At 50.2% G+C, this 70,282-nt stretch overlaps 2 protein-coding genes across 2 annotated transcripts; both read left to right on the top strand.

Annotated features, from left to right (window-relative positions):
* The first annotated feature begins 9,809 nt into the window (after window positions 1-9,809).
* On the top strand, window positions 9,810-17,719 carry MLN (motilin). The gene is made up of 5 exons (XM_003789106.1): window positions 9,810-9,866; window positions 12,297-12,420; window positions 14,270-14,386; window positions 16,698-16,779; window positions 17,557-17,719. Exons 2-5 carry the CDS (start codon window positions 12,304-12,306, stop codon window positions 17,565-17,567), a joined length of 327 nt encoding a protein of 108 aa, XP_003789154.1. The 5' UTR covers window positions 9,810-9,866; window positions 12,297-12,303; the 3' UTR covers window positions 17,568-17,719.
* A 5,826-nt stretch (window positions 17,720-23,545) lies between these two features.
* On the top strand, window positions 23,546-41,491 carry LEMD2 (LEM domain containing 2). The gene is made up of 9 exons (XM_012804886.2): window positions 23,546-24,344; window positions 25,994-26,034; window positions 28,884-28,959; window positions 32,180-32,256; window positions 33,158-33,237; window positions 34,934-35,079; window positions 36,090-36,191; window positions 36,268-36,370; window positions 39,832-41,491. The coding sequence occupies exons 1-9, from the start codon at window positions 23,591-23,593 to the stop codon at window positions 39,980-39,982; spliced, it is 1,530 nt and encodes a 509-aa protein (XP_012660340.1). The 5' UTR covers window positions 23,546-23,590; the 3' UTR covers window positions 39,983-41,491.
* The last annotated feature ends 28,791 nt before the right edge of the window (window positions 41,492-70,282 follow it).

The raw sequence follows: 70,282 nt of genomic DNA, 5'->3' as shown, positions 1-70,282 counted from the left end.
AATTTTTCTCATCTGGCTTCCTTCTTTCTTCCCCCATATGGGAGGAAGGGTGACTGCTGATAGTCAAAGCATGATTAATGTCCTCGTGTGGACTTCAGGGTCTTGTGTGACTGCTTTTATCTCCTCCTCCTGCCAACTCATCCACCCACCTCACCCCCGGGGCTCACTCCATGCCATACTGAAATGTCAGTTTCTAGAACACAAGCAAACTCTCTTGTCTGTGCAGTCTCCTGAAAGGGCTGCCCCTGACAAAAAAGCAATGCCCTCAGCCCTGGCTGCCCCAGTCCTCTCTTGCTCTTTCCACTTTTCCAGTTGTAGTGGTAGGAGAGCTAACCCATGTCCCATAGAAACCAGGCCATGCTCCAGTCAGATGTGCTGAGAGACCCTAATCCTTTGGGGTCAGCACATTTGTGGACCCTGAGTGTTTTCAGGGCAGCTTAGGGCTCTGTCCCTTTCCCTCAAAGAAATGTCCTCTAGTGCCATCTGTAACACCCCCAGGTCCATGAGAGTGGGGAGCTTCTCCCAGATGCAGGCGCTCTGTCAGTGGGTGTGGAAATCCTGTTCCTTTCTGTCCGATCTCCCAAATGTGTCCCCCTTCAGCCTCCCCCCACCTCCTTTACCACCAACAGCTGCAAAATTTCAGTGGAGAGCATAAAAGACAGGTGCTTGGCTTTATTCTTTTAAGAAGAAAAACAATGAAGAGACAAACCCTAGGAAATCAAGTGGGGAAAAAAAAACCAACCCTGAATTCTGAGAAAATGTTAAATCAGCGAGTTGAAATACACAGATGAAAGCAGGAAGGCCGGGTGGGGCCTGTCACATGCACTCTGACAGCAGCAGGGTGGTGATGGGGGTGATGAGACATAACGTCAGCATGACTGGGGCCTGAGTGCCCTCCCCATGGCCCCTTTAACTCTCCTGCCCCCTGAGTTCTCATTGTCTCACCTCCTCTAACAATACAGTGTGGTCTGGGGGTATTCTCTTGCCTCGGCTGCTCCTACCACCAAATTATAATTAAGTCCCCACCCCACCATCATGCAGGACAGTACCCCCTCATGGTGAGCTCAGTGAGTTTGGCCAAGAAGTGGTGGGGTGGCCTCCATGGTTCCCCATAACTGGTGCCTCACATTGGACTTCCTGAAGGGGAGCAGCTCTGCCCCCCACAGCTTAGCCCTCAAGAGGGTAGACTGCATTCCTGTCTACAAAGCATTGACACTCAACACGTTGGTCAGTGACTTATGACCTTGGATCTGATGGACATAGGAGAGTTCCAGTGGCTATGCACTCAGGGGAAGGGAAAAGAGAGAAAGAGGTGGCTGGGGTCTGTGAAGAGGGGCTTATTGGGAGTAGCCACTCGATGTGAGGCTGGGAGATGAGGTAGGAGGGAGGAACAAAGAACAGAAAACCCAGAGGGGCAGCCATCAAGATGGAGTGGCCTCCCCTGGGAGGAAAGGAGAGGCCATGGGTTCTGTTCCTGGTACCTGAGCTACACCCAGACCTGAAGCGGCCATGTGGGACCTTCAGGTGGGGTGGAGGGTAAAGGAAAGTCCTGCTGCCCACTCTGTATGGTTAATGCCATACCCAGGCTCTTTTGGCTCTGAGGAGCATCTTATCCCTGAGTGCCAACTGTCCCTGTGGTTCTGTGTGGCACCTCCATACACTAAGCTGGCTGGAAGAGTCTTTTAGAACAAAGCGGGCCCTTCTCCTTGGCATAGCACTGGGCCTGTCATCAGGAACTTTCAGGACAAAAGGTCAGGGGACAAAGTGGACCTCAATATAGACCTGACAAGACCAGTGGCTGAGGGAAGGAGGACTGGGCTCATCTTTTAAGGACACCCCTTCCTTGAGAGCTAACAGTGGGCCCTGCCCCCCAGCAGGAAGGCCACAGCTAAGCCAGCCCACCCTTCTCTCCATCTTCCTGAATCTCTTGTTTTCCTAACTACCCTTGAATGAAGGGAAATCATTCCAAAGGTCCAGCAGGAGATGTTTTGCTGCCCTTAGGGAAAGGGAAATATGTCCAAGTCTATTTGTTTAAAGTATTCAGCCCTCCAAGTTTCAAAGCTGCATGAAGGACTGCCCCAGGGTTGCCATTGACGTCAGCACCATGGACAGCGCCCCGGGACCAAATGCCACATGGTGCCTGCAGGCTGACAGTCGGGAAGGGGTAACTCTAAGCCCAAGAAAAGCACACTTTTGAGGCCCTAAGAGTATGTCCCTTCCACTGCAGCTTAAAGGGACATCAGATAAGGAATGTCACCACCAGGCCCAGTTGCCTGGTAATCAACCATTCTCATTGCCCTGCATGGAAAGGCAATTAAAGCAAGAATTAAAAGCCATTGCATCATTTAAAATCCAATAACACGGCTGGCCTGAAATGTGTCCTCAGTCTCTAGGGAGGGTGGAGGTGGGGTGTAGGAGATGCTAAGGGCAGAGATATGCAACAAGAGAAGAGAGAGGCAGCAAAGGAAGAAGGGATCGAGAAGGCTTGGAGGTTTCTGAGGCGGCATGCCTTCCTGCCACGAAGCTGAAGTCTGCTCATCCACCCCCTCTTAGGAGCCCTCCCTATGACTCTGGCCTTAAGGATGTTCTCTTCTCTGGAGTCCTTCAGAGCTTGCTGCCCATGCTAAGTGCCATCTCGTGGTATTCAGCATCGATTCCTGGCTGTTCCTCCTCTCTCAGGCAGAGCAAGTGCACCTGCAGGGCCAGGCTGTGCTTACATCACCCTCCTGCACATCCCAGGCCCGGTGCCTTGCTGAACACAGGGTAGGTCATCATTAGCTACTCACTGATGGGTTCACTGGCTGCAGCTTTTACATACTGCCCTAAACTAAGCATAGTCTTGTGCTGCCTCGCAGCACCTCTCCATAGCTCAGCAAAACTATCCCCCAGTGAGAACCCTAAAACTCACGATCCTCCTGAGTCTGTGTGTTAAACTCAAAGCAAATATGGCCATTTCCTCCCTTTGTTTCCGCTGTCTAAAAGAGTTCCTGCACAGGCCTTCATGTAAAAACTCGGCATTTGCTTCTTACTCCTAAGAGAGCTAGAGAATATCTAATCTACTGAGATGATGTTAACCCTTTTCACATCAAATAAAGCCCTCCTGCAGGTAATCTTCCTGTCACAAGCTGACTGCCTTGATGTAACTTGGAAGCGAGTGGGGATACTCCATTCCCTTTGATTTTCCACCCTTCTTAGTAAAACCTGAAACCAGGAGGATTCAAGTTTGATTGGAGCTGTTCTTGCAATTTATGCCTCCTGTCCCTTGAGGGCTTACACGTGTCTATTTTAAATAAATTCCCCCTTTTTTTGCTCCTTTTTACAAAGAACAACTGCAAATCTTCTCTGAGGAGAGCTTTTCTTTGGGGTGGAATTCAGTTCTGACAGTCAAACATTCATGAGACTGTGCCCTGAGTGAATAATGATTAAACGAATTACCTCTGTGATGGGGTCTTTCCTGAGAGCTGCGGATATTCTCTCAAAGTCCTGCGGTGTTTGAGGCTGTAGTTTCCTAATCACTTGGTTGCTCTTTCAAGAAAAATCTTATTCTAAGAAGCAGAGAAGGAAAAAAAAGGAATGGATGCTGTCAGGAGAAGGAAGGCTGAGCTCTAATGCCCCCTGTCTACAGAACTGCTCTGGGATATTCTTTCTTGTTTGAGACCTAGGTGAGAGTAACTGAGGCTTGCCACTATCCAAACCACTTTCTCTAAATCCATCCTGCCTGTGTCCTGGCTGCTGTGGTGTGAACACAAGATCCTGCCTCTAACTCACCCTACTATCTGTCCTGCTTGATAATTTAGGACCTGCCCCGTTGGTGCATATTTCAGTTAGATGTGGCACACCAGAGAGCCCCAGCCCCATGGACGCATGCTCCATCACTTATGGTGGCAGAACGGGCCTCTGCACAACCAGACATCTAAGAAGGGACTGGGGCCTGAGGTTCCCAGCAAACTGGAGCTGTGAATGGCCAGAAAAACAATCCCTGCTCAGTGTCCTCCTCACCAACCTCCCACATTCCCCTAGACTCCACCAGCCACCTGGCTCTAGCCTGGACCCCACAGGAAGCAGGTCCCTCCCCCTTTCCCTGCCACTCCAGAGTGGGCTAGTGGAAGGAGGCCCTGGGGACTGCCACCCACAGCCATCACCAGCAGAGACTGCATGAGGCCGCTGCTTTCATTTGCAGCTGCTGGCAGCCCCCCCAGTCCTAAACTCATCAGCCCAGCAGATGTGGGGAAGTCAATGGCTGAGGTGGCTGATGCAATGGAAGAAAAAAAGTTTGGACAGCTAGTGCCTTTCACCTGAATCTACCCTGGATAAGGCTGACAGTGGAAGCAATTTGGCTTCCATCCCATGGCGTAAAAGCCCTACCAAGACTTCTTTCCTCCTTAAACATGAAAGTGCAAACTTTTCTCAACTACAGACTTAATGATTTATGAAAATGTGTCAGCCTTCCCTGCCTCCTTGTTCTAGTGCCTGGTGCCCTGGGATCAGGGATCCAGGAGCTGCCTGCCCTAAAGAAACTGAAGAGAAAGGAGAGGCTTTGGCTTATGGGAGGCCAACCCTTCCTTAGAATTAATTCATTACTTCCAAAAACATATGCTTTCTCTTCACACACGTCCATCATCTCCATAAAAATATAAGTAGGTATATTTAAAATTCAATTAAAAAGAGATCTGGTATCACACACTCAATTCACAGAAGGAACAGAAAAACACCAAATCTCACAGCAGTCTGGCCCACAGACCCTACTCTTATTGCCCACACCCTGTCCCTAGAAAAAAAGTTATGTGACCTCTTCTCGAAGTTTTATAGTAGCAGCTTTTGTGATAAACACTCATAAATAGAAAGGAAACCCAGAAGCAAGTTGGTGATGGGAACATTTCTAGGAGTATGTTAACCACCTGGAGAAATATTGACCGGGAAGTTGGCAGGGATGCTATTGTAAAACTCAGCCGAGTCCCCAAGTTGTGTGCACACTGTCAATAGCCCATGAGGCTGAACTGAAAAGGAAAGCATTTTATCGGATTGTTTCAGGTCCAGGTTGTTGGTGCGCATTGAGTGGACTCAACAGGAAATTGGAGATGCAGGAATGTTAATTTGAGTAGCAGATGTAACACACAAACAAGAAGCTCAGCAAATTGGAAATTAATTCTGGATAGACCACTCTGTCTGTGCTTTCCTCTCCATTTGCACTATGTCTATATCATGGGGTTCTCATGTACGGTTTCTGCTGTGTATCACTTCTCAACAAATCATCTGTGATTTCTGATTTAAAAAAAAAAAAAAGACCCTGAGCCATAGAAAGAAAGGAATATAAATACCCCACAGGTCACCAAAGCCTTTGTCCCCTGGGCAAGGGCACAGTCGTTGCCCAAAATACATCTCTCAGTGCTTTGCTTGACCTAGTTTTAAATGTCGTCACCATCAACTCGTATTTCTGCTCACGAGTCCAGTTGCACACCTCTGGCTCTGTGAGGGACATCACAGACTTTAAATACAAAGGCTTAGGAACAATTCTCTCTCCTTTGCCCCTCCCTCCTGCAGCTGGGTGTTTGCCACTCCTTGGCCTTTGCTTAACATGAGCAATGCACATGTAATTTTTACCAGCATTCTGGGAAAACCAACCTTCGAAATCTTTCATTTTTCAATTTTATTCCTTCAGCTTTGGCACCTCCCAGCGATCCCTGGGCTATTTTGGCTCATCTGAACTCCATCTTCCTTCATCCACCATCTTCTGCCTCTTTGAAGGTGCCATCTAGAAAACAGGGCAGTGTCTGAACGGTCCCCAGTTGCAGCTCTCCTTCTTTGCTGGCCCCTGTCCCCCACCTGCATCTTCTATCCTGTGTCCTCGGGGCCTTGGTGACATATGTCCAGCAGCTCACCTGGATGTTTCCAGCACATTGTCCTAACCTCCTGATGTCTTCTTGTATTAGATCTCTGTCCTCCCTGATGTTTGCTACATCTCCCAATTTAGTATCATCTGCAAATTTAATTAACATGCCGTTGCCTCCCTGTTCCAGGCCATTAATGAAGACGTTATGGCAGGACCCAGCAAACAATATTTTCAAGGTCATGATGAGAAGAGAGCAAAACTGCTAATGCCTCTGCCCAATATGGGGGAAAGAGGCAATCAAGAGTCCACATGTTGTTTGAGCCATTTCCTCTGAGTTTTGTGAACTTCCTTTCCCAGACTTGGGTCAAGTTTTCACGCCTCCCCTCTGCCTCAGCTGCGGCACATCTATAGCAATTCCCATTTGGAAAATGAAGAACATCAGATTATGCCTTCCTTTTATTTTTGTCCAGTTTCTAGCAGGAGAAACAGCCACTAATTGAGCATTTGTAGGGAGAGCTGATGTACATGGTAAAGACAAAGTAGCAGTTATTAGGCTCGTTATCCACCCAGCTCTCCATCTCCAAAGCACTAACTGTGGCAGTGGAAAATACCCATGGAGGACCAAGGCACCTGACAAAGAGGGGAGAGAAAATACATTGCTGGCGAGACAGTTCCTACAGGGCTGACCCACAAGATCACTAGATCTGTGCCCATAAGGCCATGAGGGGAGGCTATGTCATCCCAGAAGCTTACAACCCCAAGCAGACCTGGGTCCCCCCCATTAGTTTATATTCTGTTCTTGCATTGCAAGGAGTAGCTCACAGTAAACCCTGGTTTGCCTTCCTTCCGCACCAAACTGCAGGTGCCATATTGTAATGCTGTAAATTACTTGGGTCAGAAATACTGAATCATAGGAGAGATCCAAGATAGTGCTACCCACAACCAAGACAATTGGTCCTGGGTTATTTACTGTTGCCACCACTTCCTTTCTCCTCATCCCTCACTACAGACCTGTCTCAGGTTTGGAAGCTCATAATCATTTCTCTGACAGTGTCTTGAAGGGATATGTGGACCACGGCCCAGATTGGCCCAGCAGAGGCAGGGCACAGCTCTCAGAGCCCAGTGTGGTAGTTGGGTGGTGACCTTAGGAAAGTGGCCCCAAATGTCTCCTTGTCTTAGTGGATAGGCCTAGTCCACCATCTGCAGCCCTGCTCTGAGTCCAGGTCTGGCTTTTCCAAATCTGAGCTCTTGTCCTGATTAGTTGGCCCAGGCTGAGTCATGCTCAGAGACCTCAATGGGGTTGGCTAAGGAGCTGCAGGTTCACAGAATTTGTAGCAGGGCGCTGTTTTGTGTCTTCCCCAGCTATAGACATCCATATGCTCACTCACCAAAGAAAAGCATAGTGGTAGCAAGTGTGATTTGGAAGCCAGACTCCCTGAGTTTGAATCCTGATACCGCCATTGTAATGCTGCATGACCTTGGAACAGTTGTTTCACCGCTGTTTCCCCACGTGTAAAATGAGATAATTACCAACACTGATGTGGTGTGGTAGCAAAAGAGCTGATGATACATGCAACATCTGCCTGTCATTTATTACATGCTCCAGACACTGTTGAGGTCCCAGAGCCAGCAAACATTTTCTCTAAAGGTCCAGATAATAAATATTTTCACCTTGGAGGCCATAATGTCTCTATCACCTTAACTCTGCTGCTGAAGCCCCACAGCATGGGCAACACATAAATGAACGAGGGAAAGTAGCTCTGTCCCAATAAAACTGTATTTGTGGATATGGAAATTAAACTCACATGTCACTAAATATTATTCTTTTGATTTATTTTAATTATTAGAAAATGTGAAAACCTGCTAGGATGTCTAAGTGGGAGAATCACTTGAGCCTAGTAATTCAAGACCAGCCTGAGCAAGAATGAGATCCTGTTTCTACTAAAAATAGAAAAATTATCTAGGCATTGCAGTGGGCACCTGTAGTCCCAGCTACTCAGGCGGCTGAGGCAAGAGGATCACTTGAACCCAGGAATTTGAGGTTGTTGTGAGCTATGACACCATAGCACTCTTGCCTGGGTAACAGAGATTTTGTCTCAAAAAAAAAAAAAAAAGTAAAATAAAAACAGTTCTTAGCTTGTAGGATGTATACAAACAGTAGACAGGTGGTGGGCTGGATTTGGCCCACAGGCTCTATTTTGCCTGCCCCGGTCTCGGTGTTAGAGATGCAGGTGTTAACAGCCCCCATAGCAGCCCATAGCACAGACAGAGCTTCCCCAGAGCATCCTTGAGACTGAGAAGTTGGCAGGCTACTCTGTGAACCTCTGTGATGCAGTGTTAAAAGCCCCTCATGAAACAGGGTGCATGAGATGCCAATGAGGCCCAAGCTTAAGGGATAACAACTCAACTGCCAGCCCTGACAATTTGAGCTCTAATTCCTCAAAGATAAATCTCAAAGACTTCAGAGCCACACTGTCCTATGACAACAGTAGCTGGTCCAGCTCACTGGAGGTGTTCAACCCTGACAGGGAGTGGAGGGCTATGCAGCACATGGAGACCCTGGTGGCAGGTGGCCAGGCCACCAGGCTACTGTCTGTTCTCATTAAGCCTTGTGGGGTGGGGAATGTAGTGGTTATCTGTGTTGGGTTTGAAGCACTGCAAAGATTTGTTTCTTTCTCAGGGGAAAAGCCATAGCAAATCAAAAGACTGACAGGGCAAAGTCACCTAGGCAAGAAGCAGCCCTGTCGGCACGTTTGGGGTAGCCTCTCGGTCACTGCCCACCCAGACCCTCGGGATTGAACACCCACAGTGCTCCCCCAGCCTCCCTGTCCTAATGCCGACACCCACCAAGTCATCTTCCAGCATGATGTTTTTATCACATCATCCCCTTCAAGGTGTTGTGAAGACCCCCCCCCCCAGTAACCACCGTCCCCCACATCAAATCTAAATCCTCTGCTAGGTTCCTAAGGGCCCCACACTCAGACCCAACTGAGTCACTCCCGACCCACACAGGGGATCTCCTGTAACACCCCATCCTTTGTGTCTTCTGTGTCTTCTGTACCTGGCCATGTCCAGCCTTGACCCTTGGAGGAAGAGACCTTGCAGTGAGGTCACAGATGAGCAATTTTACTGTGCTGCTGTCTCTTATCTGTTGAATGGGAGAAACAGAGACACCAACCTCATGGGGTTGCTGAGTTTGAATAGCACGTGAGTGTCAAGCATTCGCTGAGCAATGCTATGTTCGGAAATGGCACCAGCCAGCAGCAGCAGCAAGCCCAGTCTGACTCCAGATCACATTCACCTCTTCCCTTGTCCCTCTTTCAATCTTCAAACTTACTGCTTGACTTACATGATTACCACCAATTATCTCCCAAATAGGTGTCCAGTCTCCGTTTAGGTTACAAACATGTAGACCTTCTATGCCCCTTGCCCTTACGGATTTCCTCAGCTCTCTTATGGCATCTTGCCCTGCGCAGCCCTGGGTCTGGACTCAGTCATTTTCTTTTCATTAATAGATTGAAACACTGCCACATACTCCTGAATGCTTCCTCTCATGAGGGGCTTCAGGGGAAGAATGAAGAGAAGTTATCTTTCTAATACTGAGCTCTGACAGGCTTACAAAGAATCTGATCACTAAAGTGTTGGCCTGGAGATGCTCAACAATGTCATAAATTTAAGGAACAAAAAAGATAAGACTTTCATTAAAATGACCCTCTGAGCGGCAGCTGAGTGTTCAGCAGACAGGAAAATGCCACCTAGGTGAGTGCTGGCTTCCACAGATCCCTGACTTGCTTGCGGAGAGGCCTTCCAGGAAAGTCCTGGAAGCCCATTATGTGGCAGGCCCTGCCTGTGGTTTCCATGAGCTCCAAGAATCCAGGCTTCCCCATCCCAGGGCCCTCAAAGATGTGGCCAAAGGTTAATGAGCTCCCAGGGGAGTTCCAAGGGACAGGAGGTATATAAGGGCCCATCACACCAACCAGACACCAGAGGACAAGCAGGAAGACTCCTCCAGGCCCACTCTGACTACGTTCACACTGTAAGTAGCCATCAGAGAAAGTGGGTGGGGGAGGCTGTCAGCATGGGCCATAATGCCAGACAGCGGTGTGAGCTGGAGACAGCCCAGTCCCAGGCACTCTGGAGTGAGCTGACCTGCTCCTGTGTCCCTCTGCCACCTTCTAAGAGCCAGCTAGGCTTCAGACTGAGAGAACTGAGCTAATTCCCAAGGAAATACAAGAATCATTTAAAGTCACACAGAGAGCAAAAGCAGGGCTGAGGTTTAGAGGCTGGAAGGAAGCAAGTGGGTACAATCCCTGCAAAGCAGAGGCTGTTTGAGTGTGTCTGGCACACCAACAGCAGGCCAGAAAGTCACCCACAGCTCAGCATGGATGCACAGCCCTACTTGGAAGGCAGCTTGGCTCTGGGAAGGCAAGAAAAATCAGGTCCCAAGGGCAAGAATTAGCCCAGCCCAGTGCTGCTGTGGGGCAGGGGGAGCCAGCACCCCCTCCAGCAGAGCTGAGTACTTGAGGGGTGGAGCCCAGTGACGATGGATGGAAAATAGGGTTCAACACCTCATCATGCAATGGAAAGCTGTCTTTCCCACTCCCAGCTCAGTAGAACACACGTGAACGCAGGCAACTCGCCCACTGCCGGTTAGATCAAGAAAATGAACAATTGGTTTTGCCTTTTTTTATTTTAAGTTTGTATTGATTCTTATAGAGTGAATTAAATACAAACACCAGAATGAAAAGGGATCTATAGTATCTCCATGAAGGAAATGGGATGCCATAAATGTGACATATCCTTCTCCACTGGGAGGAATATAGCTCCCAGAGACACTGCAGGGAAAGGACAGGAAGGAGAGGGGAAACGGTGATGGGCTCACCCACCCCACCCATCCTCTGTTCAGCAAAGCTCCTCTGGGGCTCCATGCAGGGCCTCAGCTTCCCAGAAGGTGGTCTTTAGTGATCAGATGGTCCTTCTAACCTGCTGGGAATTTGCATGCAGCTTGGATGGGGAGACTCTGGCTGTTTGAGCTCTCATGTTGCTCAAAATGAAAGTAGGCAGTGGGTAAGAAGAGAGTGGATGAGGGAGTGTCCTGCTTGGTAGCAGTGGTTTCAGATGACTGAAGAGATAAGTCCTGGCTGAGAGGCAGGATGCAAGCTCACAGCTTGGAAGGTCCTCTTCACAGGTAGAGCTGGGCTCAGACATACAGAGAAGCCTTGAGGCCAGCCCAGAGCACAACCCTCTCCTACCCACAAATCCAGGCTGCCTGAGGGCTGTGAGAACTTATCTGAAACCCAGTGCCTACCTCCACCCCATCCCTACTGCCACAGAGGCCACCCTAGTCTCCCCTCCCTGCTCTGGAGGCCTGGGTCCTGTGTTCAGTGGTCCACCAAGAATAGGAACAGTGGTGCCCAAGATGTATCCAACAGGCCTGCCCCCTGGGACGCCCTCCTCCACCTTCTTATGGGCAAAGCAATGTGAAGTTGGGTATTGGGAAATGCTCCAGGCCTCAGAAGGCCGGGGCTTCAGCCCCTGCTGCCTTTGAATTAGTCAACTGAGGCTGGCACCCAGCCAGACAGTGCCATCTCCTCCCCAGGACCACCCTGTCCTTGACCAAAGGCTGCCCAACAGAACCCCCTACTCAAGCTTGCAGTCACTGTGCCAACTTGCTCCTCGGCAGGACCTAAGCCCTGAAAGCCTTCATGGTCTGCCATCCTGTCAGCCATCCCAGACATACCCCCTACACACTAGCACCCCACCAGCACTCACATTCCCAGGGTATCGATGGACTTGAACAGAGGAGGCCCCTCCCTGTTGTTTCTGGACAATGGCCAGTAGGCAGTTAGATGCACTGGAGCCAGTGAGTAGCTTGTTCTAGAGCCACTACTCGCCCCACTGGTGTGAGGGCTGCAGTCTCAGCTCTAGGGTGCTGTCCCACACTAAATTTTTCCATCTAGTTCTTCCTTCACATGGCCAGAGGGTCTCAGGTTTGTCCTCTACAGACCAGGGTCTTGGCCTGGTACTCCCAGGTAGTGCCCTGGTCATCCCTTTCATCATTCTAATCAGCATATGGAACAGGGAGGCCTCCCTGGGTCTTAGAGTGTGGTTCTGTTGATAACCTAATTCTTTCTCTGTGAGATGAGGTCCCTCCTGCCATTTGAGCCCAGGTGGCCCCAGAAGACATTGGCTATAACAAAGACAAGGCTGATAAGTGGAATGATTCTTCCCTGGTGTGTGGCAGGGGACTGAGTGGCCTTTCCCAGGAGCTATCACAGCTCTGGGGCAGAAAGGATGCTCAAAGCTCATCTGGTTAAGCCCTGATAGCAGGCCCAAGTCCAGACAGGCTAAAGGTCACACAGCCATAGGGCATGAACCAGGGCTAAAGGCTCCTGCCTCCAATGCCATAGTCTACTACTGTGCCCTAAATTTGGTTAACCAAAGAAAGCTCTTTGTCAGTGTCCAGCTCCAAAATGGTGTCCCACAAGGTTGTGGCTGCCCTGCTGGTGGTACACACAGCTGCCATGCTGGCCTCCCAGACAGAAGCCTTCGTCCCCATCTTCACCTATGGTGAACTCCAGAGGATGCAGGTAAGAGATCCCCACTGCCCACCTCACAGCCCCACTCAGCCCTGAAGTGGGTTAGTCTCACTGAAGCATGTGTGCTCCTTTCGTAAACCCATGTTAATTACCCATGCCAGTGACGGTATAAAGGACCAAGAACCAAGATGCCCCATGCTCCAGCCATCACTCTGGCTACCTCCACTCCTTCACCAGCATCACTCAGAGATGTCAGTGGCTCACATAAGCAACATCTTTCTCACTCCCGGCTCACCCTTTGGAGGAAATTTTTAATTAACAAACTAATAAATATTTACTGAGCTTCTCACAGTACAAGGGACCACCCTGGGTGATGGGCCAGGGCATGCACAAAAAACTCAGCACCCCCACCCACCATGTTCAAGGAGCAAGCTAGGGTGCCAAGACACAAACATATGAAAAATAATTAACAGTCGAAGACAGAGATGTCACAAGCAGGACATGATGAATTGCCCCATAAGTGATGCTGATGGTAAGCCCTCAGGTTCTGAGGAAGGAGCAATCACCAGGGCAGGAGCTGGTTTGGAAGCCTGCAGGAGAAAGGTGAGGCTCAGCACGGTGGGGGTCATGCAGTGGGTTTCCAAGGGGAGCCAGCACCTAGAGGTGGGAAGCAGCCTGGCATTCCATGCAGCAGTGGCAAAGCCTCCTCTTTAGAGCCCAGAACAAAGGCAGGCAGGCCTAATTGAACTCAGGCAGCAAGGCCTAAACGAAACTGGATTGTTGCCTCTGTCTCCCTGCTAACTTTTCCTTTAGACTTCAGAGGATTCCAAGTGTGTGTGCAGACATTTATTTCCCTTTAACCCAAAGAGATGAAGAAATGGGACTCTCATGCTCCCCCCTGTCTGAGACTGAATCTCCAACAGAGACAAACACATGAGTTAGCTCCCTGGGAGGTCTTAGGGCTCTGTAGCTCAGCCTGCCTGTGTCTGCACACACTGTGCAGGACAAGTTTGCACATTCCCAGAGAACAGAGCCCTTTTTGGAATCCAACTCTCCTTCTTCAGGGACAGATGCGGGAACTGGGGGAGCTGCCATAGCAGGCACTACACACCTTCCTCCAAGTTGGCTCAGTTCTCTGCAGCAGACAACTGACTATCCTGGAATTACCTTGTCTCGGGCCAGGCCCACAGCAGAACCCCAAGAGTGTCATTAGAGACACAAAAGGAATAGGGTGTATCTGGTCTCAGCACTCAGGGACCTGATAAGCAGCATACCAGGCAAGATTTGAGGCTGAACCAAAACTCAGTAGAATATGAACTAGTAAAATGGCAGCTAAAGGACACTTTGCATTAATCTGCTCGGTGCTTTCCCTCCTCATAATTGCCAAGCACCAGGATTTTTATGAAGACACTGCAAACTCCTTCCTCCGTAATTCATCTCCCTGTCTAGCCTCTTATAAATCACCTCCCAGGGACTCTGAGTTCCCAAGCCACCCCATGGTGCCCTTATAGGCTAGGCTGTCATGCTACCTTTTTTTTTTATAGGCTCTCTGCTAAGAAAGACACATTTTCACACTTAATATGCATGAAGGGTAGCCATTATTTTCAGCTTTTTAACTTAATTAACAGTAACAATCTGGGTACAATGTTTTAGCTACAAAGGAATGAATTCCTCTTCAAGTTGACCCATTTGTGGAAAACCCTATGGCCAGAACCTCAAGGCCACCCTCAAGCTACTGGGTGTCTGAGACCTCCCATGCAGGAGGCCCCTGGGGAGGGGATTCTTTCAGCTTGTGGGGAGCTCCGTGCAATTAGCACCTTGTGCAAATGGAGACAGGGGAGAAGACATCTGAGCAACTTGAGGGAGGATGGTTTGTGTAATTTTTCTGCTCTGCTCTTAGGAAAAAGAACGGAATAAAGGGCAAAAGAAATCCCTGAGTGTCTGGCAGAGGTCTGAGGAGCCAAGTGCTGTAGAGCTCATGGAACCTACTGAGGAAGAAGGAAATGAAGTGATCACGGTGAGCAGACGATGGGAATTGTGGGGAAAAATTCAGCGTAGGGCATGGCTCCCCCAGCCAGACCAGGAGGCAGGGTCCATGAACCACCGTCAGCCGGGGGCAGTCCTATGATACAGCAGTGAGCAAAACACCCAGGCAGAAAGCTCCATCCTAGGAGGGAGAGACAGTCACCAACAATGAGACAAATTGGTCATTTTTCTGGGGTGGTCATATTGGAAGCAAGACAAAGTGGTTGGATGTTAGAAATATTTTGGAGGTAGAAGCCCATAGGATTTGCTGAAAGAATGGACATATCGGCTCGGCGCCTATAGCTCAACCGGCTAAGGCGCCAGCCACGTACACCTAAAGTGGCAGGTTCGAATCCCCAGCCCGGACCCGCCAAACAACAATGACGGCTGCAACCAAAAAATAGCCGGGCGTTGTGGCGGGCGCCTGTGGTCCCAGCTACTTGGGAGGCGGAGGCAGGAGACTCGCTTGAGCCCAGGAGTTGGAGGTTGCTGTGAGCTGTAATGCCACGGCACTCTACCCAGGGGGACAGCTTGAGGCTCTGTCTCAAAAAAAAAAAAAAAAAGAATGGACATATCTAGATGCGAAAAAAGAGAATAGTAAAAACTGACTTTAAAGGTTTTGACTATAACAGCTAGAAGGGCAGATCTGCCACTAACTGAGACAGTTTAAGGCTGGGGTTGGATGCTGGTTGGTAGGAGGAAGACTGGGAAGTCAGACTGAAACTATGAACTCTGAGATGCTCTGGGCATCCAGATGGAGACATTGCACAACATGTGGACACACAAGTCTGGAGTTCAGGAGAGAGGTTCAGGGCTGGAGATGTAAATGTGGGAGTCATCAGTGACTGGATGGAGTTTCAAGCCAGGACTGGGTGAGCAAACTGAGGGAGCCCATGTGGACTTCTTCAGAGAAGAAGGCTCAGACCTATTTGTGGACACCTCCATGTAAAAGGGCCTGTGGTGTGAAAAGAATGATATCCAGAGAGATCGAGAGCCTTGCCAAGGTCACACAGGAGTTGGTACAGAGTCAGCCGGATTGCTGCCTCCTGCCTCCTCCCACTGGACAGTCAAGCCAGTAACTTTTCTAGACTGTCAAGATATGGCCCAGATAGTGACTTCAGTGCTGTCATAGTACTTAGCAGTGCTGTCACTGTACTCAGAGGGATGGGGCCCCTGTCCCTTCCTCATCCACTCTGACCTCCTTGGGCTCACAAAGAGGGAATTGGGAGTGAGTCCTGCAGCCGACAAGGGGAAGCACACTCATAATCACGCTCTACATTCACCTGAGGCAGAGTGTTAGGCACTAACTCCAAGGTTCCCATGGGACCTTTTGGGGAAGGTTTGGGGAGAGGTACCTGTCATGTCCTTTCCATCTCCCTAGAACCACGACACGAGGGGCTGGGAGGGCCTCCCTGGACTACCCAGTCCAGCCTCCCCATTATAAAGTGAGGACACAGCGGCTGAGAGAGAGGCAAAACTACAGCAAGAGCATGGCACAGGCAGGACTTGGACATTCTGAGCCCCCCAAGGTCGAAAAGGCCCATCTCCCACACCCAGCAAGCCTGGGGGGGTGGTGGGGAAGTAGACGCCATAGCAACTTCCCAGAAAGGCAGGGAATCTCAGAGGCTGCCAGCTAGTTTGTACAGCAAGATCAGTGGGCCCAGAAGCTATGAAGGGTGACAGAAAATCAATCTGCACCCTAGACTCTGCCTTGAGGCCACAACAACTCCTCTTGGTGGAGAGTCTCAAGATGGAGAAAGAAAAGGTAGCCTGGTGTCATGGGCACAGACCCTGGAGCCAGGCCCCCTGGGTATAACATCTTCCTCTGCTATTTATTGCCCCTTGTGGCCTTGGGCGAGTTACTCAATCTCTTTGTCCTCAGTTTCCTAATTTGCAAAAAGGGAACATTAATAGTCTGTACCTCATAGGACTATTAAGAGGCTTAACACATAAAGCACTTAGCATGACACCTGAATGCTAAGGTTCATGGATGTTAGCTATTATCACTGGAGGGGGATATCACAGGAGGGGGAGTGAGTCCCTCTCCATGTGAAAAGCCAGGTGAGGTTCCAGCCCACCACACCCTCCTGACCCAGCTTCCCCAGTAGAAGAGGTGTGTTGATTTCCCAGCAGGATTCTGTGACTTCTGGGATCCAGCTTTCTGGGGGGGAGGTGTCAGAATTCTCAGCCAGCCCTAGAGACCCAGATCAGCAAGAGTGGGTCCCTCCTGCCACCTGTAGGGCACCCAAGGCCTAACGGCCTCCTCCAAAACTCTCCCTTGTTAACTCTGCCTTATTTCACAGCTGACTGCTCCTGTGGAAATTGGAATGAGGATGAACTCCAGGCAGCTGGAAAAGTACCGGGCTGCCCTGGAAGGGTTGCTGAGCGAGGTGCTGGTGTCCACTCAGAATGGTACGGGCAGGGCAGAGTGTCTCTGCAGCTCCAGCCTGGCCTCCTCCCGCCCTGGGGTTAGCATTCCAGGAGTATGCCTGGGCAGGGTTTGAGGATGGTGATTTGCTTTTCTGCTTTGCACTTGAGGACATGAAGCTCTCTCCCTAGTACCTCAGTGTCTGCAAGGAGTCTAATCATAGAGGGGGTGGGCTCTGATGTTTGCTGGTGGCCTCAAAGTCCCCCAATTCTCCAGAGAGGGAGAAGAGTGTAATTCTCCCCAATTCTCCCCTTTTGGCAAAGGGCCACAACAAATCAACAGCAATCCCACCCAACCCTCCTTGCATTCCCTCCCAAAACAAGACCAAGACTGGGTGGTTGCTCTGGAGGAAACCCTGGTGAGATTTCTTTTCCCCATTCTTTCTGCAAATTGAAGTCCTAAGCCCCATTTGGCCTTGCCCAGTTCAAGGTCTGCATGAGTTACTTCTGCAAAGCTAGATCTCCTCTGACAAACAGCTACTAATTACTTCTCACAGTCCCCAGGAGAGGAGAGAGACCTGAGGAAGTATGGTAGGAGATGGTGAAACTGGGAGGTTAAATGACTTGCCCCAGGCTACAGACAGCTTCCCAACTCCAGCAAAACCTCCCACCTCCTAGGCCTCCAGCCTGCTCTGAATGCCCCCTCCTCCCTCCGACCTGCAGGCCGGTTTTAGAGGGCAGTTCGTAAGCAAACTTGCTGACAGTACTGAGCTGCAAACCTTTGCTTTTCCCTAGCAGCCAAGTGACAGCCCCACTCTGCAGAGATGGACAGATCTGGGAGCCCCTTCCCACCTGACTGAGGCTCTAGAAATTTGCACTGCCCACCAGCTGGGCGTGGAAGGAAAACACCCTTTCCAAAGCACATTCCCCTCTAGGAAATAAAGCATGAAATATACAGAAATGACTCTTATTTAATATTTTAATTTCTAAAGGGCAAACTCAGGTCACGAGGAAAGGGGAGGAAAAGTAAAGCTCAGAGGGAGCTGGCCAAAAATGGTACATATATTAGTGAAATGTGTGCTTTTTGTGAGTTCTAAGTTCAAATATTAATTCAGATCCAGGTAACTGGAAGATTCTCACTGGCCCTTCCAGCATAGGTGAGGAAACTGAAGCTCTGAAAGAGGGCATTTTTTGCCCCCCACGCTGAGTCAGTGGCAAAGCAATGACCAGAATTCAGGTCTCCTGAATCCTGGTCTGATTCCTGCTTGCTGGTTTTCTGTTTACTCATGTACTAGAGGTCTAATGGACCAAAGGATTTTAAGGTCTCTGCACTCAACCCCTTGCTGAGTAACTTCCAACCAGCCCTTTAACCTCAATGAGGCTTTGCAAAAGCAAGGTGGTAATATCCTCCTAGAGATCTGGGGACAGAGGTAGCAGCACAGAGCAAATTATTATTATTATTATTATCACCTTGTGGCTACATGCTCCAGCATCCACAGCAAAATTACACAGCCAACCCACTTATTTCTGCCTTCTAAACAAAACTGGATGGGGAATTTTATTCTAATTTAATTTTACATTAATGAATGTTCATTTATTTATAAACTGGGGCCATATAGGAACCACAGCTCGCTCCATCCATAGGTCACCAGCAATTAAACACAGTGACCATTCCATATTTTCACTCACCCCAATTGTTGCCGGGCCTTAGCCACAGAAAGTAGTTACCAGAACTAAACTCTAACCCTTACAAAGGACCTTTGTTTGTGGGGTGCTCTGAATTCTTCTGAAGAACACCTATACCTTCCATGGGATCCAGACCCTGCCACACTGCACAGTCACACACATTTCCGGGGCATCTACTGACCAACCCAAGGACAGCTGTAGGTTCTTAGGAAATGCTGCCAAGACACCAGTAATAAATGGAGAGAGGAGACTGCTGCAGGGGGCAGGTGAGGAGGAAAGACACAGAAATCTACAAAGCATGCTGCTAGGAAGAGCTGGATCCAACTCTTCTTGCCTCTCAGAGTTCCCCCTGCCAGTTTGACCCATTATCTATAACACAATCCCAGAAGCAAAAAAACAGGATTCTCATGCCCTCTGTAGGAATCTGCCCCTGTAGTGAGAACACCTTCCCCATCACCAGCAAGGGGTGCCCACTTCAGGGGGAGGGGGCCCAGAACCCGTTGGACAATTTTACCTGAGATCCTGAGTGTTGGAGAGCAGTGCCGAAATAGCCCCAATAAGGGAAGTGGAGCTCCTGGGAAATTTCACCCCCGGCGCTCTGTGTTTTTTAAAATAGGAATTGTTTCGGTGATCACAGGACCAGGGAAGGGTATAAGAGCTACCCTTTCTACAGAAAAGCCCCGTTCAAAGCTCAAGCACTACAGCCTGATGTCTCTGACCCTCACCCTGCAGCCTCTGATGTGCTTCTAGGTAATGAGCCACAACAGGGACCCAGCTACCACCCGCATCTGTATGCACGGTGCCCTGGCTGCTTGTTTAGATGTGTCGGCTCCTTTTCTCTCTCGTTTTCCTCCTCCTGCCACTGTTCAATTTCCCACAAGCGGCTCAAATAATTTGTTTCATCAATGAGTTCCTCCAGTTTCCAGGATGGCAAACTCGATTGCTTGTGGGACATGCACAGCCCTGGAAAAAATTAAAATTGTGAGGAGGATGAGGAGGATTCTGTGAATTGAGCCAAGATAAAATGACCGTGTTTTCACAAAATGGAAGAAAAGAGAGACACACTCCTGGTTAAAGCTACAGAAGGAGTGGGACCAGAAACCAGCCAGGATCAGAAGCAGGTTAGGTACCCAGAGTAACCAGCAGGGCAAGGACGCCGTTCCTCTTCACATCTTGCGAGGTTTACCCAGCAAAATCTCCAAGAATCTCTCCAGATCCCTGGCAATTACAGAGAGGTACAGATTACCCTATCTTCATTTGGAATGTACTTTATACTTAACAGGACCACAGGTAATTATAGGGCAACTTGAACCTAGCTTCACAAGATGGAGATGATGAGGTATTTTCTCAGTAAACACACTGGTGTGATTTTAGAATTACTGAGCTATGTGAATTTGCCATAAAATTGAATAGTTAAAAGCAAAGAGTAATTACCTGATATCTGCACGCTGTAATTTAGTATAATCTAATCACGGACAAAGACCAGAAGAAAATGTTCTGAAATCATTACATTTTTCTTCATACACAATTTGTTATTGACATGGGGTAACGTATTCCACATCTCTAAAGGAACTCTTACCCACCGATATCAAAGTGTGAGAGCTGTCAAAAGAGGGAGGGTTTTGTTTAATTTTTAAGAGATTAAGAAAAGCAGGTGGCATAACTGCCCATTAAACCCATTTTGGTCTGGGTGCACTGGCTCACGCCTGTAATCCCAGCACTCTGGGAGGCTGAGGTGGGAGAACTGCTTCCTGGAAAGTCAAAGGCTGCCCTGCATGTCCTCCTTTCCTGAGGTCAGGAATTTGAGATCAGCCTGAGCAAGAGTGAAATTCTGTCTCTACTAAAAATATAAAAATAGTCTGGCATGGTAATGCAAGTCTGTAGTTCCAGCTACTTGGGAGACTGAGGCAGGAGGATCATTTGAGCCCAGAAGTTTGAGGTTGCTGTGAGCTATGATGATGCCACTGCACTCTACCCAGAGCAACAGAGCAAGATTCTGTCAACCTCTCCCCCAAAACCCCATCATTCTGGCATTTCTCTAGGACTCTATCCCCTACATTGACACCCCCCAAACCTAGAAAGAGGAAAGGATGACCCCTTCTTCCATAAGTCCCTGACATGAAGCAACAGGAAAGTGGGTGCTCCTAGGTTCATTCCAGTCAAAATCTGAGGCACCTGCTTTTCAACCCAGTGCCCTGGCTCCACTGTGATGCCCCCTCCAGTGTGGCTTGAAGGAAGGCCTGAGAAGCCCAGAGGCCCTAATGAGGTGGATCAAGGACAAGTTTGTGGTCCCTGAGCAGCTTTGAAGATCTGACAAATGTCCTGTTCCAGAGCTTTTTGCAGGAGGAGGAGAATGGAAACCACTAAAAGATTTATGGCCATTATTATTATAAGGCTTGGCTGAGACAGACAGAGGTCAGCAGGCCGGAAGGGAGCGTGGCAGCCCTCCGGGAATCCAGAGCATGCTCCAAGCAGCCCTTCACCTCTGCTAAAAGTATGGATGTGGTTACTAAGTAGATTTAGACATTGGAGCTTGTTTTTCCTCTCTTGCCTTTAATAAATCAGGAAGAGCGACCACAGCCTGAGCTGCTAACCTTAAAAAAAAACCACAACGAAGTGTTGAAAAAGGAGGACATGCAGGGCAGCCTTTGACTTTGCAATATCGCCCTTTTCTTTAAAATAGGTATTCCCAGCTTGGACAGGCTCAGCAGGAGCACCATGCTGAAGATACAGAAAAGCAGACTGAAGGGCCCAAGGGCCTTGTGGACAGCTCCCCGGACAGCTCCTGAAGGGCCAGCAGCCTCAAAGAAACACTGAGACAGAACCCTTCTGAGGGGCAGAGAGCACGTGGACGAAAGTAAAAAGCCAAAACCCAACTTTACTAAACAAGGTAAAAAGGCCATGGGGTGGAGAATATTAATGTAAGACATGGAGGGATATAAATCCAGGAAAGGAGTGAGGTTGAAGCAGGAAGTTCAGGTAGAAAATGGAAAGGCCAAGACCTGGGAGGAAAGACTAACTTGTGAGTTTCCTCTCAGAGGGGTAAGGGAAGCATTGATCAGCAAATACACAGTAAGTGGTCCAGGACCTGGGTACCTGCTGACACGGAAAGGCCTGTTGGACCCAGCAGGACAAGGCCATCAACAGTCAGAAGCCACTCTGGAGGCAGAGGTCGACTTTGGTTTGGCAAATGGCCATAGCTGCAAACATGATGGGTTCTATGCTGGAGGGAAGACAGAGGGCTCAGGGGAAGAGGCTGGGATTTGGCCCCAGGTGTTGAGTAGCAGCAACATCGGTCCCAAACACCGGGGAGGCTGACAAAGCCCACACATATACCACCGCTGGGGGTGGCCCTAGTTCAGTCCATATTTTTAAATTGCCCTGAGATCCCTTGTGCTAAAATAGATCATAACTCTATGAAATGCTGTAATGTTAACTTTGTTTAAACATTAGTTTCAAGCCCTCTTAGAATACATAGGGCCAGTATTCATGCCAAAAGGCTCATTCTTTATATATTGAACTGCACAGCTGCAAGGAGTTGCACAAATGTTACCAACTCATTTGTCATGCAAACAGTGCTTCAGAAAGAAATAAAATACTATTATGTGGTATATGTGTTAGGCAATCACTATATCAAATTCATGGCATTCCGTGCAAACACAGGCAGAGAAAAGGAAAACAACACTTGGTGAGAGAAATCGCACCACATGGGAGCAGCTAAGTCCGGGAGATGGGGAGGCTAACACTAGAAGCCTGACCAAGCTGAGGCTGTAATTTTCCCAGAAATTGTGGCCAGTGTTGAATACCCTTGAGGTAGAGCAAGTGGCAGGAATGCAAAACCACAAGACCTGAGCATTGCTCAGGGTGCTGGGGAGGGGAAAGACAAGATGGGGCTGTTGGGTAAAGCTACAGGGAGATGCCAGGGAGGAGGTAGGAGAGAACAGACCCGGGAGAGGGCTAGAAACCAACTGGAATCTACCAGGCTGGCAATAAATGTTTGGGAAAGGGATGTGAAAGCAATACAAAGAGAAGGAGAGGGGTGTGAAGGAAGACCATGAACTTATAGTTTATTTCCATTTGCCATAACTTCCTTTGCTTCCCTTAGGGGTTTCCTGGTAAAAACCTTTGTGTAGTGAAATCACCTACCCCATGGGAGGCCCTACACAGCAATGACAAAGATAAAGGTTAGGTATAAACACATATGTGCATGTGCCAGGCATTGTCCTAAATACCTTACACAAACTACCTCTTCTAATCTTCATAGCAACCCTACTGAGGTTTACTGGCAAACAGGCCAGAAACATTAATTGGATATGCTCACACATCTAATAGTTGTGGTATTGGGATTTAAAATTGAACTGTCTGGCTCCAAAGCCCACATCCTAAACCGCAAGTGATGGCAAGACTGTGGGGCTCTGGGTTCTTCCCTACCCATCGCTTCTTATGAAAATCACACTGTGTAGCCACAGGGCCTCCTCCAAGAAACCCAACTACACACTTTTGGTTCTTCCCCCTTCACAATGAATGTGTTGTACCCTGCAGGTTGAAGCTCCTTAAAGGCCAGTTTCTGTCACAGGAGTCAGGCCCCGCACCCAGTTGGTGCTCAATGTCAGCAGAATGAACCGGCCCCAAATCAGAGACAGGGTCTCGGAGCATGCCTAGGGTCTACTCCAGGACCCAAATAAAACCTGATCACACATAGGTCTCCAAGCACAGACGAGGATGATCGTGTTTCCCACTTATGGCAGTGGCTTGTCTTTCACCATTAAGCATTTCACCCATTAAATCAACATGACTACTTATTAAATGCTTACCACGTGCCAAGGACTGTGCTAGGGTAGGAGTATTCTAAAATAACTACTGCTTGGTCTAACAAACGTAGAGAAGGGGAATAGTGGAGCAAGAAGGGACATTTAAAAATAAAAGAATAATATCTGGCCTCCACGCCCTGGCAGCTCTGAAAGCGAGTCAGACCTCCTCAAAATGGCCGACCCATCGGCCAAGCGCAGGCCTTCCCAACATGGCGGCCTCCGCCGACCTTCCCATCATGGCGCGGGGCCCCGCCCGCTCCGCCGCGGTTGCCGAAGGGAGCAGTTCCGGGTGCGGTACGCGCCGGGGGCGGGCGGGGGGCGGTGTCCTGGCCATGGCCGGCCTGTCGGACCTGGAGCTGCGGCGGGAGCTGCAGGCCCTGGGCTTCCAGCCAGGACCCATCACCGACACCACTCGGGATGTCTACCGCAACAAGCTGCGCCGCCTGCGGGGCGAGGCCCGGGCGCGGGGCGAGGAGCGGCTGCGGGAGGAGGCCCGGGCGCGGGGCGAGGAGAGGCTGCGGGAGGAGGCCCGGCTGCGCGAGGGGTCCCGGCTACGCGAGGAGGCGCCGCTCCGCGCTGGACCCGCGGTGGGCTCTCTGCGGACGGAGCCCTGGCTCCCTCAGCCGGCCTCGGGATCGGCCTGCGCGACCTCAGGGGCCTACGGCGACCTCGGGGCCTCCGCGGCTTCCTGGGTAGGGAGCCGCGGCCTCGCCTATTCCGCCCGCCTTACGCCGCTCAGGCGCCGCGCCTCGGTGCGGGGCAGCTCTGAGGAGGACGAGGACGCCCGGACGCTCGACCGGGCGGCGCAGGGCCAGGGTCTCGCTGCCCGCCGCTGGTGGGCCGCGTCCCCCGCCCCGACAAGGCCACCCTCCTCCCTCCTCGGCCCCGACCCGCGCCCAGGCCTAAGGGTTACGCGAGCGGGCCCTGCCGGCGCGGCGCGGGCGCGGCCCGAGGTGGGGCGGCGGCTGGAGCGCTGCCTGTCGCGGCTCCTGCTCTGGGCCAGTGTGGGGCTGCTGTTCGTCTTCCTGGGCATCCTCTGGGTGAAGATGGGCAAGCCCTCGGCGCCACAGGAGGCAGAGGACAACAGTACGTCCCGGGCTGGCGCTGGGGAGGGCCCTGGGGGCGCGTGTGTCCGCCGGGACGACCTCCTGTTCTCAGCGCCAGGCCTCACGCTCCTGGCCTTGTCAGCTGCCTCTGCCTTCTCCTCTCCAGACCTTCACTTTCCTTTTTCCAACTGTGAGAAGTGAGGGCCAGGGCTCTTACATCTGCACTAAGTTTTGCCTTCACTTTCTCCTGTTCTCTTTTTCTGCCCTAGCCCTCCCTTCTAATGTCTCCCTTTCACCACACGCTGGGAGCAGTCTTCATCTGCAGTCACATTTCCCCCAACCTCTGGTTTTCTCTCTGGAGAGAAAGCCACACCTCCCTCTAACAGGTCCTCCCCTCCCTTTTCAGTTCTTGCCTTTTCATCTTTTCCTAACATGCTAGGGCCCACAGCGTGGATCTAGTGGGATCCAAGCTTTGCAGCCAAAAAGGCCATGCTCCACTTCTTTGGACCACAGGGCCCTAATTTTTTGTCAAAAGATTATACTAGCCCTGCCTGTGAGACAAGTGTTTAAGAACATTTTGAAGAGTTGAAAAGATACCAACAGGAGGTGTTGCTTATCATTGCTTGTAGCATCCTCATGGAGTGTAAGAGAAGGTCTGTGATTCAAGGATGCTCCTGGCCATCCTTCTGTCCACACTTACTACATGATTAAACATGCCAATGAGAAGCCTGCAGGATACAGTATGTCTCCTGACAATTTGTGTGTTTTCTAAAATGGAAGTTTGCCTCTCCAGTAACTCTGAGCTCTAGTCTAACAGAAAGTAGCATAGAGGTCATTTGATTATACATTTAGGTATAAAGTGACACTGTAGTTCACCAGCTTTTACTGTCATTTGCAAAGCATGAATATGATTAATGCTGTTCCCAGACTTGAGCCAAGGCCACGTTTCCATGCCTAGCAGGAGCAACCAAAATACAGAAAAAGCTAAATTATCTTTTAGCTATTATGGCAGAAGGATATTTGGGTGTGTACAAGTCTGTAAGGATGGGGATCATAGACTTGTGCAGACACCCAGGTAATGTCTCCACTGTGAGAGCAGTTTATCAACTATGTGAATAGTCTATAGACCTACTAGAGAAATTAAGCAGACCTGAGAGTGTCAAGGCACTGTAGGTACTGTAACTACACTGGCAATATCAAATAGTACCACATTCAAACTCACTGCTGAGATGCTTTAAGACACAGTTCTAGGATATATACTGGGAGTTACATGGAGTTCCCCTCCCTTGATGATATTATTCCTTCCTGTTTAATATATAACTTTTTATAGTTTATAAAACTTATATATGTTCTCTTGTTTGAGCCTAACTTCCAGAGTTAAGCAGGGATGGCCCATTTGATCCCATTTCATAGATGAGGAAACAATGTTGGTTGAGTTGCCCAAGAACCTTTGACTGATCATTTTTCAGCTGGGATAAGGACCCAGCTATCTTAATTCCTAATCCAGGATTTAGAAATCCTTACATTTTACTGTCTGCGTTTTTCAAGTGCTTATTTAAATGACACCTTTCTGATCCCCACCCTTGGGCTGGTAATGTTTTATTCCCCCTGAATTTTGAGAGTGGTCTCTTTATTCTTTTCTTCAACCTGCACTTTTAATTTCCTCTGTGTTTCTTTTCTTGATCTCAGTGAAATTATTGCCAGTGGACTGTGACAGAAAAACAGATGAGGTGAGTTTGAGTTTCTCTGGCTTTTATTATTCCTTCTGAGGATATTAGCCTCCATCAGGAGGTAAACTTCCCCAGAAAAACAACAGGATTATTTTCAGGGGGTACTTCCTGTAATGTACCAGAATCACATTGTGTTCTGTGATGTTTGTGTCAGATTTAATTGTGACAATGAAAGAGTACTTGAAATGTGGAAAATGAGCTCCCAGATCCAACCCCTGGGCTTGTTGTGGAAGCTCTCCCATCAGTTGTAGCATCAGGGACTTTGATCTTCTACCTAAAGCCAATCTAGGGGGATGCAGTAGGTTGTTGCGGAAGGACCTCTCAAGCTCCCTTGCATTGGAAGGGATGATTATTTTTAAGTATCAGGAGGTCAAGTTCTGAATTCTACCTTCTCTTTGGTCGTATATCTATGGCTCCGAAAATAGTGTTCCGATTTGAAATAGCATAGGAGTTTGTTTGAAACACATCTTAAGTGGAATTAGCTCTCTTAGTCTCTGTTTATATTTGTTTTATGAAGCTCTGACATTCCCTACAAATAATATTTGGGGAAGGCAAGCAGTCCCATCCATTCATGAATCACGAAAATAGCATTAACTCATACTGGTGATAGTCTGGAGAAGATACGAGGCAATAAATTGTCAGGTCATAAATCCTACCAGGAGAAGTCTTGTGCTGCCAGAGGGCATGACTTAGTAGTCTAATTATTAAGTGTGCCTTGCCAGGCCTCCTGAACCCTTAGTTAACATCCCCGGTAGCCCAGAGGCCAGGGAAGAAATGATGCATGGTCAACCAGACACCCCTGCGTTGACTCTTACATAAGGCTCATGAAGGGGCATCCTGGTGCAGATAACTGGTTTTATTTCTCATTGGTTTCTGGTGTATCATAGTTGGGGATGTTTTATTACATTCGTTTATTGCATTCACCCACCAGATATCTTTCTTTCCTAATTGTTTTGTGAAAACAGGTCCATAATAAGTCTAATCTGCCTTCTATCATAAAAACTGTAGTTGGCTCGGCGCCTGTGGCTCAAGCGGCTAAGGCGCCAGCCACATACACCTAAGGTGGCGGGTTTGAATCCAGCCTGACCCGCCAAATAACAATAATATCTGCAACCAAAAAAATAGCCCATTGTGGCGGGCGCCTGTGGTCCCAGCTACTTGGGAGGCTGAGGCAGGAGACTCGCTTGAGCCCAGGAGTTGGAGGTTGCTGTGAGCATGATGCCATGGCACTCTACCCAGGGGGATAGCTTGAGGCTCCGTCTCAAAAAAAAAAAAAAAAAAAAAAAGAATAAAAACTGTAGTTGATGATTAGAGGAAGTAGCCCCCAAACACAAGCAACCAGAGGGGAAACTAGAATTTCAAAGACTAAAAATAGAGGCTTGGCGCCTGTGGCTCAAGCGGCTAAGGCGCCAGCCACATACACCTAAGGTGGCGGGTTCGAATCCCCAGCCCGGGCCCGCCAAACAACAATGATGGCTGCAACCAAAAATGGCCAGGCGTTGTGGCGGGCGCCTGTGGTCCCAGCTACTTGGGAGGCTGAGGCAGGAGACTCGCTTGAGCCCAGGAGTTGGAGGTTGCTGTGAGCATGATGCCATGGCACTCTACCCAGGGGGATAGCTTGAGGCTCCGTCTCAAAAAAAAAAAAAAAGACTAAAAATAAAAAAAGGGAAAAGTAAATTTCTATAAGACTTCTCTGGTGCTGTTAGTTTTGTCTTTTAATTAGAAAAGGGTTCCTTGGTTTCTATTCCTTGGTTCTTCACATCTTTAAATGTATCACTCAGCAAATGATGCATTTGCTCCCTGGCCCTCAGAGCTGGACACACTCACACCCCACTTAAGTGAGTGAGCCCAGATAGGTACCCTTCAGGTCCTTGGTAAAGATGTGCCCAGTGAGCAGACAGTGTCCAGCACCTGCCAGGAAGATCTCTGATACTTGTAACCATCCAGACCTGCATCAGAGCACTGAAAAAGCAGGGTCTCTATGCAGGTTTTATTAAGCTGAGATTTCATGGTGTATCCTTGATCTTTATGGAGGATGGACACAGAGTACACGGGTTGGGGCATGCTTCTTGGCTTTGGTGAGGCTGTTGCTAAAAGTCTCCTTTTTTGTGTAGCTCCCTGCTCACTGAGAACATGGGCAGGCATTTCTGTTTTAGATATGTGCTTTTTCCCTTTCAGCCATTGAACACTGTGACACTTGTGTTTTTCTTTTCTGCCTTTGTGCTGCCGAAAATGTGGGGACAGGTTGGGAGTGGGTGTGTTGTCTTAATCAGGCCGTCTCCTTGTCTGGTACCTTCTGTCCTCCTGTTTCCTTTAGGTGGTGTGAGCCTATGCTGAGTGCTTTGTGTGTGAATTCACACTGAATCCTCACCACAGTTCTTATTCAGATGAAGGCACTGAGGTTGTACCTAAAGGGGAAGACAAGATGGCAGCCACTGACATGCTATCCTGTCCCCTCCAAGCTTGGAAAACTCTGACAGCAGCTCCTCTGCCCTCTGAGGAAGCTGGCCTATTGCATTTGACCTCCAACCACATTACCTCTGCTCCACGGCCCTCTTACTTGCCTTTATTCTGGAGTTGCTGTGGGGCAGAGGCAGGAGCTCCTGGGATGTAGCCACTTAGTTACTATGTCAGCTTTTAGCTCTGCCTCCACTTTTATAGTGTCCTTCTCTGACAGCTAGCCTGGATCTATCAACTTGTGCCCTAGGTCCAGCATTTTGCAGAATTTCTATTTTTTAGAACTATGAGCTGTTTCTTGCTGTGTAATACTTGACAGTATGGCTGGAGAGGTAAAAATAGATAGACCACCCCCCTCTTCTTTACTGACCAGTTGTTTTGTGCCTTTTCAGTTCTGTCAGGCCAAGCAGAAGGCGGCCTTGCTGGAGCTGCTGCACGAACTATACAACTTCCTGGCCATCCAAGCAGGTAAGTAGGTTGTAGAAGTCCTGAGATTCCTCTTGTGTGAGATGTGGGCTGCTGGCCTGATCAGTCAGGCTGATTAGTTAGTCCCGGTGGCCGGCAGGCACCTGAGATGTTCCATGGTTGTCTCCCTGAAGATATATTTAAAAGCCGAACCTTCGGGTGGCACCTGTGGCTCAAAGGAGTAGAGTGCCGGCCCCATATACTGGAGTTGGCAGGTGCAAACCCGGCCCCAGCCAAAAACTGCAAAAAGAAAAAAAAAAAAGCCAAACCTTGCCTTCCCACTTCCCCATTCAGACACCTTTGATAAGCTTTGTGTTTAGGTAAGACACTTTTGGTTCTTGTTCCTGTTTAAAGGCTCCAGGGTCCTGCCATGTACATGGACATTTCAGTAGATATTCTTTCTTCTTGGGGATGCCCACTACCTAATGCTTTGGGCTCTGTGTTAGCACTGGAAGGGGCCAGGCCCCAGGTCTTATGAGAGTCTGTGTGAATCTCCCTGAATCAGATGGTCAGCCAGACTGGGAGAAGTATCTCACCTGTGCAGGAAGTAGGTGATCTGCATGGTATGCCCTGGTATCATATCTGGTCCCGATCTCCCTGTCTGGCTGTAGGCACTGATTCTGTCAGGGCCTTTGTCTCCCCATCTGATCAGGTGATCTTGGTTCTGTCTCTTCTCTACAAAAAGAAATCAGTGCTGTCCTCTAGAGGAGGGCATTGTCAGCAACCCCACAAAATGCCCTCTGAAAACTCATGCAGAAGGGTCTCCTATTTCATGTAGTTTTTTGAGGCCAGAGAGGTCACCTTCGTTATTGTGTTCTCACCCCACCCCTGGCATCTAGCAGACTCTCAAAATCACTTGCTCTGAACATAGAATGTCTAGGGCTTATGCCTTGTGTTAAATAGACTTGGCACAAATGCCACACAGAGTAAGTAGTTGGTTCAGTTTTAAGAGATGTTCAAGAGATGCCCCTCACCTATGAGGTCAGAGGACAGGCCTTAGGCTTGTAAGGGCAGCCCTTGTCTAATGTTTCACTGGGAAGTAAGGTTGAATGGGTCCTCAGGGTCAATCTTGAAGGCATCAGCTCTGTTGCTTCCTCCTTTTTGAAGATGGGAGATTGAAGATGTACAGGGAATTATCTGCAAGCACTCAGAGGAGAAGCAGAAGTTGGTCCCTATTCACAGTGTCACATCATCATGGGAATTCCTCTGTATGGCCTGGGTGTTTTGGGATGTAAATTCTGGATGTTCCAAACCTTTGCATCTCTCTTGAGGTCCTAGACCAATAACATCAGCATCATCTGGGAGCTTATTAGAAATGTAGACTCTCAGGTCCCATCCCAGACCCACTGAATCAGAGTCTATATTTTAGCAAGATCCTCAGGGGATTTGTGTGTGCCCTAAAGTTGAGAAGCTTTGCCCTAAACTAGGTCCTAGTAGATATTTCTCCTCTATGCCAACCTCCATATATGGTCCTGGCTTATGTCATCAAGGGCTTTGTCACCTGTTGCCCTCTGACATGCCTGGTAGAGGCAGCCCTAAAGGTATAAGTCTCACTAGGACAGGAGTGTGGGCTTTCTGCAAGGTCACGCTCCCTCACCCCCACCTCCTGTTCTGTATCAGCTATGGGCTGGGCACTGTGCTGGCCTTCATAAGATGTGAGGTGATTCATTGGGTGCTGTAAGATACAATTAGGTGAGAACCAAGAGGTGAGAAGCTCTAGGAGGTCTAATTCCTAGAGCAATCCAGGAAGTAGCATCTGTGGCAGGCCAAGAAGCCTGGGTAGAATTGGTTATGGGGGGTGGGGCGGTAAGCTGAAGAGGCAGGAAATTACAGGTCAAGGATGGGAAGCAGCATCTTCCTCTCAAAGGAAACAAAGAGGGAATGACATTTAGAGATGTTGGTTGTGTTCTGCTATGGATAGCTGTGGTGTTGAGCTATCAGAGCTTGATCCAGTAAGCAGTGAAGGTCAGGGAGACTTTAAGCAGGGGAGTGATGTGCTGAGAGTTAGGTACCAGGAAAGCAAATGCAGCAGTAGCTTGAGTGGTACAGTGTCATTTAAGCAAAATGATTGTAAAGCTTTATTGACAAAACAAGTGGATTGGAAAGGAGATGGGAAGAATCCAATCAGGAGGCCACTGAGGTGGTCCAGGCAGGCCTCACTAGGGCAGTGATAGTCCAGGTAGGGGTGGTAGGATACTAACAGCCAACTTGGTCTTGAGGAACCCAAAGGGTTAAGATCAACTTTGAAGGAGGAGGTTTTGGCTGTGTTGGAGGTAGGAGAACAGGCTTCAGTTCATTCTCAAAAATTTTTAATACTACCTTCAGCTACTCCACCTCCCCCCACGCCACCCCAGCACACGTACACACAGAGAGTAGCCATCTAAAGGCCCCCAGACTATACTAGGTCAAGAGTAGTTGGGCCATGCATGAGTGTTAGGGATGTTTTGCTTGCCTGGCCCTGTACTTTCCCTACCCTCAGAAGTCTAGTCAACCCACAGGAAACAGCATATGGCTGTTAAACCATAGCATGTGATAAAGAGTTATAGGGTACCAAGTTGGAGCAGTTTCACCAAACTAGAGGCCGTCATGGGCTGGAGGCTTCCCAGAGGAGGGGCCCCTTGAACTGGGCCTCCAGGGCTGGAAAGACTAAGGGGGAGGCTCCTGGCTCCATCCTATGGGTTACTGAGAGGGAGCTTTCCCTTGACATGCCATGCTAAGGCTCCCTGCACAAAATGGCTTCCACGGGGCCATTTTGAACATCTCTTCCTAGGACCCCTCAAAACAACGGCTCTAGCATTCTAGGTCACCTGCCTATGTTGTGAGTCACAGTCCCTGTGGTGCCCACAGCCTCCCTGCCTTTCTTTTTTCCCAGGCTGTGTTTATTTATAGTGCCATTCCAGTATCTTCCAAAGGTATCTATCTGATCCCTTTAGGGATCAATTGCCAACAGACCTTGGTATTGGGCAGCTTTTTAGTCATTTAATGCAAATCGCCACACTGCTTTGCAGGTCAGGTTTTAATGATCTGGAATTGATCCAAGCTAAGTGGCTTTTGATCTTGCTGCAGAGTGAAGATGCCCCACAGAAGCCAGGGAGCTGCCAGGCCACATCTCCTTATTAGAGCTGATGGCTTGATTCTTCCAGCATTTTTAGTCTATTTCAGAAAGATTTTTTTTTTTTTTTACCTCTTCTTTGTGTTTGAATGTGTGTTCTTTATCTTCTAGGTAATTTCGAGTGTGGAAATCCAGAGAAGCTAAAAAGTAAATGCATTCCTGTCATGGAGGCCCAGGAATACATAGCAGTAAGTAGGCCTTGGTGCTTATCCATTCCCAGGAGAGCTTGCTGCTTTCATATTGATCTTTCAAGCCCTACAGGTTTTTTTCTCTTTATGTTTTATGTTTGCTTTATGGCTCCCCCCCCCCTTTTTTTTTTTTTTTTAACTTAGTGGAGTGTTAGGCTACCTAAAGTTAAGGCAGTCAGTCATGGTGGTGACTATGCCCAAAGTCAGGCCTGGTATATGGGACAGGTGGGGCTTACTCTTAAGCAGCTGGCCAGTCATTGCAGGCTGCCCCTTCTTTAATGGGCCTCTTGCTGGCTCCTTCTTTGGTTCACTTTCCTCTCTGCAGCTTTCAGGGTTCACATTTACTATCCATTCTTTCCCCTTATGATTACCATTCACACTACTCAGGGTCCATTTGATATTTTGTGTGGTCTCAAAATGGTAGAATTATGGAACTTTGGCGTTGGCAAGAACCGTGGGGATCATTTAGTTCCATTTTCATTTCACAGATGAAGAAACTGAGGCCTAGAGGGGGTCACAGACTTATTCGAGGCCACATACTTGAGACAGGTGGCCAGGCCTCCTATCCCCAATTCCAGTGCTCTTTTTCATTTTGCCCCAAGATTAGTTGCCGGCTTTCTGGCCTAAAGCTTGGTCCTCAAGGAAATTATATTCTTTTGGCTGCCCCAGAGCTGCATTGTTTTCCTGTGTGTGCTTCTGCATTACCTCCTCCAGTTACAGCTTCTTCCCTGGCTTTCATCAACACCAGATTTCCTTCCTGCTAGTTTGCTGTGCATTTAGTGGAACGGAGCTGTGGGGATGTAGAAGGCATGGGAGAGGGCTTCCTTAATCCAGCAACAGAATAATGTTCCAGTTGCTCTGCCCAGATGCAGAACTAATCTTCTCCTGTGCCCTCCCACAGAATGTGACCAGCAGCTCCTCTGCCAAGTTTGAAGCTGCTCTGACCTGGATACTGAGCAGTAACAAGGACGTGGGCATCTGGTGAGTGTGGTCAAAGCAGCACAAGAGGGCAGCACAGCATGGGCCCTTGCAGCCACTGTCCTTGCATGTCAGCTGACTCTGGTGCTCTGACAGAGGTATCTCAGGTCTGCAGCTAGAGGCCAGGTCTCCCAGCTGATTTGTGTGGGCTAGGTTTGAAACTGGACAACAGAAAGAAGAAGCATTTGGAATGTGGTGTAAAGGACGAGTTTCAAGATGAGACAGAAAATCCAGGTGTTAGGATGATCACCAGTGTTCCAGCTAAATCTTGTTTCAAGTAACTCAGTCCTTACCTTTACAATTCACTGACTTCAGATGGCTTGCTGGAGAAGGCATTTTTCTGTATTTCCTCACCTCCAGTGTTAGTTTCCATTTGTAAAAGAAATGATTTTATATGTTGGTTTTACTCAGTATGGAGATTGCATATGGAAATACTGAATTTGATTCTGACCAGGCAATTTCTGCCTTATTTTTATCACTGGTGAGCACTGTTAGCAGAGATAGCTAGAGCCCTTTCATAAGGCTAAAAAGCCCAATCTAACTGTTCAGCCCAGGGGGAGGGGCATACCCTGACAGCCAGAGAGCCCCAAGAGGCCTGTCCTCTGCCGCCAGAGCAGGCATCACACAGCCCCTCCCCACTTCTCAGTGTTTGTCAGGATCTCTGTTCAGGTTACAGCTCTTGATATTAAAACACACTGTAGGGTTTTGTTCTCTTCCTCTCTAATCCACCCAAATTACTAATTCCATCAGCAGTGCATCCAGCAGAAGCCCCTCAGGCAGCACAACCTAAAGCTTAATAACTGGATGCATAGCACAGTAAAAATTCGTTGGCTTAAAAAAAAGCTGCCCGAGTGGCTGAGTGATTTTCCTGTGTTAGAAGAGGCAAGGGAGAATACGGATTTCATCCTCAGCAGCGTTCACTGAAGCTGCTAACACAAAAGAAGGATGACACCCACCTTTTCATATTGGGGAATGCTGCCTAGGGAGTGACTGAGCCACTCGGCTGGCCGGTGCTAAAGTGGGTCGTGAGAAATGGGGACACTTTGGATGCCAACCATTCAATGTGCTGCTTCTAGAACATGATATTACCCTGGGTCACCTAGCTGGAAGAAGGTTTAGGCATTAGTGTCCCCACAGGCCCTGACATTGCCTCATTGGGGAGACCAGGGTGGAGGTATATGGCAGGGGTCTGGTCTCAGAGAGCCTGGTGGTTTTCATTCCCCGTGAACCTTATGGATGCCCCATGATCTTTACACTTAAACAGCTTATGTGCCTCCTCGTCACGGAGGAAAAGCACAACCTCCTGGAATCTGTCTTCAGTTCTTGCCACGCAATTGCAAAGCTAGTGATTCAGTAAACATTTCCATTTCTCTATGCTGGGAGGTGGGAATCCAATTTACAGTTTAATCTTCTCCACGCTGAGAGAGGTTGTCAAAGACCTGACAGAGGGGGACGTCACTTTAACGGTAGGGGATCAAGCCTGCTGACTTCTTCAGAGCTTTATTCTTTCTAAGTAACCAACATGGGAAATTTCTGGAAAGAGTGCAACTAGGATAGAATAGGATACCAAACCTATTCTATAAGCAAGTAGCAGACTTGAGACCCCCTCCTTCCTTTATCGCCTCCTGTTTGAAGTGGGCTTTATACTGCAGCTCCTCTGGGCTTTTGAATATGTTTAGAGCCCTGTGTCCTGTTTCAGGTTGAAGGGGGAAGACCAGTCTGAATTGGTGACGACTGTGGACAAGGTAGTCTGCCTGGAATCTGCCCGCCCCCGTATGGGTGTTGGCTGCCGACTAAGCCGCGCCCTGCTCACTGCTGTCACCAACGTGCTCATCTTCTTCTGGTGTAAGTCCTCAGCCACCTTCCCTCCCCTTCCATGCAGTTAGGTGCGCTCCTAGGCATGAGTGATGAGCTATAGAAATTCCAGGCCTGGAGGGATCATTTCTGTCTAGTAAACCTAAGATCTGTCTAATAAAACAGAGGAGATGAACAAGTCAGCCTCTGCCCTAGGTTGTTTTTACCTTTGGAGATTGGTGGCAGGAGTGTGAGGATAACTAGAAAATGTCCTTGAATTAAGGAAGGGGACTGAGTGGGACGGTCTGGGCAAGAGCCAGGCATCACCCCTTTGGGCAGCTCCTCAAGGATCCTGGCAGGTAGACTGCCTCAGATCAGGAGGCACAGTGGGGGCTTGGTCTAATTTTATTTCCTGAAAAATATAAACATCTCCTGGAGAGTTACAGATACCTGATGAAAGTAGGAAGGACCCAGGGTGCTGGGCTGAAAAAGAGAGCACAGGTCTTATCTCCTAACATCAGGGGCCGCCTTTGAGCAAAGACCTCAGGGTGTCTCTGAAAGGGAAAGGCCAAGTCACAGAAACCGCTGCTGGCTCTCCAGAGATAGCAAGCAAGCTACAAATCGTAGACCATCTTCATATGCACACAGCTCCCTCCCCCAAGCCATCAGGCATAGAAATCATTATCGGCAGCAGCATCTTAGAATATAAAGGGTCCCTGGCATGTATATATGTATGAAACACTGCATTCTGGTTCACAAGGGAGGAGATGAAAGCCCCAGAATGAGGTTGGGAGGAGCTGAAATCTGGACGGCTGGGGTTGCCTCTCTGGTGACAGCCGGTGGGAGGAGGATGATCACTTAATAGCCTGTCCTCCCTTTGCCTGTCTGTGTTCTCTGTTTCCTTCACGCTAGCCTTGTGCCTGATGCACAGTAGGCACTCCGATCACACTGGCAGATCCCCCACATCCTCCAGCACAGCATCTTGCCTATAGTGAGACCCATCAAGTATCTGAGCCACCAAAGGAGATGTGAGGGGTTAATGATGTTTTGTTCCCTCACAGGCTTGGCTTTTTTGTGGGGGCTCCTGATTCTCCTGAGATATCGGTGGCGGAAGTTAGAAGAGGAGGAACAAGCCATGTATGAGATGGTGAAGAAGATTATAGGTGCGTGGCCCCCTGGCAAAAGGGCTGCCTAACAACTGCCAGGTCCTTGCCCTAAACAGTATGCTCTCTCCTTCAGATGTGGTCCAGGACCATTATGTGGACTGGGAACAGGACATGGAGCGCTACCCATATGTGGGCATCCTGCATGTACGTGACACCCTGATCCCACCACAGAGCCGGTGAGTCCTCCCTGGTTGGGATTGCTGGGGGTAGGGTGAGGTGAGGTGTGACCCCACTGACCTCGAACTCCACAAAGGAAGCCCAGAGCCTCCTGATAGTCATCAATAGAGGGCAGCTCAGCCCCCAAGGACACACCTCCTGCAGATCTTATGGCAGAATGAGCTAGACATGATCCTACTCCTTGGTACAGATAATGCTGTTAGTGGTGATAACAATTGGGATGCTTTAGGTTGCAAGTTATAGAATTCTCTTCCCTCAGTAGCTTGAGCAGTGAAGGTTCTATTGTGTTTCCATACATGGAAGTCCAAAGTAGTATGAGCTCCAGGCACAGAACTGCAGATCTCTGGTTCCATTTATTTGTGGTTCTCATGGTCACAAGACAGTGGCCAACAGCAGCTACAGCAATGTCTGCCTTGTCACAGCAAGTAGGGGAGAAGTAGGCTTCATGTTGCTCTTACAAGCAAGAGAAAACACTCCTGGTAGCCTCCAGTGACACACTCCTTGAGGCTCCATTGGCCAGAGTTGATTATTTGTCTATTTGTGAATCAATCACTGTTCAAGGAGGAAGAGAATTTCAAACTTTTTTAACCATGGCCCACAGTCAGAAACACATACTACCTACAATCTAATAGTCCAGTTCCTGCTGATATATGCACATACTCACACATGTGCATGGAATTGAAAGTAAAGTTACACAATGGTGAATGGGGTCAGCTTCCAAGGCATAGGGCATCATGGGAAGTGGTGGCCAGGCCATCATCATGCACAGCTTCAAGGGCACCTTGCACACAGTCTCTGATTTCTGGAGTTGGGGCCATGTCCCAGTAAAACTGGGATGAGGTGGGGAGAAGGGTAGAGTCCCAGGAGGCAGCCAGCATGGCCCACCATGGTGTTGGCTCAAATTGTGGTCTCTCCACAGCAGACTTCACTGTGGTCTCTGGCTGATGCTGTCATGTGCAAATAATGCTAAGAGCTAACACTTTCTGAGTGCTTGCTGGGAGCTGGGCACTGCTATCCATGGGTGTAGACTCATTCAGTCCTCACTATGGCCCTCATTTTACAGATGAGGAAAGTGGGGCACACAGAGATTAAGGAACATGCTTAGGGTCCTGTGGCTGGTGACATTTCTGTGCTTTTGCCACCAAGCACTACTGCCAACATCTCCCCCTTTCTGTGCAACCCAAGAGGAATCAGAGGTAGAGCATTTAAGGGTCTATTTTAAACAGAAAGATGCTTGGTAACTTTCATGCCCACCCCACCCCCTAGAAAAGTGGCAGGCAGAAAGCTTAGAGAGAGCAGACTCACAGCAGTGTGAGGCTTCTACTGGTCCCTGGCGCAAGGCCCTCCTGCCAGGAGAGACTGTTCAGTATATCCTGACTCCCACCTGATTCCTGGAGGGAGTTACTGTGTAATCTGAGCAACTCACTCAACCTCTCTGAGCCACAGTTTCCTCATTCTAAACTCAGGTAGCCACTGCCTTGCCAGAGAGCTGTGGTGAAAAGAGGCTATCATCCATTCATTCAGCAAAGCTTTATTGAGTACCCTCTCTGGGCCAGATACTGTCCAGGGCACAAGGAGACAGCAGGGAGTAGAAGCAGAAATCCAGCTGGGCACCCATAGCTCAGTGGTTAGGGTGCCAGCCACATGTTCCAGGGCTGGTAGGTTTGAACCTGCCCTGGGCCTGCTAAAAAAGAAAAATAGCCAAGCATCATGGCAGGCACCTGTAGTCCAAGCTACTAGGGAGGCTAAGGCAAGAGAATCACTTGAGCCCAGGATTTGGAGGTCATTGTTAGCTGTGACACCGTGGCACTCTACCAAGGGTGTCAAAGTAAGACTGTCTCAATTAAAAAAAAAAAGGCGGAAATCCCTGCCCAGCTAGACCTTTTGTTCTTGGGAGGTAGGGGGTGACAAATGACAAGATGAGTAAGGAAAATATGTGACATCAGGTGGTAAGTAAAGAGTGCTAAAGGAAGGGGATTAGGGTGTTGGAAAGGTGTTCTTCAAGTACCTTGAGGCACTCAGCATCTGAGGGTAGCCATTACTGCTGGGCTTAAATGATGTCTAACACACATATTCATTTAAATAAGAATATGAGGTGACATTGAAGCTTGCCTGTGACCAGAGTTACCTCCTTGGAGGTAGCTCCTCCTCGGAGTTAGTTACCTCCTCAGAGTTAGCTCCTCCTCGGAACTCCTCTGCATTAGCATAGACATCCAGAGCTGTGGCCACTCAGGTGACCACCCTGCAGCATCTGAGCCTGTCATAAATCTATCTCTTGATTCACCTGCCAAGACATCCAGTTAGTCCAGGCCAAGCTCTCAACATATAGGGAGACATTAGCTAGATGTCAGGTCTGCCCAGTAGATGAGAGCCTGCTTTTGAAAGATCAAGGGAAATTTGAAGAGCTTGTTCAGTGAGAAAAGCAGGGAAGCCCATTGGAGCAGCTGGCCCCAGTCTGGCTCACTCATCCCCTGTCAGTGGCAGCCTGGGAAGGAGGGGCTAGGATGAGGCTCTGCCCGGTCCATGCTCCCCAGGGAACCAGCACTGAGATGTGGATGTCCTCGGAGCTCAGTCTCCAGGGAGCATGTGGTCTTAGACAGACCAGCCAAGTGGGGGCTGCTGCATAGGCTGTGGGGTTTGCTTGGTGGCAGGGCCTGACCCACAGAGAAAAAAGCCCTTACACTTCCACCCTGCTTTCTGACTCACTGGCCACTTCTGTTTGTTTCCCAGGTGCTTTTTCTCCTATACTCTCATGTTCATGCTTTCTCCACACGTGGTATCATGGGAGGTGGTCTGCAGTGTAGAGAAAAGGCTGAGTCTCTATGACCAGGCTCATCAAAGGGAAAAGTTCAACAGCCTCCCAACAGCCTTGGAACCTTCCTGTCTAGTCTGAAAGGGAGGAAGAAGAGTAGAGAGGGGATTGTCTGAGGGAGGTGCAAGGCCCCAGGGACCCAGTGGCGCAGGGACTCTGGCCACCGGAAGGGTCCTCCCTGGGGCCTCTGGCTCCCCACTTGGCCTCTCTGGTCTGCCGCTTAGCCCATCTCCATCCTGGTAGGCTCTGTGGAGTTTGGACTCAGTCCAGTGGCCTCTCCTCAGTCAGCCTCCATGGGGCATTGAGATGCAGTCACATAGCTAGTGGGGCCAGCCCAGCATAGCCCTTCACACTGGAGACCTGGGGGTGCTCCAGACACCTCAACCCCTTTTAGCTCCCTTTAATTAAATGCTTTTAGAGTGGAGTAGATTAAGGAATGATTTCTCCATGGCCTAAGACATTTCTCTCCTCTGTGGTTGTCACTTAGTACCTTACAGCTTTTCTTCCCCTATGTAAATTCCATACTGGAGCCCAGACATTTATCCCCTTTGTAGAAAGGAGTCCACAGGTCAGCTCACCTCTCAGCAGTGCCAGGCAGAGCTGCTGAGGGTGCAACTCAGCTGCTAAGCCCCATCCTTCTCATTGTAGGAGGCGCATGAAGCGGGTCTGGGACCGGGCTGTGGAGTTCCTGGCCTCCAATGAATCTCGAATCCAGACAGAGTCCCACCGTGTGGCTGGAGAAGATATGCTGGTGTGGAGATGGACTAAGCCCTCTTCCTTCTCTGACTCTGAGCGATAAGCCCCAGGCAGGCACCTGTTTCCAGTCAGCCTGTCCCAGAGGTCCACTCCAGGGACATGAGAGGGTCACCAGACCTACTGGTGCTGAATTCACACTTGCCTTGACTTTTCATCCTCCTCCTGACACAATTCCAAAGGTTTCTCTCTGTAAGACTCTTTAGAGGGGCTCAGCTAGTTAGGAAAATGTAGGCTTCCTTTGAGAGTGGAGGGGAGAAGCCAGGGGTGAGGGCCAATCCTCTGCCCCCTTTTGCTGGCAGAAAAGGGGAGAAGGATTTGTTTTTCATGAATAGAAAACAGCAGCAGCTGTCAGACCTAGCAGAGCAAGTGCGAGGGTGGGTGAGCTGGGGCTTGGCCACTTCAGGGTGTCTGCTTGGCCTGGGAGGTGGGGCAGGGACTGTGGGTTGGGTGGTGGGGGGTGGGGAGCAGCTTGGTCCATGTGCCTTCAGAGGGTGTTACCTGGGAGCTCAAGGGGTAAGCCTGTCCTCTAGCTGGATGGGCTCTTTACCCTGAAAGGGAAAGATGCTAGAAATTAGAACAAGTAACTGTAGGGGAACTGATGGTGTAGAAATACCAGGCCCAGATAGGAGCCCTCAGGTCAGGAGGAGTGAGCTGTTGGCATGGCTTCCTGGGAGGAAGAACACAGAATAACAAGGATAGAGCTGAGAGCAGAGAGGAGGGTGGTGCTGCTGTGCAGCTGCCATCTATGGGGCCCTGCCCAGAGGCAGCCTCCAAGGTGGGCCTCTTCAGTGGTGCTTCTCGCAGAAGCTGTGACTTTAGACTGCTGCAACCACAGCATTGCATGGGGCCGGGCTGCAAATGCCCATTCCAGGACTTTGGGGCTCCGGTGTCAGAGCTGGGGGCCTCGCACTTATGTGTGCGAAGATCACCTTGTATTACTGTGACCACAGCACCCCCACCCGGGGCTGTTGAACCAGAACTTCCAGCACAGCAGTTGTTTCTGTGCGACCCGCTACTGCAGCTCCAAGCCGGCAGGGCAAGGCACGGTGAAACAGCCGCATGCTGCCCCCTGCCGGCCACGCCGAGTGATGGCCACGGGGAGTGGTGCCCGCACCGCAGACCCTGGATCCTCCCACCGGCCCAGCCAGCCCTGCCACGGGAGGCAACGTCTAGGAATGCCCTGGCAGGGGGCCTTATTAAGTGTGAGAAGCCGCTCTGGCGAGTCTCAGCCCTGTATGTCCGTATCTACAACAGGCAGGAGAGGAGGAGCAAACGGAGGAGATGCCACAGCTGCCTCCAGAAGACATTAGCCACCCCTCTCTGGTCTTATTGGTATTTTTTGTTTCCTTAATAAAGCTCCAGTCTCCCTCATTTGAGCAATACTCTCATTTCCTCTGATGTCTGCATGATCCGAGGGCTGGAATCTGAGTGCCGCCCTGTGGTGAGGCTGTGTTCTCATAATCAGGCTCCAGCCAGAAGAAATAAACACTGCAACAAGATTCAGTATCAGGGTTGAGACTGCTGGATAAATAAACTATTTATTAAAAATGGATGTTTCTCGTCCCTGGTTCTCTCCCTTCCCTCCTAAAGCAGTATCTAAAGAGTGGCAGTGTGTGGAGTTCTGAAGCACTGGCTCTGAGAGGGAGAGGGCCCAGCAGGACAGGCTCTGTGGCTCTTCCCAGACCTGTGGCCTTCCTGCCTCTGGGCCTCCACCCCAGTCCTCAGAGCCTTGGTTTCCACATTTGTGACACAGTGTGATGACCTTAGCCTACAGGGTGGCTGTGAGTGTTGCATTTTGCAAGGTGCCTACATGGCCCTAATGGGTGACTGGAAGTGGGAGGTAAGGGGGGAAGGCCCTTTTCCTTCAGTTCTATTTCTGCCTCCCTTCAAGGCCCCAGAGTTTCCCCTGGGGAGCTCAATACTAGCCCCTGGAAGACCAGGAAGAAAGAGTAGAGTGAGGTTGGATGGGGCTTCCCAGCAACTGATAATGTCCCTTAAGAAAAGACTTGCTTTCTCCTCTAGGCCCCAACTATTGAGGAGACCACTCATCACCCACCTGGGTAGACTGGCAGGCCCATGGGGTCCCCTGTCCACAGGCCCAGCAGGACTTGGCAGAGGTTTGCTGAGAATGCCTCAGGATGTTACTACTCTCCACCAGTGCTGGCCCTGCCTACAAGCCCACGGCAGAAACATGCGGGGAAAGATGCAGGCATTGAGAGCTGGTGCCAAAACCAGCTTGGGCCCCCCGGGGGGTCATGGCCATTTATAGCCACCTTTTCTTCCACAGTGAACACCAACCTGTTTACTCCATCAACAGCCGGTCCACAGTCAAAGGACCCAGAAACATAACTGGAGGTGGGGGATGAGCCCATCTTTCCCTTTTCTGTTCTATAGTGAAATATTCTCCCTCTGCTGTGTTTTGTCTTCAGCTGAGATAGAGCTGATGCAGGGCTCTATTTCTGTGAAGCTGTTTGGAGAGCAGGAGAGAGATCAAAATAAACTAAATAACAAAAGGCCCCCGCCAGCCCAGCTCCTTCCTTTATGGAACACAGAGCAGAGCGCCTGGGCACAAAGGCCCCAAGCCCTCAGCCTCACTCAGGTTGCAGACATTTTCAACCAGGCTTGGCAGCCTTCTTCAGCTTTGAAGGGCCAAGTCTCACTTTTAAGTAGCTCTTACTTCAAAAGAGACAGCACAGGGTGGTAGAGCTGGTTAAGGAGGCAGTCCAAGGTTTCCAAGAAGGGGGTCTGAGGGATCTTCAGGCTGGACATGTTGCAAAGCTCCAGTTGCTCTGCCCAAATCCTTTTTGAGCACTCCCCGGGCAGCAAAACTGTCTTTCCTCAGTGACAAATAGCCCTCCAGGGACTCCATGGGCTCCGCTAAAGAAGCTTGGGGGGTGAAGAAGGGAGAGGTTGTACCCCACAAATCTCAGCCATGGACATCAACCCATGATCTCCAGGCCACCTTCCAGAGTCTCAACTCAGAAAAAAGGTAAACACTGCCATTTGTCACTGACTTATCATAAGAACTGCAGTAGCAGCTGTTCCCCTTAATTAATAACACCATTGACTTTGAGCCTCAAAAAAAAAATCCCTTTTTAAGGCAGGTGCATGGACTGAAATCCATTATCCTGTCGGCCTCCCCCAAAGAGAAGGGACAGAGGAACAGTTATACAGTAAGTCACCCAACTGTTCCAAAATAGTCCTCCCTGGGCAGCCAGACTAGTCTCTCCACCTCATCCCAGGGAAAGTGCTAGAGACAGGAGAGAATCTGGACAGAGTGTCTCATGATGTACCAGGGACGAGAAGGGCAGAAGGACCAGTGGGGTGGCTGGACCCCTGACCCCCATGCCATCTGGTGCCCGCATGCCTTCCTAGGGTAGCACTGCAGCAAGAGGGATAGAGGCATGGGCTCAGCATCCTCAGGACAGCTCTGCCCTGGAGACCTTTACCCCGTACCCAGGGGCATTACTAAATTATAAAATTAGCCTACACATGACAGCATTACGACTCATTCCCAGTGAACTGCAGCTCTAAGACTTCTCACAACAGCCCTGCTTTGGGCTGTAGGTGCCACTGTCATGCCCTCTCTGTGGGAGACAGGTAAGGAGAGGAGCCAGCATCAGAACCCAGAAAACCTGGATCCAGAGCCTGTCTCAGCCCTTCATGTTCGCTTTCCCAAAGGAAGGAGGGGGAGCCACTCTCAGAGTTGTACTGCCATGGGTTTGCCAGAATAAAACCACTTCATTCCAGAGGAAGACCAGGACCCCAGCCCCAGCCATGACTCCCCTTCTGCTCTCACTGTGCTAGGGCCAGGCCCCTTGCCATCCTGCCTTCACTGCTCTGCTCCTGCCTCAGGGCCTTTGCACTCGCTACCCACCTGCTCTGCAGCCCCCAGAGTTACATGCAGCTCCCTCCCTCCTCTTCAGGTCTTGTGCCAGCATCATCTTTCCTGTCTGAAGTTGTAACTGCTCCCCCACCCTACACACCCTCTAGGACCCAGCTCCCCTTTTTCTCTCCTGACAAGCTACAGATTTTATTCATTCCTGTCATCATCTCTCCATTCACTCTCATATTAGTGCCTTGAGGACATGAACCTTTGTCTGACTCACTTCTGGGTCCCCAGCATAGAACACTGCCTGGCACACAATAGACGCTTAATAGTCAAAAGATAGATAAATGGAAACCTCCAACCCAGGAGAGCCTGGCATTGAGTTTCTAAGGTTTCTAGTCAAGCTGATTTTGTTATTTTTTTCTTTTTTCAGTCTGACAATCTGAGTCACCTGAGGCACTGTCTGCCATGGGCCCCGGTGCTCCTCCTGGCCTGGCTGCACACACCTCCCCCTGCAGGTCAGGGTCCGTCCATGTCCCCACCCCAAGTAAACAACCTTCATTCTGGCCACAGAGGGGACCCAGCTGGACTGCCTGAAATGGGGCAGGGCTCTCCAGTTGGCCAGAGACATCAAACAGGAGCAGCTGTGTTTACTGCTTTTCCTGAGTGGGACACCCAGCAGGGCACCAAGGACCTGCCCAGCCCCTAGCACTGTACAACAGAGGAAGCGATGGTGAAGATGGTCTAGGGACCGGGCTCTCCCTTGAGTAGGCCCCAAACCAGACATGCCTGGGATTTACATAAGATGCTGGTCAGAGTAGTCCCTCCAAAGTCAGACATGCCTGGGATTTACATAAGATGCTGGTCAGAGTAGTCCCTCCAAAGTGTGATTTCTTGCCAGCCGTGGTAAAGGAGAGCTTGGAGTAGATTTAACTTGATCTCTAAGGAAAATGATGGGATGATTCTCCTTGCTGAGAGCATAGTCCAGTTCATCACTGATGCCCATCTGTGAAGTTGAGAGTAACTGTCTCAGCATCACAGGGTGAAGTGAGATTCCAGCTGCGGACAGCAGCTTTGCAAACCACAAAGGTGCTGCCCACTGAGGGACCAGGCCTGTGCTTCGTGGACCAGGTAGGTGAACAGAAATAGTCCCAGGCAGAGTCTCAGAATGAGGAAGAAGCTGAACAACAAGCTCTAAGAAGAAAGGGTAGGGGAGGTAGCCCTGGTGATTACAGCAATTTCTAAGCTGCTTCTCTTTCGTAAGGAGACAGGGGAAAGTACAGTAATTTTCTTCAATGAAAACAGGCAACAGAATTCCCTTTGCCTCGTTCCCCTTGCAATTAAGCCCTTCTCTGCAAATGAAATGATTTGGTTTTCATCGGGACTAATTTAAGCACACTGGAAGGACCGCTGAACTTTTTGATTACAGACACCAGCATGTTCAAAACAACCCAGCAGTGACGCCAGGCTTGTGAGGCTGCCCTGCCTGGGGAGCCAGGGTTTTGACAGGGTGAGGGTAGATGAGCTGTGGTTGGGAGCTCAGCTCTGCCCCTGAATCCGTGGCCCTCTCTGTGTGGCTGGTCCTCTTCCCTGCTCCAGCCTCTTTGAAATTTGGCATTGCAATAGGACTTACTTCAGCCAATGAAATGTGAATGGAGGTGACAAACTGTACTTTGAGATGGAGTCAGTTCTCAGTGCACCTGTTCTTTTCCTCTGCCATGGTGTGGTGCTGCCCCTCAGCCTGGATCCCAGAATAACTTGCAAATCCCCAGCTGCCCTGCAAAGTATAGTATGCTTAAGAAGCCAGCCTATGCTATTACAAGTCACCAAGAGTCTGGAGGGTGGGGCAGATGGTTGCAGCATCAGCTAGCCTGTGATGACTGACACAGATAACTGGCTACTGCCATCTTCCCTGGGGGAAGGATGCACAGCCCACATCATAGCAGGGGAGGCAAAGGAACAGGCCTACACTTCTATACCCAGTGTTAGGGGGCTAGGGAATGAGCTAGAAAACTCTGGAAGGTCTGTCCAGGTTCTGGGTTTGGGGGGCTCTACTAGGCCTTGGGCAGTGTCTGGCAGACTCTGTAGTGAGGGGCTGAAGCTGGATCTTTCCAAGTCGGCTACCACTGCTGTGCAATTACCACCAAGACAAGGCCCGAGCGTGGTCCCCTGGAGAGAAGGATCAGAGAAGCATCGCACAGCAGGTGCAGAAGCATGCAGTAGTTCTCCTGCCAGGCAATCATGCTGTCTCCACCAGCAACAGCCATGGCCACAGTAGAGAAGGTAGGACTGCACATTCAGAGGCTGCACTGTGCAGGTTTAACAATGGTGGGAGGGCCACACAGCATTCCCAGGAAAGCCAAGGCCTGTGATTCTGGTCAGCCTTGACCCGAGCACGGTGGAAGAAGCCAGTGGGGCATAGCCAGGTCAGAGACTGTTAAAATGGCTGTCAGCAGTGATGAGGTAGCATGGACATCCTAGAGCATCCCACCCCCACAGGGAGACAGGTGCACAAAATATGGCTGTTAAGTGCCAGGCTGTCTATGGCATGAAGGTGACTGGACAAGGGTGACAAGCCCAGGCCAGAGAAAGGGAAGTGTGTGCACGTATGTGTTTGTGTTTGCAAGCCCGCACATGCGCATGCCTATGCTGTAGTCACCCAGTGGGGGGACAGGGCTTTCTCTGAGACAAGCACGCTCCGTGTACTTTATCAAATTTGCAGATGCCACACAGCTGGGGGAGATGATGGCAAATACGCCAGATGACAGAGCTGGGATCTAAAGAGAAGTTGACAGGCCGGAGCGATGGGGTGGATCTAACGAGATGAAACTTAACAGGGACAAACGTGTTTATTTCGTCTTATTTATTTGCGCCCTGCCTCCACATGTGGAGAAATGCGGAAGAACAGCGGCTCCCAGCAGGAAGGATGTGAAAGGCCTGCTCTCAGAGCCACAGACCTGCCCGCAGAGGTCTTGGGATGGGGAGCAGGCTGTGGTGTGAGCTCCGGTGTGGGCTTGGGGGTTTAATGATGGTGGTCAGTTCTGTGGGCAGAAATGGCTGCGGTGGGGGGCAGAGTCAGCCTGTGACTGCATCAGTAAAGGTTTAGATCCAGGTCCAAGGTAATGTGGACTCAAGAGTCAGAGCACCTGGGTTTGAAGTCAAGGACATGCTGGGCAGGGACTTTTCAGTCAGCACAAGCTCAGCCTCTTCCACACTATCCATCTGGGAAACAGTCACCTATCCCCTGTCCTCTTCCCTGTGGCTAGGACACCCCAGCCCTCTGAGAGTCAATCCTGGGCCTCTGAGATCCCCAAAAGTACAGAAAACACAGGTCAGTTTTGCAAGAACTCTCTCTCCAGGCCAGCGCTGTGGCTCACACCTGTAATCCCAGCACTTTGGGAATCCCAGGCCAGTGGATTACCTGAGGTCATGAGTTCAAGACCAGCCTGAGGCAGAGCAAGACCCTGTCTCTAAAAGTAGCTGAGTGTTGTGGTGGGCACCTGTGGTCCCAGCTATTCAGGAGGCTGAGGCAAGAGAATCACTTGAGCCCAAGAGTTTGAGGTTGTTGTGAGCTATGATGCCATAGCACTCTACCAAGGGCGACTAAGTGAAACTCTGTCTCAAAAAAAACAAACAAAAATCTCTCTCCACTTTCCTCCCCAAGGCTGACATGGCCGAGCTTAGAGTTTTAGCAGCAGCTGAGGCTTGGGAGTAAGATGCCTCTTCCTTCTGGCAGGCACATCCCATTTATCCATGGGGGAGGGGAGATCTTACTGGCTCTCTCTTGGCTTCTAGTTGGGAATAAGATCCAGCAAGAAGATGGTCCCTTGCTTCAAACATCAAAAGAGGAAGGATCAGGGTGGTTCTGAAGAGCCCTGAGGGGGCAGAGCCAGGTCTTGTGAATGGAAGCCTCTGAGAGAAAACACCAGCTTTATAGGAGGAGGAAGACCCTCACTGTGGTGAGCTTTGGGCTGCCTCAAGAGGCAGTGAGGCTCCCGTCACTGGAGATATGTAAGCAGAGGCTACGTGACTACTCAACAGGAATGAATGGATGGACAGAACTAGAGGAGTTAACATCCTGCCCTACACTGAGATGTATGATTCTAGGTAAGCTTTTGGTTAAAACTGCCCATGGGAACCCCGACTGAGGTTCCTCTCCCTGGGGAAACTGTTTGCCTGGTCTCAATATTTAGATTGAGAAATGGTAGGAGCTTGAGGTGGCAGCCAGGGTGAGGGCTCCTGTGGCCAAGGGTCACAGAAGGAAGACTAGACAAGACCCCTGGGAACCAGAGCCATGCTGCAGCTCATCCCTCACACATCCACACAGCTTCTCACCCTTTGTGTGAGCTTGTGTCCAGGGGAAGCTTGTGTCTCCATGCCCTTCCCTGCTCCTTGTCCTCGAAAGGCATTGAAATCTGAAGCCCCAGCCCTGCACTCCCAGCACGACTGAGACCTCAACCAAGCCTGGTAACTGTAGGGCAGGGCCAAGCCATGCGCCTCTGAAAGATGTCACTCACACAGCCATAGTCCTTCCCATCCTGCTAAGAGTCAGCCTGGGCCAGGCCTGGGCCAGCCTCCCAAACATGAACTGCAGGGGTCTTATCAGACTTCAAGTAAGAGCCTTGGGTCCGGAGAGGAGGCGACCAGTAGGAACAGATTCCTCCCCACTGCAGACTCACTCACACAACACGCAGATGTGGCTCCATTATCCCCTCCCTCCTCTCCCGGTGAGAAAAAAGAAAGGGTGGCTTCTTCCTCACCCCTTGCTGTCCCTGGAGGGCTTACTGGAGGAGGAGTTGATCCAACTGTAGGGTCTGAGGGAAAAGGTATAAATATATGTGGGCAGCAGAGCCTAGTGGAGAAGTAAGAACCAGCCAGAGTCAGTGGAAGAGATGGTGTGGCTGTGATGGCAGTGAGGTCCACAGCAGGCAAGGCACGGGCTCAAGGCGTGGGCTCTGGATTGGAATCCCAGGTTCTATGATTTCTTGCTGTGTGGCCTGAGGTGACACACTTCCTCTGGGCCTCATATTTCCCACTTGTGTAATGGGGATGACACAGGCATCAACTTCCACAGCTGTTGAAAGGATTAAGTGACAATAATGCACTGTGCCTGGCACATGGTATCTGTTGTTGTTATTATCGTTATTATGAAAATATGTGACTCCAAGGGATATGACTGAGAATAAACAGATGGGAGCAAGCAGTAGTCAGACTTCAGCTAATTACAAAGAACTTTCTGGAAAGCAGAAAAGTCTTCCTGCCGCAGGCTCCTGTGAGGTGGTGAGCCCCATGGGTGGGAAGCATTCAAACACCAGGGTAGGGCTACCCCTATGGGGAGGTGTGTCAGGGTGACCAGCAGCACAGTAAGAGGGTCTAGAGGTCATCAACAAACCTCCCACCAGCTCTGAGGACTGGAGTGACCGTGCGTCAGGTGGCCTTACTTAAGGACACAGTCCTTGGCCACCCTCAGCCCAGGCTGGGAGCTTCTCATGAGTGCCCTGCAGGGGTCAGGCCAGAAGCCCAACAGCCTCTGACCATGCTGGGGCAAGGGGAAAGGAGGACTCTGAGGTCTTCAGGCTGAAGCAAGAGGCAGAACCTGCAGTGGGCCTGAGGGGCTCCAAGCAGACTGGGGGCTAGAGTGGGGGTACCGGCATCCCAGGAGACAAAGCTCTAGGTTCACTCAGGGGTGGCTGACATAGGCCTGGAGACCAGGCGCCTTTCTGAGCACTGAGGCCATCTTCCCTTCTAAGCTCCACAGTAGGGGCTGACAGGGTCCCTCTCAGCTCACTGGGGCCTTGCTGGGAGACTGAGGGTAAGGAGACAGGACCCCAGAGACCAGGGACTCAGCCATGTCCTCAGACCCTCATTCCAGCTGGCACAAACCAACAGATACCCCAGGGCCTCTCCCTCATGACCCTGTAGGGATGAAGAGCCTGGAGACTGAGACAGGACTGCCCTTGAGAGAAGGGGTGCATAGGGCAGGGAGTGGGATAGAGGCTCCAGAGAGGCTAGAGAGCCTCATGGTCCCTGCAGCCTTGCCTAACACACAAAGCCCCCCATGGATGGATGAGGGCTCATTCCTTCCTTTGACACTCTGAGGCTTCCCACTCAGTGAGTGCAGCTGCAGCCCCAGAGACTGAGGCAAGAGAGCTAAGTCCAGGCAAGAGCTGACAATGTATCACAGCTGTGAAGCCAGACTCAGGTGTGCCCTCTACCCACTGGGGGCCTGGCCCAGCCCCTCAGGAGGCCGTGCAGGTCACTCCTGGGCCCTAAAGTGCACCCCCACCTCGCCCTGGGGAGGATTGCCAGAGCAGGACAGGCAGGTGAGAAAGGGGGAGGCTGAAGGCAGGGAGCAGAAAAGAGAGGTGGCAGGTAGCCTATTTAGGACCTAGAGGAAGCTGATGTCCCCTAGCCCCACCCCAACTGCTGGAAATGCTCTGGCTAGGGAAGGGGAGCATTACCAGGTCAACAGGGTCTAGGAGGGATCCTGGGGCTTAGGGACACAGAGAAGGTTCCCTGACCAAACCAAAGCAAAGCCAAAACAAATAAAACTTATCCTAAGAGGAAGGCTTGAAATTCCACCATTAAATATTCATCCCTATAGCTTAACATTTTGTCCTTTTCAAAAGTGCAAACCTATCAGTTTCACCTATAAGTAGGTTGTCAGAGGAGGGAAGAGAGCGAATGCATAGTGCCCTGGCGGAGAAAAATGGAGGCAGCTGGGGAGAGAGCAGCCCGGGGTTCCCTGGATTTACTTTGTTGGCTTCATGGCTTTGGCTAAGGACCAACTCTAAAACACCTGCAGAAGAAGGAACCTGCTGTTCCTATCTGTGTGCTGGGGGTGAGACCAAGGGACAGACACCACCAAAGACACCATTCACATATGTACATGCCCTCTCATATGTGTAAACAGGGCATACTTGTGCGCCCACATATATATGAGAAACTATATATGAAAACCTATGCCCCTCAACCTCCAGGTTATGCATGTGACATGGGACCCAGAAAACATAAGACTCTAGGCCTAGGTGACCAATGGAAGAAGGGAAAGGGACACAGTCTCCACTGTCCACTCCCAACACTATCCAGGGTGGTTGCCGGGAGCTGCATCCCACCTGGGAGCTGCTTTCTTAGGGTTAAAGCTTCCAGCCACTGGATATTCATGGAGTGTCTGCAGGAAGCTGCTGAAGAGCCCTTGTGATAGCTGAGAGGCAGAGCGATTAACCCATTAGCAGGGATTAGCTTTTCACATTAGCATCTGCAGCTGACCTCCTGTGGGCTCGTCCCTCTCTGAGTCCTCAGCCACTCCACCTGCATAGAGCCCGCCACTGTGCTCATTTCCTAGCTGGCCTCCTCCCTTCTTTTTTAAAAGCAAGTTTAGGGCAGCACCTGTGCCTCAGTGAATAGGGTGCCAGGCCCCCATATACTGAGGGTGGCAGGTTCAAACCCGGCCCCAGCTGAACTGCAACAAAAAAGATAGCCGGACATTGTGGCGGGCGCCTGTAGTCCCAGCTACTCAGGAGGCTGAGGCAAGAGAATCGCCTGAGCCCAGGAGTTAGAGGTTGCTGTGAGCTGTGATGCCACAGCGCTCTACCGAGGGCGACAAACTAAAACTGTCTCTAAAAATAAATAAATAAATAAATAAAAGCAAGTTTAACTTTTATAAAAGTAACATGCAGACATGATTTTAAAGGTCAAACAGTACTTTATGGCTGATAAAGAAAGAACATCTGTCCCCTGCCCCACCCCCTAGGCCTGCTTTCACCTGCGCTACCATTTTCTTCTGTTCATCATCTCAGTTCTACATAATACACAAAATGCTGCAAACTCACAATTCTTTTGTTTTTTTTTTGTTTGTTTGTTTGTTTGTTTTTTGAGACAGAGTCTCAAGCTGTCACCCTGGGTAGACTGCTCTGGCATCACAACTCACAGCAACCTCAAACTCTTGGGCTTAAGTGATTCTCTTGCCTCAGCCTCCCAAGTAGCTGGGACTACAGCACCCACCACAATGCCTGGCTATTTTTTTGTTGCAGTTGTCATTGTTGTTTTAGCTGGCCCGTCCTGGGTTTGAACCTGCCAGCCTCAGGGTGCGTGGCCAGCTCCCTAACCACTGAGCTATAGGCACAGCCGGTTATAGAAGATTATATTTTAACTTTCCATTGCGATCTAACTATACCATCGCCCACTCTCCTTCTCAAATCCCACCTCTAAACTTATCATTTGTACTATGCCAGTATTATTCCAGCTGAGTCTATAGTGTATCAAGATTACACTTCCCTTAATGTAAGACTTTTGGGGTTCTAAAGTTAATTAATTTAACTTTTAGTCCTTGCTGTTTGTTCCCTGAGATTTCTATGTACCTTCATCAGTTTCTCCCCGAACTCTACAGCCAGGCTTTAAAATTCCTTCCAAGATGGCCACACGTCTCTAGCCATCTGACCAATCCATGGTTATGTTGGCAGCAGCCTCCCTTCTGGGAGGGCTCTGCAGGCCAACACTGCATTGCGTTCTCCACTTCCCAGGTGCACATGTCACTCGTTCTGTTGGTTCAGGTGTCTTCAAACTACTACCCGCAGACCACATGTGGCCCGCCAAGGACATTATCCAGCCCGCTGGGTGTTTTTGCCGCTGCTGCCTGTCCTGCTTAGCAGCCGACTCGTCCTGGGGCCCACAGTCCAGCCCTCCAACAGTCTGAGAGACAGTGAACTGGCCCCCTGTTTAAAAAGTTTGAGGACCCCTGGTTTATATCCTCATTTTGGTAGAGATCATCCCTCTGAGAGCTTCCTGAGACAGGGTGCATGCGAATTGGATCTTTTGACACATTTGTGGTGAATTGCAGGTAGCTACCAAAGTCCACTGTCCCTCCTCTCTCTCCCCTTGCATGGTTCTAGAATGTGGCTGCCTATCTGGGTTGTTGGTTACCTTCCTCTGCAGTTAAGAGTGGCCACAGCTAACAGGCACGTGCCTGTAGTCCTAGCTACTCAGGAAGCTGAGGTGGGAGCATTACTTCAGCCCAGGAGTTCAAGGCTGCAGTGAGCTCTGATGGTACCACTGCACTCCAGCCTGGGCAACAGAGTGAGATTCTGCCTCAAAAAAAAAAAAAAGAAAGAAAGAAAGAAAAAGAAAAAGGTATATGGCACACTTCTTGGGTGAAAGGACACAACTACAACTCAGACTTTTACCTTCTCTTTACAATAGAAACTACGAAACATAATTGTATGTACCTTCATTTTAATCTGAAAAAATATATTTAAAAATTCTCTAAAAAAAAAAAAAAAACAGTGGCAGAGGGATAAGAGCTGACAATGGGATGCATGTGAAAGTGCCACTTCTGGACTTGGCCTTAAGACATTGTGCCTACCTCCTGCCCTCCCCTTCCTTTCTATCTGAGGGAACCTGGACGTGGTGGCAAGCTGGCTGTGACCACACAGGTTGACGCCTGTCTAGTTTCCTTCTTTAGAAACAGGCCATTTCCATCTCCCAGACCCAGGCTGGGAGGGCATCTGGGTCTCACCATGCCTCAGCTCTCAGGCATATGTGGGCTCTCCAGTTTCAGAGACTTTCTACCTTGTTTCCTTTTGGATCCCTTGATGTGCAGCTCTCCCCAAAGTGGACAAAACTGGAGGGTGGTTGGTTGCCACTCATACACCTCATTCCATCTCCCAGAGCTGCCATCTCTCACTTGCAGTCCTCGCGCTCATTCTCCCTGTCCTTGTGGGCACACACTTCTCTATCCTTTGCTATCATTTAGTCAGGCCCTTGGGTACAGTGTTTAGTCCACCATGCAGAATAACTAGAAACACATCTCTGATTTCTTTCTCTAAATCCCAGAAGACCCAGCACCATGCTTAGCACATAGGAGGAACCACATGGATAGATGAATGAATGAATGAAGGAATGGCAAAGAGACATAATCCCCTACCTTTAAAAAGCCCACAGCCCAGGCTTTTTAACATGCAGGTTAAAGGGGTTTAGATTAAAGGCCAGGGAAAATAAAGGTACAAATAACTGCATCAGAACTCAGTGTGAGCAGATATCAAAGGGAGAGGGAAGAGAGGAGAGGGATGAGGGGTACTCGGCCTAGGGTCCATCTGTGCAGAGCTTCAAGTGCCAGGCTTGACCCTTGGCTGGGGTGGGCCACCTGGGTGAGGGCATGAGCAGGGCTGTGCCTTAGAAAGCCAGGTGCACAGAGGATAAGGGTGTCGTCCATGTGAGAGGTAAAGGCTGAAGCCACATGGGAGTGGACAGGTTTTAACCTGGTCACAAGGATGAGGCAGTGGCCTGAGGATCCTGGAAGCAGGCTTGCAGTAGCACTAGTGAAAATGGGACAGAAAAGTGGGCGGAGAGGCCCCTACTGGGGCAGTGCAACCAGCAAGAGCCTCTGATGCCCTGCAGCAGGCTAGGGGCTAGAGAATGAGATCGTGCTGCCTAAGAGCAGGGCACTCTCCCCCTACCCTCCACTGTCTATAGGGCTCTCTTCCTGGTTTAGCTATATACTCTCCAGCTGGTGACTCTCAGCCCCATGACTCAGTTTTCCCACCTATAAAATGGGCACAGTCTGGCCCGTCTCTCCTTTTCTACTATTTGCACTCCTATCACCTCCAGCTTGACAACTGCAAAACCTCATTGGCCCCCATTTCCTCCCTTGACTCCGGCCAGCTTCATGATACAAAACCTGTGCAGTGGTCAGTTCCATGTACAGAAGGGTCCCACACTTGGTATAATGCTCTATTGTTGCCATCTTGGAATTCTTTATAATTTTTGAACAAGGGTCCCACTATTCACTTTGCACTGGACTTCACAAATTGTATAGATTGAACTCAATTCTCATCTACTCAAAGCAGAAGCCAAATCTATCTGTCTCCCTCCCTGTCTTTCACACACTCACATACATCTCTGACCTTCATTTTGACCCTCCATTCCAGCACATTGGCCTCCTGGCTCATGCCACAGAGCCTTTGCACTTGCTGTGCTTTCCCCTGGCATCCTCTTCCCAACCAGAGAGCCCAAACCAACCCTCATGGCACAGCAGGTGCTCAGAAGAGGGGCCCTTCTCCAGTCCCTCCAGAGCCTCATAGCACAGCAGCAGTGGGTATAACAGGGAGCACTAACCCCCTGCCTGACAGTGAGGAGACTGGGCCTGGAGCTGCAGGGTGGGCTGCACCACAAAGTATGAGACTCCACTGAAATTTGAGTCACATGGGATATTCTCACAAAAAAAAATCATACTTTGTTTATCTGAAATTCAAATGTGACTATAGGTGAAATGCCTATATGCCTCTGGTCAAAAATGCTGTTTGAGAGAGAGCAGTGAAAAGGCTGTGCAGGCATACTTGTAAGAAACTGAGGCAGAATCACATGGCCAGGTTGGTTATGAGCCTAACATGACCACGGCTTTGGCTGGAATAGCATTTCCAGACTGCATTAAGGAATTAAGGTTGACTTTATAAGGCCAGTGAAAAAGCCCTTTGGAAAACTGGCCAGATACCCATCAGTAACCTTTCCTGATCTGTGGTGTAACGAAGGTTGCTTGCTGATGGGTCCGGGAAAGGAAATGTTCCAGGGAACCTCAAGAAGAGGAATTTACCCAATGCATACAGGTATCTAATGGCACAGATGAAACCTGGGCTCATGAAAGGCTTTTGAGAAGTCCAGCCTGAGAATTCCTTATAAAAGGCTCCAGCAAAAACCCCCTGACTTAAGGCCTACATGGGAACAGAGGTTTGCACACAAATTCCTGTATGCCCAAGAAGTTTCTTTATGCCTTGTTTAAAGATCTGAAGTAACAGCCTCCAAATGGCAAGGCCAGCAAGGGCAGGTATTCAATCTACCTTGTTCCCCCATCGCCTCAGGTATCATCAGATAGGAACAAAGAAGTAATGGCTGACAACATGTTCTCCACTAAGTTATGTTAAACTGGGTTATGTTGATAGGGTTATGTCAAAAGGTGTATGTTGAGTGGATTATTGGAAGCTAATCATGAGGTAGTCACATGATGTTTAAATGGATCAATGAGGTCATTGCTGTATTGCGCACATGTACAAAATTCCCTATATAAACCAACTGCAAATAAAGAAGCGCGCCATTTTGCCTGAGCAAGCAGATGGTCACCTTTATTTGAAACACAATTTCAATAAGTGTGCTTATTCTCTGCGACATGACTTTTCCGCAAGACCCTACGGCAACATGTGACTGGACATCTTATACTCTTATTTGCTGCCTGGCCACCTAAGGTCCTCCACAGTTTGGTATAGACCCAGTCTCCACCCCTGCACTGGCCTCACCCCATCTGCCCTTCCTAGTATGGTTCTGGTTCTGTTCTGGGGTCACTGTGGCTGTCCCAATCTGAGGAGGTGAACTGGCTTCTCACATCCTAGGCCTAATTTTAATCTGTGCCCAGAGGGGCTAGAAAGGGTGCCAGAGGAGAAAGCCAGAGGGCTAGAACTTTGGGACTGAGCAGATCTAGGCCTGTGAGTGGACTGTCCTGCCTCAGACCATTGGGGTTCGGGCTTCTGCCCTGGCCTTGCCCAGAGGGGCAGATGGTAGATGGGCAGCTAGGCTAAAAACAAGGTGAGAGGTAAGAGGTGAGAGAGAGACAGCCTGCCTGGGCCCCTGGGACTCCCCAGAACCTCCCAGGGGATTTTCAACCCGTGCCTATGCCTCAGTTTCCTCATCTGTGAAATCTGGGGATAATAACAACACTTTCCTCACATGGCTATTGGAGGACTGAGCTGACACATATTAGTGGTTAGAATAGTGCTTGGCACATAATTAGAGCTTTCTCTATGTCAGCTGATGCTCCTGTCACAAACATCATGACTTAAACCCCTGCTCTAGCCCCCCAGGCTTGAAGCACCCCCATTCCACCCTCCAGCTCCTTCCAGGACCCTCTACTGTCAACAGCAGCCTCTGGGCCTTCCTGGGACAGAGATGGTGCCATGGGGAGTGGGTTGCCTGGATAACACATTCCCTGACTACCAACCTGCCTAGATGTGGAGCTGCCAGGGGGCAGGGTGGGGGCTAGCCAAGGATGGATGACTGCTCTGGCCCATGAGCCCAGCTCAGCAGAAACCAGGCCTGACGGTAACAGGCTGGCAGCCCCAGCTGCAGCCAACTTCATTTTCTGCCACAATTAAATGATTGCAGGCATTTGCTCACCCTCACTTATTCAATTACCTAGTGGCCCTGAAGGACACTCAAAGAAACAGCCATAAATAACATGTGCTAGCTGCCCCCAGGCTGTCATCCCTGCCTAGCACTCATAGCCCAGCCCCACCTTCCTTCCTACATGGCCACACTGCGTGGCCCATCCCAATTCCCCAGCTCCCACACACCCACGTCTGAAAGTCCAATCTCTAGCCTGAGAGTCAGCAGATCTGGGTCCCCACCTGGCTCTACCTCTGCCAAGCTGGGATCTTGGAGGGGCCATACTCTCTGTGAGCTCCATTTCCTTATCTATAAAATGAGAGAAAAAGTTCATGTGAGCTATAAGATGTTGACCTCGCGAGGGGCCGTGGTCCTGGCTTCGCAGTTGAAATCTGGGCACCCTCCCAGGAGAGAGAAGAGATGAGACATCCTCCCTCCACCTGCCTCCACCTCACCTTCACCCCAGCCACCTTGAAACTTCCTGAAAATGCCATGCTCTTCCATGCCTCTGTGCTGTGGCAGATGCTGGTCTCCTTGCTGTTCCTTTCAAAGATTGGAAGGAACAATTTTGTAGGATCAAATTTTTGTAGGATCCTCAACAAGTTTGTAGGATCCCCTACAAACCCTTCAAGGCCCAGCATGGATACCATCTCTCCTGGGAAGCCTGCGCCTCACTCTCTATGGCAAGTGGGCGAACCTTTCCTACCTTTTGCTCCCACGGCATTTTATATGTGTTCTAGACTTGGGGGACAGTCCCAAATTCAAATGTTCTGAGCCATGACATAACTATGTCAAGACATGAATCTGAATTATGGGTTGAAAAGTATGGCCACCTGTTTCCATTCCCAGAGAACCATCCCCATGCGGCCTTGCTCACCATTTATTATTATTGTTATAATAATAACAATAGTTGAGGTTTGGGGGAGGATCTTGCGTCAGACATTATGCTAAAGCTTTTTACTTGTATTATGTCATCAAAACAACCAATAGCCCTAAGAAAATTATCCCTGCTTTACAGCTAAGAAAACTGCAGCTTAATGAGGTGAAGATACCTGTCCACAGTCACATCACCAGGAAGCAGCAGAGCTAGGAATTGAACCCAGGTGAGTCCACATCCACAGTCCATGCTCTCTGCCAGCCTCAATTCTATATAGCAAAAAGTTTTGGCTGCCAGGCACTTGGGTTCAGTTCCGGCTCTCCCACCAGCTACTGTGCAACCCCAGGCCAGTCCTCTCATCTCTTTGCAGCCTTACTTTATCTCTCCTCTCCTGCGAAATGAAAGGATTGTAACAAGTAGCCTCTAAAGGCCCCTCCAGCTCTGATGTTTTGGGATTTTCTTTCTTTCTGTAAAAGACTCCTCTGAGCTAAGCCAACAAAGCTATTAAAACCAAGGCAGGAATGGCATGTTCAGGCATCCCCTGGGGAGATTCTTTGGGGGCAGGGCCCTCCCAGTCTCTTCTTCTTAGGCCCAAGAGGCAGGTAGCAGCCTGTTCTCTCAAGGAAAGAAGCCCTCTCCCCCTAGAAAGGGCAGCATAGTTCTGGGGACCAGCAGGCAGGGCAGGGCAGGGTGCTCAGATGGCCATCTTCCTCTGACAGCCTTTGATGTTGGCCACTGTGCAGGCCTTATAAGTTTTACATGCAGATTGTCTGTGGGGCAAGGAGGACATGAGCTGCAATACTGATGGCATGCAGTTGGGTTCTCAGTGCCACACATTGGGTCCTGCATGGATCGAAAGGGGGCTCAGTGCCTGTAGCTCAATGGTTAGGATGATGACCACATGCACTGGGGCTGGGTGGGTTCAAACCTGGCCTAGGCCTGCTAAACAAACAAACAAACAAACAAACAAAAGCCAGGCATTGTGGCAGGTGCCTGTTGTCCTAGCTACTCGGGAGGCTGAGGCAGGAGAATTGCCTGGGCCCAAGAGTTTGAGGTTGCTGTGAGCTGTGATGCCACAGCACTCTACTGAGGGTGACATAGTGAGACTCTGTAAATCTATAAGAACCTGCCTTCCTGAGAGCTGTCTTGGGTCGGGTGGTCCCAGTTCCCCATGTGGCCCTCAGCAGGGCATCCTTTTTCTGGGCCTCTGCCTAGAACAGGGGGACATGGAGTGTAGCAGAGCACTGCTAAGAGAACTAGCCCAGTGCTAAGTCCCCAGCCTTTGTCTACATGTAGGGGCCAGTCGACATCTCCCTCCTAGCAGCCTTCCCCAGGCCCAAACATGGCCCTGGGGTTGGCTGGGAAGTAGAGGGTAGGCCTCACGCTCTCCCCCTTGGCATGGGATGTGTCTTGGCACCAAAGTGTGGCTATGGAGCTAGCTGCCCATTAATAAGATGGTGGTAAGGAGAGGGAGCTCCAGGTTCAAATCCCAGCTCTGTACTTACTGTTGTGTGAGGCCTCTCTGAGTCTCTGCCTCCCCTCCCTCACAGGGCTGTTGTAGGGATTAAATGATATAATGTGCATGAAGAGCCAAGAGCTCACTACACCTTAGCTGCCTCTGCTGGTGGTGATGGTGTGGGATAGCTGTGGTGGCCCCCCTTAGTGCCACCCTGAGCCTGAGTTCTTCTTCACACCCACACAGCCACACCCTGCCTGCAGAGGCTGCCTGTTTCCAGGGACCTGAGTGGTGACAGCCTCTAGGTGAGTCCACCTGCCTCACAGAGAGCTTATCTCCTCCTGGGTTTTGCATAGTTTGTGGCTCAAGGGCTCATCCTTGCAGATTGGGGGTGGGTAAAGGTGTTGGTGCAGAAGTTTGCCCTCAGGCTTCATTCTTCAGCTGCAGCCAGGGAGGCCCTAGTGCAGAGCCAGGCACAGCATCCAGCACCCAGGCTACAAGTTCCCAGGTCAAGACAGCATGGACATGATTCTTGGGGAGCGACAGGCCACTAAGCCTGAAGACCTCCCCTGATTGTGAAGGGCTAGACCTCTGTGGGCAAAACCCCAGTCCTATGCTTTCTAGGCTGTGGGTTGAAGAAAAGGGGGTAACATACCAAGCGGGGGTACAGTGAGGAGAGCCTAGCACTGGGAGGAGGGGTTTTACTGGAACCTGGCAGATCTGTGCAGCTGCCCATGTTTACACTATGGTGAGGGGATGGCGACATGCCCTGGAATGAGGAGGTTGTCTCTGTAAGGTCACAGAAGCAGGGATGGAGGTGGCTGCTGAGCAGGGATGCCACAGAGCTATGGTGACTGAGGCCAGGAAGAAGAAAGGGTGCCCTGTTGTGTGAGCTGGAGCATCAACAGGGAGAGTCAGAGCCCCAGAATGAGTCCACATGTTCATTCATTCACTCATTCATTCATTCACCAAACATATCCTAGGAGGTTGGAGCTGGGACATGTTAGGACACAGTGTTGAGCAAAGTGAGCCAAGTCACTGTCCTCAAAGAGAGGCCTGCAGGGAGCAAATGGCACAAGTAAACATGCAACTTCATCCAGCAAAAGTGCTTCTAAAGAAAGTGCTGGATGGTGGGCTGTGTTGGAGAGGTCAGGGAGGGCTTCTTGGAAGAGGTGAGGCTCAAGCTGGCATGTGAAGGATAAAGAGGAGCTAGCCAGGTGGAGAGGTGAGGGAAGGGCAGCCCGGTCAGAAGGAACAATACTTCCTGGACCACAGAGAACAAGTGGGATGCCATGAGGAGGGGCTGGGGAGGGATTTGAAATTTATTCTAAGGAGAGGGAACCACTAAAGAGTATTAAGTAGGGAAGTGATATGATCCAAATTGTTTCACATCACTTTAGGGAGAATGGTCTATAGGAGCAGGTTTGCAAAGAGAACTGGGAGACTCTGACTAGCTGTTGGAGTTACCCATGACTGTGTGGTGGGCCAGGTGGGGCCATGGAGATGGAGAAAAGGGGACTGGCTAGAGAAATGCTTGGGACATAAAATCCACATGACAGGGTAATAGATGAATGGTGGCAAAGGCAGCAGTAAAGGGGGAAGCCCTCAAACGTCAGTCCAGGCTGGGGTAGGAGCAGCCAAGGGAGAGCCAAGCAAGGAGAGTCTAGCTCACCCCTGTGCCTCAAGGGAGAGTCCTCAAACAGTAGGTACTTTCTACTGATTACCTGGAGTAGGAGAAACAGGGTGGTTGGGGAGCTGTCAGATAGGCAAATGTGGGTCCCAGACGTGGCTATGGAAAGAAGCATAGCAGGCATCTTGGAGGTGAAGTAAGCTTTGGAAAAATGATCACCAAGAGAACTTGGCCGAAGTCAGGAAACAGAAACAACATGCTCTATTTGATTACATAATGGAAAGCTCCAGGCAGCAGGGCCCATGTGTTTTATTTACTGCTGTAGGTTTCAAGTCACAGATTAGGGCTCAAAAATGTTGTTAAATAAGTGCATAAGAAGTCAGTATGAGTGTTACTCTATACAACAATGAGACAGAAGCAGAGAGCAGGTAGTGGAATGCAAATTGGCCCTCCAGGAGACCTGATTCCAGTCCACTTGCTGGCTGGCTTCTCAGGCAAGAGACCTCCTCTTGCCCCTGAGGGTCTTCTGGATCAGCCCCATGGTGGTTCTAGGGTTCCCAGACCAGAGGGCTAAGTCCAGCCAGATGGGCAGAGGAGAGGTGGGGGAGGGCTGGGGGGAAAGGAGGGCACACCCTCCTCCAGGCCGGTAACTGAAGCCTAGCACTAGACTGGGCAGTGGGAGGGCTTGTGCACACAGGAGGCCTTCGTTGGTGAAATGTGATCAGTCACCCTAGGCTTGGAGTAAGGAGTGGGGGCATACATGGGATCCATGCCCCACTCTAAACCAGGTTTAGGGCACTCCAGGAACTCCTGCCATGCCTGTGGGGCGCTGCCCTGTCTGGATGTGGGAGGACTAGCTATAGAGATAGGGAAGCTGCAAGCCATAGCCAGGGTGGCCCTCTGCCATGCTTCTCTGCTGCTAACACATCTGCCCAGGGCTCCTGCCATGCCAGGTCCTGGTGGGCATGTAGGGTACCAAGTGGACCATGCTGGAGCACGAGGGCCAGGAGGCCTGGTTTCTAGTCCTGCCTCAATGCTGCACCAACATGTCTGGGGGCCAGGAGGTAGAGAAGGAAATCCTGGATGATGAGTCGGGGAGAGACTGTACCAGACCTGCGGCAAGCAGGGCCTGAGGGGGCAGGCTGAGAGGAAGCCCAGGGAGGGCAGGGAAGGTACCCAGTGCATCAGGGAACTTGGGCCAGAAGTCCATGGTCATTCAGACCTGCAGCCTGTCCCTTGAGGAATGCTCCTTTCCCTCAACCAGCCATGTCCACAGCCACCACACTTGTGCAGCCTGACTCCTCCATTCTTAGGAACTCGCCCACACTTTCCCAGCCCACTGCCCCTCCCCACCAGGCCAGGACCCACCTGGAGGACAGCCACTGTCTGCCTGTGAGTTCCAAACACAAACCTGAGAAAAGTCTGGGCATACAGCACTTTAGCTCCCCTGCAAAGGGATGGACTGACTGCCCTTAGTCTGACCAACTATGGGCTGACTGCACATCCCACAGACACAGCTTGGGGCAAACTGCAGTCAGATTGTTGGGGATGGGGATGGGTAGCGTTAGGGAGACAAAGGGAGGGAAGATCATGACTCCCATACCAGACTTACCCCTTTCCCTTTGAATCAAAAATACTTAAGGGCCTTGGGGTAATGGGCTCTTGATGCCCAGGGCAGACTCTCCCTGCCTTCAGATGGCTCTTTCCATTGCTCCCCCCTTTTCTTTCCTCCTCTTCCCCTCTGGCCCTGCCCCAGAGCAGCAGAATATCCAGCTGACAGCTGACATACCAGCCTCTGCCAGTCCTTCCCCAGAGGGTCAGGTGACCTTTCCCTCTTCCTCAGGCCACTGGCAGCCCCACCCTCCTGAGCAGACCTCCGCACCCAGGGCTCTGGTAGACAGAGAGCGCACCCCACTGCGACAGGCCTCTGCCTGATGCTGTAGCCAGTGGGTGCTGAGAGACTAGATCCCTTTCTGGTGGACTTTTCCCTTCTACACACTCCTGAAGACCCCCCCACACACACCAGAAGGAGGCCCTGGTGAGTGCTGCCTGGGGACTGGAGGGAAGGGCAAGGATGGGCTTGCTGAGCCTCTGATGGTGCCTGAGTGAGGGGAGAGAGGGTCTCATGGCCACAGGGTCTGTTCATACCACAGGGGTCTCACTTCTGTCCAGGGCTGACTTGGAGTCCACCCTATGGAGGTGCTAGTGACCCCATGTGGGGCTGTACGTCTGTGTGTATGGTGGAGCTATGGTGGGGTGTTCAGACAGTTTAGTAAAACGGGAGTTTTGGCATTTGTTTCTCTTCCATCTCTCCCCTTCTCCTAGGGTAATTCCAACCCTTTCTGTTGTAGGGTGTCCCCAAATCCTCTAACTTTGTCCTTTGCATAGACAGGGAAGCCTGGGACTGAAGATGAATCTGGGGATTGGGGGCAGGTGCTAGAAAGCTGGAGCCAACAATTCCCACTCCACACTGGGTTAACTCTTAGCAGAGGCAAGTGTCCAGGAAACACAGGCACCACCCCTTGGGCCCCAGGAACGGCATGTCCTATGCCAGCAAGACAGGACACCCTACTCCCAGATAGGTGATGTCAGCATGTCTACTCAGTGGCCTGAGGTCTGGGGCCTAGGACAGGGTGGTCAGGGTAGACCACAGGATGGGGGACCATGGGTATCAGAGGTGTGTCACCACTACATGGTGGCCCCTGCTGCCCTGAGCAATGACAGTCTTGGTGGCCCCACTTCCCTATGGCTCCTCAGGATTCCTGGGCACCTTAAAACCATCCCTGCCAGGCCCCTTCCCCAGAGATACAGATCCCATACAGTGGGACACAGACCTTTATGTTTTTTAAAAACTACTGGTTTATTTATTTTTCTATGTAACTGTATTTCAGGTTAATATGAGGGTACAAGCAACCAGGTCAAAATATTTGATTTTTTTAGGTAGAGTTCTTCTTGTGGTTATGTCCCACACACAAAAGGTGTGCCGCCCCACCACCCCGTGCCCATTCAGTGAGAGCACCCAACCCTTCCCCTTCCTGCATTACCCCTCCCCCAAACTTGAATTGAAATGAATTTTTCTCCTATTTGGGCATGCATTGGATCACCTACTGGCTTCATATTAGTATTGAGTACATCGGATATTTGCTTTTCCATTATTGTGATACTTTACTGAGAAGAATGTGTTTCAAATCCATCCAGTACTGGTTGGTTTTTAAACCTTTTTATTATGAAAAACTTCAAGGCATACAAGGAAAAAACATACATGGAATAATACCATGAACACTTGCATATCCTGCACCTGGATTTCAATAGTTGTTTGAGGTTTGCCATATTTGCTTCATTAAGTACGCTAAGTCTCAAGTATTTTGAAGTAATTTATGGACATCAAAGTATCCCCTTTCCCCCATCACAACTCAGTAGGTTCTTACCAACCCCAACATCGCTACCCCACTGACAAAGGAACAATTCCCAGGAGTAGTCTGTGTCCTCACTTCCCCAATTGTCCCTGAATGTCTTCTAATGCTTTGTTAGATGAGGATCCAATCGAGATGCACTGGAGGGAGGGCTCAGTGAGTAATCCCAAAACTCTGGGAGGCTGAGGCAGGAGGATCCTTGAGCTCAGGAGTTCAAGACCAGCCTGAGCAAAGTGAGACCCTGTCTCTACTAAAAATAGAAAAATTAGCCAGGCATGGTAGTGCACACCTGTAATCTCAGCTACTTAGGAGGCCGAGGGAGGAGGATTGCTTGAACCCAGGAATTTAAGGTTGTGTGAGCTAGGCTGATACCCCAGCACTCTAGCCTGGGCAACAGAGCAAGACAGTCTCAATAAAAAGATGCATTTGGTCAGGGTATCTCTTAAATCCCTTTCATTCTGGAAGAATCTGTGCTGACACCCCTACCCCACCATATTGACTTGCTGAACTGAAGACCCACTTGTCCCCTAGGCTGGTAAGGACAAGACTTGGTCAGACAGTGCTCAGTGCAGACAGGGAAATGAGGCCAGAGAGGAGGGGACAGGGGGTCTGGGATGGAACCAGGTCTCCTGGCCCCTCCTGTGCCCTTCCCTGAATCCTTGCCCCACTGTTCTTTCCTAGAGGACTGGACAACACCTCTTCCACTAAGGGCCTGTGGCCTCTGGTGCCCTCCTAGTAGTTTCACCCTGGTGCACCTCAGGGCCCCCAGGATGCTGTAGGCCAGGCTGGGCCCCACTCATGGCTAATAAAATCCCCTCCTCTCCTGCTCTGAGCAGGGCATGGAATCAGTCTTTCCCAGTTGGAAACCCATATAGTTGTTATCTTGTTCCCCATGGCCACAGGGAACAGCAATAAACTTTATGAGCACTGGGCCACTTGGGCAAGGAAAGCCTCCAGGCTGGGGAAGGTGAAAATTGGGAGCAGGAATATGGGGACTGCTGGAAAGGTCTCTGGGGGTCAGTGCGCTGTCCCCTGGGCTTTGCTACATACTAGTTACTCCTCCTTGCCCAGGAGCTGGGACACCCAGCTGGCAGCTGAAAAGGGTGAGGGGTTGGGGCTACCCCAGGGCTGGGTAGGAGGCACTGATGTTGTGGAGATTATTTGAGACCAAGTTCTGTCCTGTTCAGATGTGCTCTCAGGCACTGCCCCCACCTCTTCCTCAGCCCCAGACCCAGGCCAAGGGGGAGGGGGAGGCACAAGAGGAAAGAGAATGTGGCCGGGAAAGTCCAACTTTGATGATGCAAGCTTTTCAAAACCACCTGCCTGGCAGAGGCAGGAGAACTTCAGCTGCCATCTAGGCTCTCCAGGGACAGCTCTGGGCAAATTCTCAGCAGATCCACGTAGATTCTGGGAATGTGTCACCTAGTTGCTGGGTGAGGGGTGGGGGCTGACTTTAGTTTCCCAGCAGAGTTTGTCTCTCTGTGGCATCACTGGCCCCAATATGTGTGCTGCTGCCCTCTGCCGGGCAAAGGCCTTGTTTGCACTCTCCCCAGAGAGGTACACGCCTCAGAATGGACTGAGGCAGCTGTGTGGTGAGAAGAACCATACCACGCACCCACACACAGGCACTCCCATTCACACACCAACGCACAAACATACACACAGGCTCCACCCCATTATTGTGCTTTGACCGTAAAAAGTTGTTCCTTCTTGCAACCATAAAATTTCCCAGCTAACCACTGGCAGTACCTTAGTCTCTGGCTCATAGGCCTCTTGCACAAGATGGGGTGGTTGATCGCACTGCTTGGAGAAAGCAGCAGGTGTGGGGCGGGGTGTCAGGGGTTGGGAAACATGTAGGTAGGTCTGGCTGTTTAGCAATATCCAAGATCCTGCGTGCAGTTTCATGCGAGGGAGGCATGCCTAGGAGGGGCAGCTGGAGCAGCCCCTAACCAGGCCTGAGGACCTGCCGTGCTGGCCAGAAGTCAGGGTCTATTGGCGGTGAGAAGGAGAAGCCCTCGCAGCCTCTCCCCACCCCACACAGCCCTCTGGTGGTGCAGCTTCTTGAGTCATCTTCCTCCCGTGTTTCTCCCGCCTGACAGCAAGATCAGAACATTGCTGGTGCTGCTAAGTACATTTGTCAGTGGCTGAAGGGCTTCTAAACTAATAATCGCTGTATTAAAATCGCATTTGGTCCTCAAGCTGGAGAAACATTGGGAGATTTTAAATGTTAAGAAAAAAGAAGGGGAAAAAAATCCCCTCTCAAAGGATAAAATCAGCCCCGAAATAAGTTTCTGTGACTGGGGAATATGAAATATTGCTCTCTGGTTCTGGAAATCAAGCCTTCCCTGGGAAACAGATGCTCTCCAAAGCCACATATTTGAGCTACAGCTAGGACAGTGATGTGTGAAGTCTCCCAGAATTCAGTATTGATCCCAATGAGCCAGAGAGCCTCGCAGACAGAGAGCGCACCGTCCTGCAGCCCTTGAGTCATTTTTAGAATAGATTTTAAGCTCCATTTTCCCCCCCTGGAAAATAAGCTTGTGGCTTCCCAGCCTGGATGACCCCAGAAGATGCACGGCCCTCAGCCATGTGAGAAAGTCCGCATTTCTCCTGCCCATTACTACCTAAGCAGTTTTAAATGGTTTTCAGGTCCTCTCATGTCTAATAGATTAAAAAATGCTCCCTTGGGCACTGCAAAGACATTGAATGGTACTTGTACAAAACCTCTGGCTCCAAGAGGCCTGTGAAATGTACGTTAGAGCTTCAGAGGTGAGAGGGCAGGCCATAAGCCATGCTGTTTTTGAATTGTGCAGCCTGCTGCATTCAATATTGCAGTCTTCTTTTGCTACAAGCTGTTTCTTAATTATCTTCTCTCCAGAAGGTCCTCTCCCCACTACCTAAGATTTATTAGGATGTAGTCCTGAGGGCTCCAGCACCTTGGTAATCTCAAGGGACCACCTCCTACCTAGGCAGAGCTGGGGCCTAGGCCTGCATCTCCTCTGCCTGGAGAGGCTGAGGCCCCTCTCTAGCCCCCTCTGCTGTCAGCACCCCTGTGCTAAAGCACCACCCAGCTGGTGACACTGGGCAGGGCTGCATAGCACCCCTGTGTCCTCCTCCTCCACACAACTCTCCCTTCCCATCACCACCTCCTGCCTTGTCCTTGCCCTCCCCTATTGCTCCTGTACATACACACCTCAACGCAGGCCCTCCCCAGGCTCCCCAAGGCTCTCTCTCCTCCTGACCCTCTCTGCACCTCTCAGGCCACCTCTATCTCAGCTAGAGCAGTAGCTCTCCTAACCTTTGCAACTAGGACTCACTTTTCCACATCATTTTTCCCCTAGTAGTTCCCATGCAATACTCATTATACTTCTGTTGATTGAGAAAACAGATGATGACAAAAACTACTAGGAATTCAATAATGCCTTTAAATGAATTTGTATTTTGATAATTACCAACATATTTACATACATGTGAGAAATTATCATCCTTCTGGTCTACAGATAATGCTTGTGGTGGTATGGATCTGGATAAGGCCTTGACAGGCAGGGTGCTGTAAATCTGCACAAGCACCTTAGAGAACGCTGGCACCGCAGCATGCTGCCCCAGGGCATGGGACTGTCACTGCCTAGCCAGGTGCAACTCCTGCAAGGCTCCCATCCTGATGCAGGTCACTGAGGCATAAGCATAGAGAGGGCCTAGGATAGGACCCTGGCCCTAAGAGCCTGACCCAGGTCTCAGGACTCTCAGGTCACAGCCACTCCCCATCCAAGGGGGGCTGCACACGGGCAGAATGGGCATGGACTTTAGTATAAAGTCCAGATAAATCCCAGCGCTGGAGCTCACTAGCTCTGGACCTGGGAAAGCTTTGCAACTTTTCTTACTCTCAGTATCTCCATCTGAAAATTCTCTTGAAAAACAGAGGTATGATTATAAAGTCAGTGTGGTCCAGAGTTGATGCTTAATAGGAGTGGCTATTACATAGGATACATTTGTGCAGTGAAATATTTGAGTGCCTGGCTCAAGTGAAGTTGCTTTCAACGTAAGAGCTCCACACCGGGCATCTGGCTGTAAGCAGTGTTCAGGCAGGATGAACTCAGCTGTGATTGTGCTATATAACAAGCCACCCTCAAATCTCAGTGGCTAAATAGAGTAAGGATAGATTCTCTGCCATGCTATATATCCAGATGTACAATCACTCAGGGACCCAGGCTGGCAGGGGCCCCATCTCTTCTAAGATCACCATGGCCAGGGAAGAGAATGTAAGGAACTGCTCTTAATGCTTTCCCCAGAAGCAGCACATGCCACTGCCCTCCACATTGTGTTGGCCAAAGAAATCATGTGGCCACACTCACCTGAAGGTAAGCTGCAATCATACCACATCTCTACCAGGAAACCCAGAATATCTGTGAACAGCCCTGACAATGGCCACAGTCAGCCAGTTTGTTTCCAGATATAAGAAGCTGACAGGCTTTTCTAATACAGAATCCATGACTAATTTATTCCGGATTTGAACCCTTACAAGTCTGATTTGTGGTTCGTCTCCCATCTTCCCTAACATGGGAGTGGCAAGTTCTAAAAGAGATGCATCTTCTGTAATTTTTAATGAATTCAGATTTAGCATGTGGATAGAGGTTACACATGCAAAGGCTCTCTGCAAGTAAAATGTGCCAACTGCTGGTGACAAGTTATGATGCCCTCATCCACCTCGGCTTGATAGGTGGCATCTGTCATTGTGTCTGGCATCGATGAGGTCTTCGGGTCTTAGAATCACTGGTATTGTCATCTGTCCCCACTCTGTAAGCCAACTATACTCAAGACCCTGCTGTCGGTGACCCTCCTTTCAGACTAGGGAATATCTGGCAGCCCAGCGGCAGGCAGGCTGTCACTCAGGCCCTGGGGGGCTACAGAGCAAGGTTTGTACTGACACAGACAGCCCAGGGCCTCGTTTAACAACCAGCCCATGGCCATGCCCCATCAGCAGAAATTAGCCCTGGAGTCTCCTGGAGTGAGGCCCAGAGTTATTTTATTCAGGATATGACCCAAAGACAGGGCAGGAGAACACAGGGACCTGGGGCCATCTGTCCACTTCCTGGCAGAGTAGGGTGGGCAGATTTCAAGCTAAGCTCTTCCGGCTAGGGGCACCTCACCCCCTTCTCTTCCTCTCTTCTTTCTTCCTCCACTTCCTCCCTCCTAGGGATGAGTGCTAGGGGCAAGAGCCTGGGCTGTGCAACTGTGGGAAGAGGCATGGGCTGGAGAGAGGGACATTTACCCTCCTTCAAAGCACTAAATGGAGACCAGGGCAGTCAGCAGTGTGCTGGGGGGCAGGAGCTCTGATCTTAGGCAGGCACCGTATCTGCCTTCCTAGCATCCAGGCTGACAACGGGAGTCAGTTCTGAGAGTAATCCACACAGTGACCAACCCCAGGTGGTGGAACTGCTCATAAAGAGAACTCAACAAAGGAGTCCTGTGCATCTTGTCTCCTGAGCATCATGCAAGTAAAATGTGCCAACTGCTGGTGACAAGTTATGATGCCCTCATCCACCTCGGCTTGATAGGTGGCATCTGTCATTGTGTCTGGCATTGATGAGGTCTTCAGGTCTTAGAATCACTGGTACTGTCAAAGCTATGGCAGTGGGCAGCAAACCAAGACTCAGAGCGGTTGCCCAGCTCATCCCGAAGACCTTAGCAAGGTGCTGGGAATGCCTGGAGCTCACCCTAGCCCTCGACTTTTCACACCCGGGTACAGGAAGAATGGGAAAAATGGGACTCTTCTCTGGTTCCCTCCCACAGAGCTGGAGGGAGAGACAGACAGAAAACCTCAATCTTCCTTCAGAATCTGAGGTCAGCATCAGTGCCCAGGGGAAGCCACAGATCACCTCCTCCGCATAGTAGCAAAGCCCACCCTGCCCTGCTCCTGCCAGCACTCGAGGGGCTGAAGCCACTTCTCCTGCCCTTTTACACCAACCTGTGTCAGAAATGCAGGCCACACAGC

Source organism: Otolemur garnettii, unplaced genomic scaffold (assembly GCF_000181295.1).
Source record: "Otolemur garnettii isolate 467f Iridium unplaced genomic scaffold, OtoGar3 scaffold00031, whole genome shotgun sequence".
In the NCBI taxonomy this organism is placed as follows: Eukaryota; Metazoa; Chordata; class Mammalia; order Primates; family Galagidae; genus Otolemur; species Otolemur garnettii.
Note: the sequence above shows the minus strand (reverse complement) of the source record. Positions and strands in the feature narration are given on the sequence as shown.

Bases quoted from the DNA above. Each gene is read 5' to 3' on its own strand.
- MLN (XM_003789106.1), top strand. From the start codon at position 12,304: ATGGTGTCCCACAAGGTTGTGGCTGCCCTGCTGGTGGTACACACAGCT. The intron at 12,421-14,269 runs GTAAGAGATCCC...CTCTGCTCTTAG, and splicing joins GTGAACTCCAGAGGATGCAG to GAAAAAGAACGGAATAAAGG. The intron at 14,387-16,697 runs GTGAGCAGACGA...CTTATTTCACAG, and splicing joins AAGGAAATGAAGTGATCACG to CTGACTGCTCCTGTGGAAAT.
- LEMD2 (XM_012804886.2), top strand. From the start codon at position 23,591: ATGGCCGGCCTGTCGGACCTGGAGCTGCGGCGGGAGCTGCAGGCCCTG. The intron at 26,035-28,883 runs GTGAGTTTGAGT...GTGCCTTTTCAG, and splicing joins GTGACAGAAAAACAGATGAG to TTCTGTCAGGCCAAGCAGAA. The intron at 33,238-34,933 runs GTGAGTGTGGTC...GTCCTGTTTCAG, and splicing joins AACAAGGACGTGGGCATCTG to GTTGAAGGGGGAAGACCAGT.